Here is a 71246-nt window from a genome sequence, read left to right on the forward strand (position 1 = left end):
AGTCCTTCTCAGATGTTTCTACTGAAGTATGTCCAATGGCAGAGGAGGGGGAGACTCAAGTTAGGGTTGTAATCTCAAGAGACCTGGGAAGTGAACTGATCTTTACTGATAACAGAGCATGCATCCACAAGGAGACAAAGAGTGAGAGAAGGCTCCTCAGCCAGACCCAGCTTCAGAAAAGGAGAAAATGTAGAGCAGAAGCAATACTAGAAAGAAGAAAGGATTTTCATAAATAAGCTCAAAGAGTAAGCCACATGACATGGTTCAAGAGGTCACCTTGGAAAATTGGGCCTCCTGGAGCAAGGTCTGCTGGGGCATGAGCTTCCGGAAACGGTTTAGTCTTCACCAGAGACTGGAAGAAAGGAGAAGTTGTCGGTATAGGAACAAGGCCCATCGGCTGTGTGGAGACAAGAGAAGCCAGTGCAGGCTGGAGGCCCAGTTGCATGCGGGGCTCAGCCTCCAGAGACTGGAGTTCTGGTGGTTCTGGTGGGCTTTCCTACATGTTTTCTTCCCTCTCCTCATCAAAGCCTGTCTGACCTGGGTCCTATCCAGGTTGCCCAGCTGTGGTCAGGAGGACCCACAGGTTTCATGTGACCACTCAGGTAGGACCACCTGCTGCCCAGCCTCAGTACCTAGCAGGCCCCGGTAGAGGTGGGTAGATTCCAGAAAAACAAACAACTGCTCAAAAGTCTGAGATGTAAATGCCTACCCATGGTTTTAGTTGCAGTAAGATGGGCTTCTTGTGACTGACGTTATCCATGAGCCCTCCTGAAGTTACAGATGGAAAATAGAGAGGCCAGAGTGAGGAGCTATCTGACCCTAGAGCAAAAAAGCTTGAAAGTGCACCATTTCTCTTCTCTACAAAATACAGAGACTTTTAGGGTTATCCCCCCACCACCACCTAATTGGGTTCCCCGTTGGGATATAGGAAGAGCAGGAGCAGATACAGCTGAGAATTCTGCCTATCATCCAGGTCACCTTTCACCCTCCATGCCACCATGTTTGATCAGTTCCCTGACCATCCAGGATTCTCCCAGGACTGCTGCCTGACTGGGATTGGATGAAGCCCGTGTGGGGAGCTAGGGTCTCAGCCGTCAGTGAAAGGGACCCTCTCCATGTCAGCAACCTCTTGAGGAGTGAGTTGACAACCTGGATGCCGCAAGTAAACAGATGCTGTCAAAGAAAGACAAATATCACATGATATCACTTATATGTGGAATCTTAAAAAATGGTACAAATGAACTTATTTACAAAACAGAAATAGAGTCACAGATGTAGAAAACAAACTTACGGTTACCGGGGGGAAAGCGGAGGCAGGGCGTATAAACTGGGAGATTGGGATTGACATATACACACCACTATATATAAAGTAAATAACTAATAAGGACCTACTGTATAGCACAGGGAACTCTACTCAATACTCTGTAGTGACCTATATGAGAGAAGACTCTTAAAAAGAGTGGGTATATGTATATTTAAAACTGATTCACTTTGCTGTACAAGCAGAAACTAACACAACATTGTAAATCAACTCTACTCCAATAAAAATTTAAAACAAAACAAAACAAAACAAAAACAGATACTGTCTTCTCACTAAGCTCTGCACAAGGGGATTTGTTTACGTGATCTGAAACAAGCTAGAAATCTTTTTCTCAAAACAAGATGGACTCGAGATTGAGGACATTTTTCACCAGAATTCTGGGCGGAAGCTAAGACAGAGTGGGAGAGAAAGGCTGAGGAGTAGCAGACTGTCCCAGCAAGACCTCTCCCCATGAGAAATGATGCAGCCAGAGAGCGGGAAATGGACGGCACTTTCCAGGGTTGTGGTGTTAAGAGCAGGGTCAAGTGGAAAAAGTGTTGGAGTCCAAAAAGTCCGGGGAATGTGGTGGAGACTTGGCGGGGTGGGGGCAGGGGAGGTGAGTGGGTGCCATTGACTTGATGTAAAATTTCAGTAAAATGACCCACTTCTGAAAAGGCTAAGTATGGTTGGATTTCTTATGGAAATATGGATCTGATATGGGGTTCTTGGAGGGGAATCAAGAGGGTCAGGAAAAGAAAACAGTAAGAATGTAAGGACAAGAAGCAAGGAAATTCTATGGAGAGATCAAGCTTACTCAGTTCTGGAATTGAGGTATAAGCCACATTTTACTTAAATCTCCAAAGAGCGTGGAGGCTCAAGTGACGCATGGGTTATCTGCTTATAATAGTGCCGACCTGGGGAATTCCCTGGTGGTCCAGCAGTTGAGACTGTGCACTTTCACTGCCGGGGGCACAGGTTCAATCCCTGGTTGGGGAACTGGGATCCCCCGTGCTGTGCAGCACAGCCAAAAAAATAATAATAATTTAAAAAAATAATAAAAATAAATCATGCTGACCTGGCAGGATAGTGGTGAGGATCAAATCAGCTCTCATTCACTCATTCATTCATTCACTCATTCTCTCATTCATTCATGCATTCACTCATTCATGCCTTCACCTATTCTCTCATTCATGCATTCAGCAGTGATAGTTAACACTTACTGAGTGCTCACTCTGCGTCACACTCTTTTCAAATCACTTGACATGCCTTCCCCCAGCATCCTGATGAGATAGATGGTTGTTGTCATTTTCCCCAGTCAATAGACACCTCAGAGAGGTGGAAGGACTCACCAATGTCACATATCTAGTGGGCTTTGTATCCAGACCTGTCCTAGTTCACTTTTTTTTTTTACATCTTTATTGGAGTATAATTGCTTTACAATGGTGTGTTCATTTCTGCTTTATAACAAAGTGAATCAGTTATACATATACATATGTTCCCATATCTCCTCCCTCTTGCGTCTCCCTCCCTCCCACCCTCCCTATCCCACCCCTCTAGGTGGTCACAAAGCACCGAGCTGATCTCCCTGTGCTATGCGGCTGCTTCCCACTAGCTATCTATTTTACGTTTGGTAGTGTATATATGTCCATGCCTCTCTCTCGCTTTGTCACAGCTTACCCTTCCCCCTCCCCATATCCTCAAGTCCATTCTCTAGTAGGTCTGTGTTTTTATTCCTGTCTTACCCCGAGGTTCTTCAGAACCTTTTTTTTTTTTAAGATTCCATATATATGTGTTAGCATACGGTATTTGTTTTTCTCTTTCTGACTTACTTCACTCTGTATGACAGGCTCTAGGTCCATCCACCTCACTACAAATAACTCAATTTCGTTTCTTTTTATACCTGTCCTAGTTCACTTTTAACCACTGTGTGTGTCTGACACTGGGCCAGTCACTAGAGATGCAACAGTGAAAACAATAGACATGGGGTTTGCCCTGAGGCACTCACAGTCAGAAGGGAGCAGAGTGTAGGAAGCTTCTGCAAACAGTATCCATTTACCAACAACAGGGATTATCTCTTTAAAAGAGAATGTGCTATCAACATGCTGGTCACAAGAGATGATACTCAAAATCTTTCATAACCATTAAGGTACAAACCTCAACCAATCAGATTGAAGCCAAATCTTCAGGTGTGTCCAGGCTCACCATGATGAAACCACGGACAGCCCATCACTGTCACCGTCCCAGGCAGCTAGTCTGACAATGAAATGCTTCCTCCTTAGGCCTGAAGGGGCCTCCCTGGAGAGGAAGAGGGAATGTATATTCCTAGATACATAGCCCCTGTCTGGTGGGGGCGGGATGATTAGGCTGAGGGGAAGCAGGGAGATTTAAGGGGATAGGAAGACTGGAGAATGTTAGGAACTTGGAAGCAAGACCAGCTTGCCAAAAGGCAATTCACAAAAACCAGTCGGCTGAAAACAAATTAACCAAAAATGCAGCTTTGTAAAATCATTGATTTGTTAAATGATCAATTTGCCAAAAAGCAGGTACCAAATTCTCGTTTCTGTTAGCTACTGGTAGGGTTTATAGCCATTCATGTTGCTTGTGATAGTCCCACCAGACTTCATGGAATTTCCCTCAGTTTCGTTTCCCGGAGGCTTTGCCACAGCCAGAGCCACTTGGTGTGATAAAAGAATTCTGCGTGTGAGACCCTTGTACGTGTACACCCTTGATGGAAGAGTGGTCTCCTGCTCTCTCGGATGTTTGCACAGGTTTGGAGGGCTGCCTGTGAAACAGTGAGGGACGGCCACGTAGCCAGCTAGCAACACCAGCTCAGCCAGGATCGTGTGTACAGGGACAGACGTGGCTGCCCTCACAGGCCGAATGAGGCTAGATACAGAAGAACCTTAAATGTCAAGTTAGTGAATCTGAAATTCTGAAATTCCCAGGAGGTCCTGAGGAACCACTGAGTCCTGGAGTGACCAGAGTATGGATGACACCCGCAACAGTGCCTGGCACACATGAGGCATTCACTGTCAGATGAAGAGCCCACCTTACCATTCTCCTTGCTTCTTTGCGTCAACTTCAGCGATAAGGCTGTAAGCAACTTCCTCGTTAAAGCAAAAGCCAAGTACATACAACAGCTTTTCTGCTTTGGTTCGGTAGAGGCCACAGCTGCACCTGTCTAATCAGGATGTAGGCCTGTCGAAGGTTATGTTATTATTAGTTAAATATCATCATTATTAGTATTTGATAAGTAGCCATGCTGCAGAATGGAGCATGGAAGGTGCGGGCCTTCCACTCAGATTGATGGCTCAAAACTACCCTCTGCTACAAACACTTGAAACCTGGGGCTATTTAGTACCTAAAAGGTAAGGTATTCAAGGGATTATTAAAAAAACAATGTCTTCACAATATTCTTTGCCCATCATCTGTCTATTCGGTTATTACAAACAAGAGTATGAACGTGTTCAGAATGTGTTTAATTCCATTGAATTTGAACACTAGACACGAAGTGCTGAGATCTCGGTGTAAAAGTGAGGTCTGCCTCTCTCTTCCTAACGGGTGACGCAAGTAAGCCCCTTATCTTTTCAGAACCTCGGTTTCCTCGGCTGTAAAACCCATAATACCAACCACAAAATGTTGATCTGGAGATCAAGTAACACAATGCATGTGACATTTGATTGAGCTGTCCTCCTCTGATCACACTGAAGCATTCTCTCCCAGAGCACCTTAGATATAATTTGGAAGAGGTGTGACCCAAATGCCTTGCTTACCCTCTTAATAAAAATTATTTAAGTAAGTAAAAATTAAAAGGAAATTGCGTGGGAGAAGTATTAAACCAGCAGATTTCAATGGTCTTTGAAAATTCCTCTGGCTATCCAAGTATCAGCTTGCTCACTGGCTCCCAAGCTGCATGCCTTTCTCCTCACCCATGAGCCAGAGGAGTGGACACCTTTTTTCTGCAGCTTCCACGGGTGTCTGTGCCAGCGATCCTAGCTCCCAGCCTCTCGCACCGCACCCACCTCCCACCAGGCTGAAGAAGTTCCTCTTCCTTTCCTGGACTGACCACCACCAGGTCTTTTGCAGGGTGCTTGCCCCTCCCCTTCCTGATGGAGAGAAAGGGCCTTGATAACCTCCATAGTCTTTCCTTGGTCACCCGCCTTTCATTACTACTTTGGCACCTACACCTTGACTTCTTCGTCTTGGTGGAAAGGGACTCCTTTTCACCTCTTTGTCTTAGAAAACCTCTGGCCCCAATCAGTTGGATCATCTTATTCTCTTATGGCAAGTTCTCCCCTTTGTCCACTCATCCTTTCCCAAAAACAACAGCCTCCAGTTCCACGTCCAACCTCAACTACCTCTCTGAGATTGTTACTCATTTACATATATTTAAATTACATGTAATCACACCTGTATTATGCATCTGTGTGAGTTATCTATGTATCGTACACATATACACATCTAGTGCGGGGCTTGACACCCTGGAGGCCTTTGATTAATGCCTTTGTCTTGTATTCTCTATCTACCAGTTCAGTACAGTAGCCACTAGTCCTATATGTCTATTTAAATTTAAATTTTAACTAATTAATATCAGGTAAGACTTAAAATCCACTTCCTAATCGCACATGTCAGGTGCTCTTTAGCCGCACGTGACTGGTGGCTACCGTATTCTGTAGGGACATCACTAAAGCGCCACAGGGCGGCGCTCCCCTATATCATTTGCCAGTGTCTTCCTGTGTCTCTACATGTTATCATCAGATCCTTGCGAATTCAGAGGAGACATAGTTTTCCTTCAAGAGAGTGCTCATTTGTTTTCAAGTCTGTTCAGCAAAACCCAAGACCAAGATAGTTCCCAGCACAGACAGAGCCTTGTCCTGGGCTCTCAGGGCAGAGTGCAGAGCACTGCTTTCCAGGGGTTGGAAAATCACAGGTTCGCTCTTTCCCATCTTGAGCTCCAGCCCCCCTGGCTTCTGTGCTGGTGCTCTTGAGACTAAGTGAATGACAGTGATGACATGTTTAATGAAAGGTCAATATTTATGGTCAGTCTCCAGCAGATGTACTCTGTGGGTGGGTGGGTGAGTGGGGGGTGTCAGAGAGGCCCTTAGCACAGGAGCTGGGATCTCATCCGTGGTTGCGCTCTGGATCTCACCTGGTACGTTGTTCTGTGCCTACACTTGACCGGTTGTTGTTCTGAAATCAGAGCAGGTAGGGAACCAAGTGATCAAGATGCCATCAGCAGCCCTCCGACTCCAGGAGGACTGCAGTGCACTTGGAGCCACTTTGCTTGCGCTGTTTTTTAAACTCCCATGGAGGCACGGCACAGCCAGCCAGTCTCCTGGGACACTGCTGGCATCTAGTGGAAAGACAGGGCAGTGGCTGGCATACAAATACTGTATGGGTCTCACAGACAAAGAGAGGGTCCCAAGCAGACCCCACTCTGTACTGCAGGGTTTGCATCCAATAGCCCCTGCTCTAACAAGAGTGGTGCCTGCAAAAAGAGAAGCCATGGGAATGAAAAGATGACGCTCCAATTCACCCACAACATAGGTTCTCAACACCATCAGACCCAACGCCCTCTTTGTATTATATTAGTTTTTGCCCCCTTTACTACTCTAAAATTAAATCCATTGACAATAAAATCAGTTATGCACATTATTATGAAAATCAATATAATGTCCTAACTGTAATATAAAGGTGAAAACGGTGATTGTTTACTTTTTATTTTTATCTCCATTGATTTTTAATTAATTTATTATTTTTTAATTATTATTTTTTAACATCTTTATTGGAGTATAATTGCTTTGCAATGGTGTGCTAGTTTCTGCTGTATAACAAAGTGAATCATCTATATATGTATACATATATCCCCATATCTCCTCCCTCTTGCGTCTCCCTCCCACCCTCCCTATCCCACCCCTCGAGGTGGTCACAAAGCACCGAGCTGATCTCCCTGTGCTATGTGGCTGCTTCTCACTAACTATCTATTTTACATTTGGTAGTGTATATATGTCAATGCCACTCTTTCACTTCATCCCAGCTTACCCTTCCCCCTCCTCATGTCCTCAAGTCCATTCTCTACGTCTGCATCTTTATTCCTGTCCTGCCCCTGGGTTCTTCAGAACCTTTTTTTTTTTTTTAGATTCCATATATATGTGTTAGCATACTGTATTTGTTTTTCTCTTTCTGACTTACTTCACTCTGTATGACAGACTCTAGATCCATCCACCTCACTACACACAACTCAATTTCATTTCTTTTTATGTCTGAGTAATATTCCATTGTATATATGTGCCACATGTTCTTTATCCATTCATCTGTTGATGGACACTTAGGTTGCGTCCATGTCCTGGCTATTGTAAATAGTACTGCAGTGAACATTGTGGTACATGACTCTTTTTGAATCATGGTTTTCTCAGGGTATATGCCCAGTAGTGGGATTGCTGGGTCGTATAGCAGTTCTATTTGTAGTTTTTTAAGGAACCTCCATACTGTTCTCCATAGTGGCTCTATCAATTTACATTCCCACCAACAGTGTAAGAGTGTTCCCTTTTCTCCACATCCTCTCCAGCATTTACTGTTTGTAGACTTTTTGATGATGGCCATTCTGACCGGTGTGAGGTGATACCTCATTGTAGTTTTGATTTGCATTTCTCTAGTGATTAGTGATGTTGAGCATTCTTTCATGTGTTTGTTGGCCATCTGTATGTCTTCTTTGGAGAAATGTCTGTTTAGGTCTTCTGCCCATTTTTGGATTGGGTTGTTTGTTTTTTTGATATTGAGCTGCATGAGCTGCTTATAAATTTTGGAGATTAATCCTTTGTCAGTTGCTTCATTTGCAAATATTTTCTCCCATTCTGAGGGTTGTCTTTTCATTTTGTTTATGGTTTCCTCTGCTGTGCAAAAGCTTTTAAATTTCATCAGGTCCCATTTGTTTATTTTTGTCTTTATTTCCATTTCTCCGGGAGATAGGTCAAAAAGGATCTTGCTGTGATTTATGTCATAGAGTGTTCTGCCTATGTTTTCCTCTAAGAGTTTGATAGTTTCTGGCCTTATATTTAGGTCTTTAATACATTTTGAGTTTATTTTTGTGTATGGTGTTAGGGAGTGTTCTCATTTCATTCTTTTTTTTTTTTTTTTTTTAGTACGTGGGCCTCTCATTGTTGTGGCCTCTCCCGTTGCGGGGCACAGGCTCCGGATGAGCAGGCTCAGCGGCCATGGCTCACGGGCCCAGACGCTCCGCGGCATGTGGGATCTTCCCGGACCGGGGCACGAACCCGTGTCCCCTGCATCGGCAGGTGGACTCAACCACTGCGCCACCAGGGAAGTCCTCATTTCATTCTTTTACATGTAGCTGTTCAGTTTTCCCAGCACCACTTATTGAAGAGGCTGTCTTTTCTCCATTGTATATTCTTGCCTCCTTTATTAAAAAGTAAGGTGACCATATGTGCATGGGTTTATCTCTGGGCTTTCTTTCCTGTTCCATTGATCTATCTTTAAAACAGTGATTTTTTAAATGTGTTTCAATATGTATATATTCGCACATGAACAAAGTAGAACAGGTAATTGGGTCACATGTTTGCACTTACACAAAATGATTGTGTGAATTTAAGAAAAGTAAAACTATCAGAAGCCACTCTATACAAGTAGTGCAGAAATGTAAAAGTACAGGTAGAGACTAGAATAAACCCTTTTATTCAGATAAGTAATAACAGACCACCCTGATTATTTGTATATGATACAAGATAAGAGGAAATGACCTTAATGAAAGAGAAAAGATGTGTTTTACATTTGGGTCAATGAAGAATAAAAAAAAAAAAGGAAACAGCTGAAACTGGGTTACAAATCACAGCCCAGGTACTGTTGCTGTCACTGTGTGAGCTTTATCAGCAGGACGTGGTGCCTAGTTCAACAAAGGTTGATTGCCAAATGAGTAAATCTGCCATTTGATTGAGAAAACTGCCATCTGGTTGATGTACAACTTAAACAAGTAGTCTGCTTACCAATAGGTGCTTTATGTACATTACCTAATTGTTATAACCACTCTGTAAGGGATTGATTTATCAAATTCACTTTACAGGGATGAAACCCCAGATTTGGGAAGTTAAATACGTAACACAGTCAAGCTTTTGGTAGGATGTGGCAGAGACAGGATTCAAATGCAGCTGTATCTCATTTGAATCTCAAACCCACACCTACCAGGTAGGTGGGTAGAAATAGGAATTGTTTCCACTTTGCTTTTGAGGGAACTGAAGCCAACAGAAGTGATGTGACTTGCTAAATACTCTGCATCTGGAGTACAATGCCCCTGTCCTTGCTGCAAATCCATATCTTCTATAGCTTTTACATCGTATCTTGGGATATTTACTTCATATCTTGTTTAGGGATCTTAGAAATCAGTTGCAATCTTAAGCAAATCAAATTAAACTCTACTAGCGGGATATAAGCATGGTAATTTATCAGCTGTTTCGTAATGGAGACCAGAAATTTAAACGTCACTTTGGCATTTAGTTAAGATCTGTGCTCAGTATGGGAACAATTAGCTAACAGATTACAAATAAATTCTCTGATTACTCAGGGATGGGATAGTAACTTGTTACAAAGATCACTCTTGGAGATGAGAGTGATCTGGTTTGAACATCTGTCATCAGATTGATTGTTGGGTTGATCCTGCATGGTGGGCTGAGCTATATTACCTTCCCCTTTCACTGCTCCTTGAGCATCCTTCCTAAGTTTGCGTGCTGGGTCTAAGTTCCCAATGAGTGGAAGACCTTTTTCTTATCGAGGGTATTCAAGTTCTTGGGAACAGAACACTCTCTGAGCTCTGTTTGTAAGAACCAGTGTTATGGTTCTTTGACCTGTTTCACTGTGTAGTGACTACAAGCTAATAGAATGAAGACTAGGTGGTAACCAAAACTCTCATATCTGGTGGTGGGAGTGTGAAATGGCATGACCACTCTGGAGAACTTTTTCTTACAAAGTTAAAAATGCACCCACTCTGTTATTCAGCAATTTTACTCCTGGGCATCTTTCCAAGAGAAATGAAAACATGTTCACAAAAAGAATTGTAAAAGAACATTGTCAGCAATTCTATTCATAATAATCCCACAAACTGGGAGCAGCTCGAATGCCCACCAACAGGTGAATGGATAAGCAAATTTGTATTATATTAATACAAAAGAGCAATACTTGGCAGTAAAAAAAAGAATAAGCTACTCATACAAGCAACAACATAAATGTATCTCAACAGCAGTTTGTTGTAAAAGAAGCTATCCATACATAAACAATCATTTGATTGATTCCGATAATTTAAAGTTCTAGAACAGGCAAAACTAAGCTACAGTGATAGAAACAAGAGCAGTGATCTCTGCTGTGGGCGAGAAGGCATTGACTGGAAAGAAACAAGGACATTTTCTGTGGTGATGAAAATGTTCAATATCTTGACACTGGCAGTGGTTACACCAGTTGTGTCAAAACCCATCAGACTGTACACTTAAAACGAGTTTGTTTTATTGTGTGTAAATTATATTCTAATTTTTAAAAAAATGAAACCTAAGATTATTTCAGCTACTGGGAGACCATAACTGTGTTCTGTTTCCACTCCTGCCTTCTCTTCCACGTCTTTTTTTTTATGCCTTACGTCTTAAATCATCAAGAATCATACAGTCAATCCTTAGTAGAAATAATTGGGGGGGACGCTGGGACAATGGGGTCAGCTGTAGTCTAGCGATTAAAGTGATAGTCAACCCATGGTTCTAGGAAGTAGATTCAGCAGCTTGTGGATCTGATTTTTTTTTACTGGAGTAGAGTTAATTTATAATGTTGTGTTGGTTTCAGGTGTGAAACAAAGTGATTTAGTTATATATATACATATATATATATACACACACACATATATGTATATATATATTTTCAGATTCTTTTCCCTTATAAGTTATTACAAAATATTAAGTATAGCGCTATACAGTAGGTCCTTGTTGGTTATCTACTTTATACATAGTAGTTTGTATCTGCTAATCCCAAACTCCAAATTTATCCCTCCCCCCACTTTCCCCTTTGATAACCATAAGTTTGTTTTCCATGTCTGTGAGTCTCTTTCTGTTTTGTAAATAAGTTCATTTGTATCATTTGTTTTGACTTTACATATAAGGGATATCATGATATTTGTCTTTGTCTCTGGCTTACTTCACTTAGTATGATAATCTCAAGGTCCATCCATGTTGCTGCAAACGGCATTATTTCATTCTTTTTTATGGCTGAGTTATATTCCATTGTACATATGTACCACATCGTCTTTATCCATTCAAAGATCAGGTATTTTTGAAGCACAGCAAGTGATTGCTGCCACCTCCCAGTAAAATATAAGAACAACCAGGCAGCCCATTCATGGAACCTGAATATGCCTGTCCTGAATATGCCTTGTTGAAGGAATGAGTCCTGAGCACGTGCAGAAGACTTTCAGGGAAGGAGAACCTACAAATTCAGTGTACGAAGGGGGAAGGAGAAGGGCAGATTCAGCCTGCTGCTTTCAGAGGCTCTAGGGACTCCTCTTACCCATAGTGACATAGCAGGCTAGTTAGTCCGTTTGGACCTGGTGCAGCTCATTCGGCAACCAAAACGTTGGGCTCTAACGGGAGTCAGCGGTACTGTGTGTGGGCAAGGGGCTGGAGGGCTGATCAGAATCTTAGGCCCTAATAAAGCTACCACCTCGTGAAGTCGGTTGTCCCAACATAACCCAGGGTGTTCACGTGGAGTTTGGCCCTAGATCTACTGAGGTCATTGCAGGTTCAGAAATGTGAACGTCAGTCAACAGTCCAGGAACGAAAGTTGTCCTGACCTTTGCATTAAATTGGCCGTGCTCTTCCGGTAAGACAGATGATAGAAAGGAGAGAGGAGGGAGACACTGGGTAGAGATGGCGGTGGGTTTCAACGACACGGTTCCTGGACTCAAGGAACTGAAAGTCCTGCAAAAGCCACCACCATAATGGACCAACAGGAATACAGTGGGACATGTTTCTCACACACACACACACTCACTGCCAGCTCTGCCTGACAGCACCGGGGGAGGCTTCAGGGTTGGGAAGACACAGCAACTGAATCGTAAGGACAAGTCAGGAGTGATAAGAATATTCCAGGAAGAAGGAACAGCAAGTACAGGCAGAGGCATGAAAACATCATGTTTGGGTGCAAGCAGGGGCAAAGGTCAGCCAGTGAGCTGTGAAAGCACAGACACTCCCTAGGAGTCCCTCATTAGCTGGCCCACTGGCTCTGGGTTCAGCAAGTCTGGGGCCTCAGCTGAATACCCTACCCCCGTCCATGTAGGAGCAGGACCTGTGGGCTGAATTTCAGACCCAAGGACTGGGTTTGAGGGCAGAAAATAGAGTTGAATTTATGCTGAAGGGCCAGCTGAAACAGCTGTATATTCAGGTCCCCCACTTCCTTGGTCACCCCAGTCTCTTCCTCCTCCGGTCTCCTATAAGCTGCTCTCTGAAGTATGAATTAATAGTATAATAGTTAACAGTGTAGACTCTGGGGCCAGATTGCCTGCCTTTGAATCCTGGCTCTGCTGGTGGCCATCTGTGTGATCTTGGACAAGTTGCTTTTCCTCTGTGTGCCTCAGTTTCCTTATCTGTAAAACGGGGATAAAGATGATCCCTACCTCATGAGTTAATATATGCAAAGCCCTTAGAACACTGTTTGGCATGTAGTAAATGTCCTCTAAATGTTATTGTTTATTGTTGAGGATAATACTGACTACCATTTATTGAGCATTTACTGCTACTGAGCAGAGTGAGAGGCCCTTTACACACCTTATCACAGGGCAGCTGTAACGAACCCTGGTGTCTGAGCAAAGCTATGTCATGAATGAGGTGTCTTTAGGGAGGACATTACTGATTTCTCTCCTGTGCCAACCGTCCCTCCCTTGTCACCTAACTCATAAATAAGCTATGTTTGATCCTGGATCAACATAAACCTTCTGAAGAATACAAATTGTCCCCAAGATGCCAGTGGCTCTCATATCAATGGGCTGTTGGATCCCACATCATCTCCCATGTGGAGAGCCATGCCGGTGACCCCAGACACCCAGCAGATTCTGGGATCCTGAACTCTTGTCTGTACCCAGTGCCCGACTTTCTCCATGATCTTGGTAAGGTTCATAATCCCAGCTCTTGCTACCTAGCTCACCTCCATACCCAGAAGCTCCGTCTGCTTCCAATCAGATCTGATCTATGTAGCAAACTCAGCAGCTGGAGAGAGAATTTTCCTTCTTACTTCAGAACCTATAAAACAAGGACAAACAATACAGCCCCACGACAAAAGTCATTGGCCTATAACCACACTCTCCAGCAAGCCCTTCTTCGGGTCTTGTCCCCGTCCCTCCCTGTGACTCACTGCACAAGGGCTCCCACCGAGGCGGGCAGCCACACCGCTGGGCTCATAGCCTATAAGAGGCTCCGACGCTGCAGAAAGATGCAAACTGCCCCTCCGTTTGCCTTAGCCTCGCCCACGACTGGTTGGCTTCAGGCATCAACAATTCAAGGTTAATATTAACCTGACTGCAGCTCCAAAGGGTCAAGCACCCTGGTGGGCTTGAGCCCAGACCTCAAAGTCCCAGGTTTGTCCGACTTCTGGAATCAGCTCAAGCATGACAGATGGCTGAATGGCACAGCAGGGACCGGGAGGGGCTGGATGCCTCCCATCATGATGAATTGCGGGGGATGCCTTTCTGCTCGCAGAACTACGCTTGCTCTCTAAGAAACTGGGCCATGACTGCTCATGAATGACAAGTCATTGCTCTTCACCCCAGTTAAGCAGGCATATTGTTCAATAAGGTACCCTGTGGACACCTAAAAAAAACAAAACAAAAAACCCCCCCACATCTCTTTACAACTTCATCTTGAAATGCGCTCCAAACCCACTGGCACTGCCCTGTCGAACCCAGTGTCAGATCCGAGGTTGGGCCCGTCATGAACACATTCTCTGGAATTCGAGGGATGTTACAAAAGCACCTCAAATAGCTCTGCTTGTACTCCTCTGTGCCCCCATGGGGATTAACTCACTTAGGCTACAGCAGTGAAGGCTGATATTAAAGAAGAGAAAAACGTTCCTTAGCCCAGTGAGTTCCTTAGCTTAGCTCAAAAGGTCCCCAGGACTTCATATTAGATTCAAACTTGAGAACCTAGTTTGAACTTGATTCAAACTATGAATCTAGCTATGAGAGCTATAGGAGAAACTCCACTGTTCTACCTACTACCAGAACCTTATAGATATTAACTCATTTACTTCTCATGAAAGTGTAGGGGATGTTGTGAGGAAACTGAGGCACGGAGAAATTAAGTAACATGTGGATGTTAGTAAGAGGCTGCAGGTTGGCGCTCAGGCACGAAGCTCCAGCATCTGTGTTCCTGCCCATAACACTGTAGTGTCTCCTGGAAGGAAGGGACGCTGTCCAGGATTGGAAAATGGCAATGGAAAGTCTGGATCAGAGGACAGTGAGAAGGCCAGGTGATGTGAAAGCTGACTGTGGGCATGGCCTGGAGGCTGATTGCGTGGGCCTGAAAACCACTGCGGATAAGGAATTTCCAGATCCCGGAGTCTGGTCACTTTGCAAGGCATTTCTGGGGTGATACTGCCATCTAGTGGTAAGACAACAGGTAGCAATTACCCTCCAAGCAAACGCAGAATGAGTCTTGAGCAGGGAAGGTATGACAAATCGCCAGGAAAAGTTATTTTTCACTCCAACTACAGATTCTAAAAGACGGGCAAATCCCACTGCCATGATCCTTGAAATAGCCTAGAGTTTTCACATGCCACTGAATGGTGGCTACAAGCTAGATTCAAATCCCAACTCTGTGTGCCTGGAGATTACTCCTAACTCAGGAAAGCCTGTGAGATGACATTCCAAAAGGTGCTCCTCCCATCTCCTTTCATGTAAATATTGAGAGTCCGCCTGCTGATGCAGGGGACACAGGTTCGTGCCCCGGTCCGGGAAGATCCCGCATGCCGCCGAGCGGCTGGGCCCGTGAGCCATGGCCGCTGAGCCTGCGCGTCCGGAGCCTGTACTCCACAACGAGAGAGGCCACAACAGAGAGAGGCCCGCGTACCGCAAAAAAAAAAAAAAAAAAAAAAGTCCCATGTAAATAATTACAGGTTTCTTCCTCCTGAGGTCCTGAAAGAAGTTCCCTGTGGGGCAAAGTCCCTGGAGGGTGATCCAAGCCTGGCTTTGTTGATGTGAACTTGTACTTTAAAAGCCATCCTCTATCAATCATGTCAGGCGCTGGGACACGCTAGTGAGCAATTATTTCTCTATACCAAGAGAAAAACCAATAGCCACGCTCAAGAGTTGAATTGAGCTCAATAGTCTGGGCTTTCACAGTGGAGGAGGGAGGGTTCTGTCTATGCTTGTCTTCACTGAGGACCAGTGGAAAGCTAATGGGTTGAAAACGCAGTACGCGTCCCGTGGGCTGGGCGTTGCTGAGCCGTGGCTCCTTTAAAAAGTAAGGTCAGGGCTTCCCTGGTGGCACAGTGGTTGAGAGTCCGCCTGCCGATGCAGGGGACACGGGTTCGTGCCCCGGTCCGGGAAGGTCCCACATGCCGCAGAGCGGCTGGGCCCGTGAGCCATGGCCGCTGAGCCTGCTCATCCGGAGCCTGTGCTCCGCAACGGGAGAGGCCACAACAGAGAGAGGCCTGCGTACCAAAAAAAAAAAAAAAAAAAAAAAAGTAAGGTCAGCTTGCTCTTGTGGAGTATGTTAGATGTGCTCACAGAGGGAGCTGGGCTTTGGATAAAGTCTTGTGTTCCTTTCCTCCTTGGGCACCTCAGGACAAGCTAATGAAAGGGCAAGTTGCCATACCAGGGACGAGAAAAAAAAAAAAAAAACCAACTCTGCTCATTACTGATGAAATCTTGGGCTAGTTAATTTTCATTTTCTCTTCTGAAAAATGGGGAAAATAATATCTACCCATATGGTTGCTGTGAAGATCAAGTGGAATAATGCATGCAACGTGTCAGGCCTATTGTCAGCACTTAATAGCCGTTTATTATTGCAGTCTGAGGACGTGGCAAGGCTGGCACAGAAGCACAGAGGGAAGGACCCAGACGAATTGGACATTAATTAGCGACCTTTAGCGAACCCCACAGGACTGCCCTTGGGGAATTCTTTGTTTTTCACATGTACTCTTGTATTGGCTTCTGCCTGATTACTGAGTCATTTTTCCACTCAAAAATATTAGTGGTTCTCCCTGCCTCTCATATTCCTCTCTGGTCAGGCCTGGAGGGCTCCACACAGCGCGGCCCTCAGTCCATCCCGGCTGGGTCCCCGCTGCTCCTTGCTCCCGGCTCCCAGGCTGTGACCACTCTTCACCCATCCCCTCGCCACCTCCCCAGACAAGCCTTTCCTTTACAACACGGGGCTTTCGTAATTCTCCACCTGAAATCACCCACTCCCTTCCTCTAACCATCTTGGAAGAATTGGGAAAATATATGGTTTGGGAGAAAAAAAGCGAGTCTTTTATTTTGAGATTGAATTTGGCAATGAACGTCCCTTAAATGTGAGGTAACTTGGCAAAGCTCGCCAAGTTTGTTTCATGGTTAACCTTGCTCTGGCCCACTTGCTCACTGGCTTCCAAGCCAGTGATGTTGTTCCCATTAAAGATTAACTTGTAGCCTTGAAACTTCTCTGTCCTCAGGGGGCTGTGGGTAGGGAACTGCTATTCCCACCACAGCCAGCCGTGAGCCAGGAGTGGCGTGGCGACCCCTGGACATCGCTTTCCCCAAGTACTGAGAGAGGCTAATACCAGGTGTGTAGCTGCGTGTCTTCTGTGTGCTTGGAACTGGGAAGGGGGATGAGCTGGCAGGTGGGGTGAGAAGGCCAGAGATTTCGAGAGGCATCGGAGGTGCTCACTGTGAGTCTGTAAGGGAGAGTCGTGGCAGAAAAGGGTAACGTGGAGGCAGGTAGTAGGACACTGAAGGACCTGGCAAAGGGAGGCTTTGCTTCAAAGACACTACAGCTAGAGAAGGCTATGTCTAGAGAAGTTATGTCTCAGAACCACCTGGAGGAGTATTTATTGGTGTCCTCAGGAAGGAAAATAGCTCGAAAGATGTCCACTTGCAAAAGTTCTGGAAAATCTAAAAGGCACAGTTCCTGCCCTCGAGATATGCCTTGTAACTTGATCACTGCTTCCTGGCCATGGGCAGAGGAAAACAGTGACACTGGGACTGCTTCTAAAAGGCAAAGAAGTTAATGTTTCTCAAACAATCGGGCTGGTGTAGTTTCTTTGGGGAATAAGCTTGCTTGGAACGAGGTAGTAATTCCCTCCAATGTAGAGCCTCCCGAGACTGTGATTGAGTCAAGTTGAATCTATAGATCAATCTGGGAAGAACTTTCCCCAAACGGTGATCAAGACAGGGTGGGATTGGTAGAAAGAAAGACAGACAGATCAATGGATTGTAAGAGAGTCTGGAAACAGGATCAAGGGAGAAATTGCTCTTTGTGATTTTCTACCTCATAACAGGAAACAAAACTCCCAAAGTATTTACTCTTAATCATTAAGCTATTCTGCATTTTACAAGATCCTTTGATTCTCACAAGATCTCTGTGAGCTAGACAGCCGTATTCTAATTTTATAGATAGATGGGAATTGGAGCTTGTCTAGAATAGATGGAGCGGAACATCATTTATGGGATACCCTTTGAGAAACAATGGGAATATTCCCAAATTCCTGGGTAACTCTCCCTAGAAAAGGAATTCTGTTATACTCTATATCATATCAACTAACAGAGAATCAGCTACTGAAATCTGTCTTCTCCTTCGACTGTAAGCTTCTTGAAAGCAGATGTTGATATCATCTAAGTTTTTAAAAATTTCTAGTGTTTGGCGTGATGCCTAGATATATTAGTGAGGTTAGGTTTGGCTATGCTGTAGTAGAGAATAAACTCTGAATTCTAGTGGTTTATCAGGCAAATATTTATTTGTTGCCCAGGCAAAGTCAGCTGATCTCCAAGGCTACTCCTTTCCAAGTGGTGATTCAGGGATCCAGGCTGTCTTTATCCTACAGCTATGCCTCTGGTGGATATGGCCTCCGGAATGTTGTAACAGAAGAAAAGAAAGATAGAGGGTCACATATCAGCACTTAAATTCTTGGCCCAGAAAGAACACATGTCACTTCCACTCATAGCCCATTGACCAGAACTGGTCATATAAACCCTGCCTACCTGTAAGCAACCAGGAAACGTCAGGGAGCACGTGCTAAGCAGTGGCTGCCTCTGCCTTCCTGCCTGAGAGCATGTACTCAATAAGCCCCGTGAGATGAACTAATGAATAAATCCAATGCAGGGTTTAAACGATACCACCATGGAATGACTCAAATCTGGAAGCCACTGTCAACCTCCAGAGCCTCTCAGGAGAATGCCATCAACAAGAGAAAAAGTGCAAACGGTTCTACCATTTATGGATGGTCTAGTCTATATAAGGCACTGCTCTAGAAACGTTACACGGGTTATAGTGTTTAGTCCTCCTGAAGGCCCTATGGGATAGGCATTAACTGTCTTCTTCCACGAATAGCTTGTTCACGGTGAGCAAGTAGCAGAGCTGAGTTTGAGCCCGTGTTTGCCAAGTTACAAAGCTTATGAGACTCTGTCGTCCTGACTGAATGGACTACCTCAACTACTAACGTTTCATGGAGTAACGTTAACAGCTGAAGGCAGTGGCCTTCAGAAATGCAATCTGGATAGACACCGTGGTGAGAGATGCTAGAGGAAGGCAGAGAGACGTCTGCTCCATCTCCGACCTGGTGTAGTCCATCCCCACTGCTCTGCCTTCTCATCCCTCTCCTGCTGCCTCCCAGCGGCTGCCACTCCTACACATAGCTATGCCTATGAGACCTCAAGTCAGAAGTGAAAAGAGTAGAGTTCAGAGCTTGTTCTGACCCTTTGTGTAGTTTCTGACACTCTGCCCTTTCTGAGCAAATGAAGATGCAGGGCAATGATCTCCACACAGGACACCTTTCCCAGTGGCCTAGATTTTGTGGGAACTGACCAAGCTCACTTTATGCAGCTCTTCTGACCCTACAGAACAGAGACCTGAATGTATCCTAGCGAAACAACTAACAACCCGTACTGGCCAAGTAAAGAATATCTAGAGCAAGTCAGAGGGATTCCTGGTCAGGCCCTGCCAGTCTCATCATGTGACTAAAGATAATTCACTTAAACTCTCTGAGTTTTAATTTTTTCATATATAAAATGGGACTCTTGTACCTCTACTCTGTGATCGCCCTTTATCTCACTGGGTTATTATAAGCATCAAATGGGATAAAATATGGAAGAGTGCTTTGGAGACCATTAAGATTCATTTAAACTTGCCAGGGTATTTTTTATGACCAGCTAAATGACGAAGTGTTCTGATCAAGTTATGATTTTGTCAAGGGAAGGAAGCGAAGCTGCATCTGCCCAGGGCGTTTTCAATGCCAGCTCTCACCCTGCAAACCACACTTGGCTACATATATTTGCTTCTTTTCATGATGCTTAAGAGACAAGCTATGGTAGTCAGCACGTCTGACTAGATGTGTGATGTTGGGCAAAGCATTTTAATCTCTCTGAACGTCAGGTTTTTCATCTGAAATGGGGATAATAATATTTGTGTTTGGGAATTACACATTAATGCACATGAAACAATTTACACAGTGCATGACGCATCACGAAGCACTCCGTAAATGGTTGCAGTTTTATTGTCATTATTATTATTATTAAGGAGCCATCACGCTGTCTCCAAGGGTCTTTGTGTAACCAAGTTATTCCACTGCTCAATAGAAGAAGAAAATTCCAATCTTCCCAAACACCTTATGAGCGCTTGGGTCAGTGTCTCCCAGTTTGCCCTAAACGATCGCCAACACCCCACGGAAAGCACGCCATTCACAACGCGGCTGTGCTCCAAAACTGCAAACCTTGGAAGCCATTTGTTTGGAACTCAGCCCATATTTTCCCATAGAAAGAAGGCTAATAAAATAGTGGTTGGAGTCCTAGGTGACTGAAAATACCTGCTTGATTTGCCAAGTAGCAGAAATTTGGCATATTTGCAATGAAAATGAGTGTAAAGTCATGTATTGTTAGTCTTAGGCTAAAACTGAAAACTAAGAAAATTGTGTAATAAATAGTTTCTTTGGCGTTCATAAATGCTGATGATGAGGAAAAGAGGCTTAATTAGAGGAAGAAAGAGTTCAGTGGCAACGGAAGTAAATGGAATCTCAAGGTGCCTCTGAGGATATTTTCAAAGGCTTTGGAGGTTCTTTACCCAAATCTAATGTGACTTCAAAACTTGTTTACTTTTTTGTTCTTAATCCAAGGGACTCTACAGCACTAATCTCATCCACGCGCGAGGGGGTTATTTTGGGTTTGCAAATGGAAAAGGGAAGGAGACAGGAGAGACTAGGGAAAGGGAAGAAGAGTGCGAAAGATTTCCTGCAAAAATCAACCAGTGGTTTGGAGAAATCAGCGAAAGAGGAAGAGGCATACATATGTAGGATGAGGGATTACCTGCTCGGCCAACAGGGAACCCAGGTTGGGTGAGAGCCCTCCTCCAAAAGGGAAATGGCGCCCTGACAGGCAGAGAAGCTCCGCTGAAGCCATCAGGTGGCGCCACAGGGCCAGAACAGCTGGTTAAAAAGGGAGCCTCGAGGTCGGTGAGGAAGAAAAAAGAAAGGCTGTGAGCTCCTAGCTATTTGGTGTTAGGAACCAGCCCAAATGATGGGCTAGTTTCCTGTTCTGTACTTTTATCGCCACAAAGTGCTGAACGAGAATGCTAACGTGATCCATCTAAAGACAGGTCTTTGCGTTTTTATGGGCAGGGGAAACACAGAATATGAGGGCCTAATGGACAACAGCCCAACCTTTCATTTCTGGTAGCTTCAAATCTGGTAGAGGGGCTTCCCTGGTGGCACAGTGGTTGGGAGTCCGCCTGCCGATGCAGGGGACGCGGGTCCGTGCCCCGGTCCGGGAGGATCCCACATGCCACGGAGCGGCTGGGCCCGTGGGCCATGGCCTGCTGGGCCTGCGCGTCCAGAGCCTGTGCTCCGCAACGGGAGAGGCCACGACAGTGAGAGGCCCGTGTACCGCAAAAAAAAAAAAAAAAAAATCTGGTAGAGATTATTCCAAAATATATAAAACTTTTAGTTTTTCCAATGAGGAGCTGAGGTCCTGAGAGAGGAGGTCACTTGCCTCTGCTCATAGAGCTAAGTGTCAGTAACCTTCCCTGAAGCAGGCTGCCTCTCAGACCCTCACAAGCACTGGTCCATTGACTACACAAGCAAGAGCTTGTTCTGTTCCTCCAGCTTCAGCCCTTTTCGCCGATATTGGCTAACCAAGTAGGGTCAGAGAGAATAGAGGAGGTGTTAGAGTGATGAAATTCAGTGTAGATAAGTCTCTAGAAACCTTAGGTCTATGCTGAGAAGCTAATTCCCAAATAAGGAGAATCCAATTCCAGGTTATTTTGCGAGGATAGTCAGAGAAATTCTGAGAGTCACATACTATGTCAGAAAGACACAACATGGAGACAGGAAACCCGGGTTCGTTTTAAAATTCTGCTTCAGTGTAAACTTGTCCATATCTTATCCATCTCTCTAAAGTCGCTCTCAGCTCCATCAAGCACAACTGTTTAACTGTCTTCTCATCCTCGCCAGGCAGGAGTGGCAGTCATTACGGCTTGTGGAGGTGGCACAGTGGGTCACTAATGACCTACTTAGGTCACGACAGCTCCAGTATGAACATTAATATAAATGTGCCTCCCTCACATTTAAGGAGTTTAAAAACTCCTTAAACCGAGCTCCTAGAGTAAAACAAAGACATTCCCCATAGCTACTGCAGAATTGGTTCTGAAGAACCCACATGTACTGCTCTACGTAGTAGAACGTGCCTACAGGTCACCAGGGGAGTTTTAATGCCTGGGAAGGAAAACGGGCTAATGAGAGTGGGTGGTGAGGCAGTGGCTGGAGAGGACAGATTATTAGTTCGCAAAACAGAATAAATGGAAAACATGGCCATCATGTCCTGGAAGGGGCCCTGAGTCCTCAGTTCAGTGTGGGAGGGCTCAGGGAAAAGGCCAGAACCGATCCTGGGCTGATAGGACCCTGGGTCCGTTCTTGCGGCATTTGACTGCTCGCGCCTGTCAGACCGACACTGGGCCCTCCGTCCCCTCATTCCTATACAGATGTCATCCTTGGTTCCTCAGACCGCTCCAGTGTTAGGGACATTCCGGTCTCATCTTTACTCTGATATCTGACCTGATGTTCCTGGGAATCCAAGCCCTTTACTTTGACCTTGCTCGGGGACTCCCTGGGGGCTCATCTGCCTCAGTCACGGGTGTTGTAGATTCCTGTCTTCCTGGTCCCAGCACTGCCTGTGGCTCCAGTAGCCCCAGGCCCCCTCCTTGCCCTGTCCCCATGCCTTCCACTACCAGGGCCTCCTCCTGCAGTAGCTTCTCCTGGGCCAATGCCACCGTTGCTATGGCGATGGCTCCAGGCTTTGCAGCCACTCTCCTTGAGATTGTCACCCACAAAGAGATTAAAGCACTTTCAGACAACCTTGAACAGGGTAATCTCTCAAACAAGGCCCCCAAAGTGTAGCCTTGGCATTATCTCTACCGCTGCATTGGGAAACTTGACATAAGTTCCCAGGGGACCAGGCCAAAGGGTCCTAAAGTAGACCAACCACCTGCCCCTGAGATTCCCCCTTGAATCTCAGTGACCTGCCCCATGATGTCCCCCTGAGATTTCTTACAGAACGCCTAGGTGTTTTTCATACAAGCGGAAGTGTTCCTAAAGTGACATCAACATGAATCATATGCGCCAAATGAAACTTCAAAGGAAGACAGGTTGTTATCTAGACTAACTGCGTTTGATCAAACAGTAATACTGAAGAAAGCAAAATCCGCCTTGAAGTTCCAGCCAGCGCCAGTCTATGTCCCTCCCCCTTCCCTCATCCAGGAAAACAATTTGAACTTCAGATCGTTAGCAACAGGTACCACTGAGTGCCCTTGCTCTTAGATTTTAGCTCCCTTATCACTGGTATACAAGTTGCACCTCATCATTTTTTACCCTAGACAAAAAGGCTAAACAGATTAAGTGAGCTAAGTTCCTGGTCAGTGAGCAGGAGATTTTCATCCTTTTCTCCCCTTTCTCTTCCTCTCTCACAGTTGGAGTAGAAGATAAAAGAAGAAAAAATACTGGACTGGAGATCAAATAAAATGGGAGTACAAAAAACACTTACACGTTAGACAACTTGCACCCTCCCTTTAATTTCTGGTGGCTTTAAAGCCTGTATGGATCAAACCGAAATACATAAAAACATATAGTGCTTAGTTTCACTCCCAAATAGGAAAAACTTTGAACAACACAGTCGTCCTTCCCTTCAGTTATAAGCCTTGTATTGGACTGCTAGTAAAAATAATGGGCTCAGGACTCTGCTAGGCTTTAAATATGCTATGAAATATTAATAGATATTAATACAAATATTCATGCAACAATTATGTCGCATTTTTCTTTATGAAAAGGAAAAATGCGACATAATTGTATTTTCACGCTACAAAATTCTTTTTGTTTTTACACTTTGGCCATGCCACATGTGGGGTCTTAGTTCCCCGACCAGGGATCGAACCCATGCCCCTTGAAGTGGAAGGGTGGAGTCCTGATCACTGGACCACCAGGGAAATCCCTTTTTTTTTTAATGCTAACTTTTTTTTTTTTTTGGCCTCACCACGTGGCATGTGGGATCTTAGTTACCTGACCAGGGATTGAACCCACGGCCTCTGCATTGAAAGCATGGAGTCCTAACCACTGGACCACCAGGGAAGTCCCTACAAAATTATTTTAAATTCAATATAACAAGTAATTTAGGTGAACCAACTACTTTGGTCTGCACCATGAAATTGAAAATGGAGAATGTTTACCTTTAGAAGCTACCAGAAGATATGATTCTGAGCCTTCCTCTGTAATAATTTACTGCCTGATCTTTCACAAGTTATCTTGCTTCCTAAGCCACGTTCTCTTCAAATGCAAAATGGAAAGACTAATACCTTCTCTGTCTACTTCACAGGGAATCGAAAAGGAAATAGTAGGTGGAAGAGGAAATAGTAGATAGAAATTGATAAAACTGTGTTTGGTATATATATAAATATGCTGGGTTATTTATTTATTTCCAAGCAGCTTTCAGATGATATAATTCACACTGTTCCAGGCAAGTAATTCTGAGTGAAGCTGTGTCATTTCCCTTGGATTAGAAATAAACACTGTTGAGTTTTGTGGGGGGGTTGGGGTTTTTTTTTTGTTTTCTTTGCGATACCCAGGCCTCTCACTGTTGTGGCCTCTCCCGTTGCGGAGCACAGGCTCCGGACGCACAGGCTCAGCGGCCATGGCTCACGGGCCCAGCCGCTCGGCGGCATGTGGGATCTTCCCGGACCGGGGCACGAACCCGTGTCCCCTGCACCGGCAGACAGACTCTCAACCACTGCGCCACCAGGGAAGCCCCCATTGTTGAGTTTTTATGCTAGAAATCTGCAGAAGAACATTTCTGTGAGTGTGTGATGTTTAGGATATGGGGATTTGTTGAGACATCGGGAGTTGAAACTTGATGGAGTATTCTCATCGCACAAGGCAGAGAGATGACACACAGGGGAATGTTAAATTCAAGTAATGAATATTTATGAACAGCAACTCAGTGTCACACACTGTCCTACTGCCTGGAGATACAAGATGTGCTGGGGCGGGGAGGGTCTCAGGTTCAGTGATTCACGAGGAAGACCTACAGGACACAGCAGATAGTTGAGGCTATGATTTATTACAGTGAAAGACTGCAAAGCAAAATCAGCAAAGGGAAAATGCTCATGGGGCAAAATCTAGAGGAAACCAAGTATAAGCTCCCAAGAGTCCTCTCCCAGTAGAACTACACAGGATGCACTTAATTCCTCCAGCAATGAGTTGTGACAACACGTGTGAAATATTGTCTTACCAGGGAAGCTCGTTTCAGAGTCTTGGTGCCCAAGGTTTTTTGCTGGGGGTTGGTCATATGGACATGCTCTGCCTAACCCATACCAAAATTCTAGACTCTCAGGGGGAAAGCAGATGTTCAGCATAGAGCACATTGTTTGTACAAATAGTTTAGACACAGAGAGACATTCTTATCAGAACATGGTGGGAACTCTCCTGAAATCCAAGGTCCCAGACTCCAGCCAAGGGCCAACCTTGTATGCAGGCCTTTTGAAGACTAGCATTCTCAGGCCTGCTATATTAACTCTTTTATGCACACAGAGGTTTAAATAACTGATTGCAATACAGTTGGATAATTACAATGATTAATTCGTTCGATTAAAGTTACTGAGCCTTTGAAGGGTCAGATAGGAATGAGATAAGTTAGACATTGTTGCTGTATTTTGTCAAACTCAACTCAGCACCTCAACAGCTCCCTGCCCACCCACTGACAAGGTGTGCTGCTATAAAAAGCTCTGTGGCTGTGCTCCAAAGTCCACCTCCCGGCCTCCTCTCAGAATCCATGGCGCATCCTGGGGGCTGTTTCTCGTCTGTCATATAACTTCCTTCTGCTTAGCCCTTTAGGTGGGTATTTGGGACTACTTTCCTGTATGACTTAACTAGATTCTGGCACAGCCATACCCCTACCAAGATTCCCAGCACCCCACATTTCATCTGGCCTCCTTGGCCCCCTCGTTCATTAGAGGAGCTGCCCCATTCGTATTTGAAGCCCTAGTCTAGTCCCTGGGGCTTATCCCTATTCCTCAGACAATAACCTGGAAATCACTCAGTTTCTACTCAGAGCCTTTGGCTAATTCTTACCCCATTGCCAACTGCTGGGAAGACACGCAGCACTGTGAACTACAGATTTCCTCACCCTTCCTAGAGGAATCCTCTTACACAGAAGCTCTACAAGCTGAGACTGACTGTTACCAGTGCCTTCAGCATCTCTGTAGCTACTGTGTTCCCTCTGCCCTTGCCCCTACTGGAAGGATGTACCCCACAACACTGCCCTCTTCCCTCTTTCAGGGGCAGTGGTAGCAGAAGCTCCAGGTTTACGGGATTCAGACTGGGATGGCAATGAATGGAGGGAGCATATGTTGTTTTCTTGGTCTCAAAATTAGCCATGTTGAATGACCCAACCAGGGAGTCGCAAAAGTCAGCCTCATGCCTGATACTCAGCTACAGCCCCGTATTCACACATCCGGAGATTCCTGAGAACTTCCAGGCATTAGTATCTGTTCAGACCCAGTTTTCTCACCCTGATGGATATCCTTCCAAAAGAGCACAAAAATATGAAATAAATCTCCGGTATGCTCAGGAAATGCTCATAGTGACCCAAAAGACAAGGAAAAGCCACAAAGAAATGAAGATGGTGAGCAGAAACCAGGTCCTGGAAGGCTGTGAATGCCATGCCGTGGGCACTTGAAAGACATGAGCCATGATCAGACTTGCATTTTTAGAAAGATCCCGGGCAGCTGGAGGGAAACAAGATGGAGAGTGAATCTGAAGGCTAAGAGACAAAGATAAGAAATTTTTGCAATAATCTTATAGGAGGTGGTAGGGCCTCACCTAGATCTGAGGCAGTGGGCCTAGAGATGAGGGGACAGACCTGAGGGATATTTAGAAGACCCAATAACCAGGATTGGGAGAGGGGCTTGGGACAGTGAAGGGGTGCAGCATGACTACCTGCTTTGGGGCTCGGAATCAGCATCTTTGGCAGCACCTCCTTTGAGATAAAGGTTACAGGGGGTTCACGTTGAATCCAAAGAGCTTCATGCTGTAGTCCACCCTGCCGCCACCCTCTCCTCTATATCGGAAGTATTCTTATTGGGTTTTGTTTGGTGAGTTTTGGCTTTTCCTTTAAAGGTCCAGAAATGCCCTTGGTGTGCTTGACAGACTTCAAGGCCCATGCACGGGAGCAGCTGTCTAAGTCAACTTGGGATTTTATTGAAGGAGGAGCTGATGACTGCCTCACGCGGGATGACAACATCGCAGCATTTAAAAAGTCTGGTCTTCTGTATCCTTTCTATTGCTAAGCTAAGGTGTACTGGTTGAGAGCTCTTTGGAAGGTAGCAGTTCTGGTCTCTGCCTCCAAAGAAGATAGAGTACTCAAGACATAATAATGGGTTTCTGTTGTTGTTTGGGATTTGGGGGGATTTTCTTGGTGGGAGACAGGTGACTGGGGAGAGCATGGATGGAGAGACAGTCTATCTCAGTGCCTCTGCAGAACTACCATAAGTGAGTCGCCTGAGTGCTGATCACGGTGACTTTGCCCCTGACAAGATAGGACAAGAGTCCCAAGGTCTCCAGCCACCTGGGCAGGGAGGAGAAGCTGGCTGGGTAAACCTAAATCTCCTGAGCTCCTGAACTTCCGGCTTGGAGGCAGAACAGGAGAGAGGGCTCAAGGCTGGAGGAAATATGGAGACCCAAGGAGTCTTGGGGATGAAAGAAGATTGATTCAAGGGAGAAGAGATGGGCGGTACAGCAGCGGGTAGAGCAGGGGTCAGTAAAGAGCAGCCTACAGGCCAGGTCGGGCCCATTGCCTGTTTTTGGATGGCACACAAACTAAGGATGGGCTTTTTTTTTTATTTTTAACTGCTTGAAAAAAATCAAAAGAAGAAGAATTGCAATATGTCGAATTATATGAAATCAGAATTTCAGTGTCCACAAGTAAGTTATTTTAGAACACAGCCATGCTCTGTCATCTGCATATTGTCCATGGCTGCTTTGGCATTACGACAGCAGAGCTGAGTAATTGTGACAAAGACCGCATGGCACAAAGCTTAAAATATTTACCATCTGGCCCTTTCCAGAAGATGTTTGCTGACCTCTGTGATACAGAGGTCAGGAGAAAACTGGAAAATGGGATGCATGGTGAACACTATCTGTATTTTCATACTTGTTTAACACTATACTAGGCACTTCAATTGCTTTATCTCATGGTGTCTTCACAAGACTATTAGGAAAGTTGGATTATTATTCCCATTTCACAGATGAAGTAACTGAGGCTCCTACCCAAATTTGCACAATCAGCATTTCCAGAAAAATCTTCCTCAGTTTACGTATAGAAATAATAATATGTTGTGGAAAATAAGCACTTTTGGACCCTGAAGCTAAGTATCTGTTCGACTTAAAAGTTCGTTTCATATAATTATTATTTGTTAATTTCCCTACCTTCTAAAGTAGTGTTTAAGTCAAATCTTCAAATGAATTAGCCTCTAGCAAAAAAAAAAAAAAAAAAAAAAAAAGTCGTGGTCATTCTCTGGGATTTGTTCTCTTTCAATGACCTTTTCTTGCTTTATAGAGATTTGTTTCCAACCTAAGAGGGAAGAGACTGGAACTCCGTCCTGCATATTCCTTCCCTTTCTAGTCCTTGTTAAGATGGGTCAATCAAAGCATCCAAGTGCCGGCAGTCTGGTCAGGGAGGCACAGCTCCAAGACACAGTCCTCTGACGGAGAAAGGCAGGGAACAGCGTGGACCATATGTGTACCAGGAGTTCAGAGAAGGCGGGGTTAGTGTGGAATAGGGGGTTGGGAGAGGCTTCCGGAGGAGCAGAGGCTCTAGCTTGTCTATGCTGCCTACTCAGCTACCAGCCAACTGACTCCGCCCATGGCTTCTCGGGACCCAGTGTGGTCTAGATCTGTGTCAGGAATCTGGAGGTCCCAGCGCTAAGCAGCCCCTCCGTGCTGGTGAGTCATCCCACCGATAGAAAATCTCTTTGTTGTCCAGCACAGAATCCGCCTCCGTCCCCGGTACCTGAAAGATGTGTCAAAGGTGGACACGCGGACCACAATCCAAGGGGAGGAGATCAGCACCCCCATTTGCATCGCACCCACGGGTTTCCACTGCCTTGCCTGGCCTGATGGAGAAATGAGCACAGCCAGAGGTGTGAACCCAGCCCACCTTGAGGCTCCCTTCCCAAGGGCCTTAAAGTGTGCAGAGGTGTCCTTCAGAGCAGGGGCAAACAGCTCCAGAATTTCTCTAGAGAAGGGGCTTAGGGACAGCAATCTGGTTGGAATTAAGGGTAGGAAAAGGAATGCTTAAAGCTACATTTGCATAACATTTCACCTAAGATTGAGAAAATACCAATTTTCCATTATAAAGAATGGTTAGACGGGGAGGGAGCTACAGGTGAAGAGGAGGTGAAAATCCCACCAAGCCATCCCAAGGAAGAGGGGCACTGACTGGCCCCTCTGACACAGCATCTGGGGGGAAAGGGCTGCTCAGTGTGGCCCCAAGGGTAGGGCTCTCTTTGAACCCTCATGGGCCAGGGCTGGGACTGAACAGTGTACCTCTGAATTTAGGATGAGAAGAAAGTCATGACGTTAAGCCCTAACACAAGGCCCTGGCAGGTGCTCTTGTCCAAATGTTCCATTTCCCTTCTCCTCCATTGACTTGATCACCTTATTTGACAAAAAGTTTTTCACTGGGTTTTGTTTCCTTCCTAGTACCCCTGAGTTCTCTTCCCTCATCTGCCACCACTAAAAAATAAGAAGAGAAGAGAAGGAAAGGAGAGGAGAGAAGAAAGGAAGGGCAGGGGGTAAAAATATTCCTGTGACTCATTTGTAATCTTCACCCGAAGCCAGATCTGTTTTTGCTCAACTTGCCCATGGCTTCCCTGGGGTCTTTTCCTTTGACTCTGTGATATAGGAAGCAATGAATGCATGGATTCTAGAGCTGAAAGTGACCTCCATCAGGTTAGGAACCAAATTTGGCTAAGTTGAAATATGAATACCCTGTATGAATATGACTGCTTTACAAAATCTTCATGGTTGAGTGTGCTGTGTTGTTTTGGGGGTGGAGCAGGAGAATGGGATACCTCCTGTTGACAATAGGAATTGAAAGTATTCATTGTGATTAGGTCAAATTCTCTGCCCATGGGTTGTAGGATGGTAGTGACATTAACCTGTTGGGGAATCCCCGGAAAATGATTAAAGTGAGAAATGAGAAAGATGCAATCAGCACATCATTGTCACCGTCGTCATCATCCTCATTATCCCTAGTATTTGTAATAGCACCTCACTTCATAATTTAAAAAAATGCTTCCATAGCTAGTATCTTATTTAATCTTGCAACAACCCTATAAGAGAGGTATTATTATCCCCCACCCCGCCCTTTTACAGATAAAGAAAATGAGACTCAAGGCCACACAGCTAAGAAGTGGTAGAACTCGCATTCTTCTAACTCCAGATAGCATGTTTTTTCTGCTGCAAAGCTCATCCCTCTCCATTGGAATTACATTTTCTCATCCTTTGCCTTCTTTAATTCCCTTCTGCTTCATTGATGAGTTCACAAGAAGCCCATTTCCTATCTGAAAGCCGCAACATCTTCAAATCGTTCTGGGGACTCAAGGTCATCTCTAGCCTGAAATATTTTAATATGCAACACAGAGTTTGTAAGACAGGTTATACAGAGGAGGACCCAGACAATCTGATCAAACACGTGCAATGCCTGCCTGCCTGACAGGGAAGCAGAATGAAGTCAAGCTTTATCTTCACTCACAGGGCAAAGCTGGCCTGAGGCAACACAGACTCCTAGGGCATCTCACCCCAGTTCAGAATGCCTCTGCCCTCCAACCTGAGTTGTGTCCTTTGCTTTGCAGCTGCGCAAGCAGCCGGTATCTGTTACATCACCAGCACGTATGCCAGCTGTAGCCTTGAAGACATTGTTGCCACTGCCCCCGGGGGCCTGCGATGGTTCCAACTGTACGTGCACCCAAACAGGCAGCTAAACAAACAGCTGATCCAAAAGGTAGAATCCCTGGGTTTCAAAGCTCTGGTAATCACTGTGGATGTACCCAAAATTGGCAACAGACGACACAACATTACAAACCAAGTGAACTTGATGAAGAGCTTACTGCTAAAAGATCTCGGATCACCTGAGAAGGTAGGAAAGATACCAGAGCCAAGCGGGCAGGCGTTACAGGAGGTAGATTTCCATCCCTCTTTCCTCTTTTCTTTCTTTCCTCAAGAAGTCATTGGGTACCTGTTCTGTGCCAGGCACTAGGGATGCAGCAGTTCAAGAAGCAGATGTGGTTCCTGTTGCCCGGAACTTCCAGACAAGCAGAATATAAGACAAAATGTTCTTTCCCATCCCTGGCAGCCCAGAAATGTTCTGGGCAGGGCTGGGTTCTGGGAAATAGGAGAGCTAGGGAGAGGATTTTTTCATGAAATAGGAGAGCAAACTAAAAAGTTCTTCCAACATTTTCTACTCTATGCCACATTTAGAAAATGCTCAGTCTGGATGGCATACTTAGATAAATTGACTATCTGAAGAGGATACTCATACCCAAGGTGAATGGCCCATGGTGTGTAGTCAGCCCAAGTCCCACCCTCCTCCCTTGAAAACTGGGGAGGAAATATCTCTGCACACCTAGAACTCATCCACGGGGCACTAGAGTGCTACAGCATGCTTGTTTAGACAAGGTGACTACAAAGGGCACTTCTCCCATTAAAATCCTGTAGTCCAATGGGATGGAGTGCCCCAGAGAGAGAAAGCCATGGTAAAGTTGGAATCCCTTGGCTACATTAGAGGTAGTGATATCAGCCTTTTCAGCCAACGGGCAGCTCTGATACCCAGCCAAGTGACTCAACAGTTCTACTCATTAACCACAAATTGGCCTTGAGGTTTTCTGGAATCTTAGATTCCAGGGACACATTGGGATCTATAGATATTTGACTCACACGGTGAGCCAAGATAAATATTGGATAATATCTGACTTAAGATTGTTGAAGTATTGCTTGGTTCTTGTTACCCTGTGCATATCTCAGTCATGACACATCGCAACGGCCTATAAATGTTTTTGCTTATCTATCTCACTTACTAAACTCTGAGGTGTTTTTTTTTTTTTTTTTTAAGTGAGGACTGTGTCTTATTTGTCTTTGTGTGCCCAGATCTTGGCATAATTATTGAGCAGGGACACAAGTAATGGTTAATGAATAAGGAATGGAAATAAAAGTCTTTTACACAAATTTTGTTAGGAAAAGGAGCTAGAAGTAGTGTTGGGTTTTGTGGGCCCTCTTTTCAAGCTTTTGGTGGCTCTCCAAATGTGTCCCATCTTTGGAATGGGAGTCATGAAGGAGTTCAGGACTAAAGTTCTCTTTTATTCCCCCACAGGGAAATTTAATGCCTTATCTCCAGATGTCCCCCATTGACTCATCCATCTGCTGGGATGATCTCTCCTGGTTTCAGAGCATGACTCGATTGCCCATCATCCTTAAGGGGATCTTGACAAAAGAGGATGCAGAGTTAGCTGTGAAGCACAATGTCCATGGCATCATTGTTTCCAACCATGGTGGGAGGCAGCTTGATGAGGTTCCTGCTTCTGTAAGTAGGATGACTTCAGCCTGGGTGTGTTTGTGAGTGCTCTGTTGTGTGTGTGTGTATGTGTGTCCACAGCAAAAGGTACTCTGTGCAATTTGGTGCACATTCCCCTCCCCCCAACCACCTGTGCTCATATCTACCTGCGAATTGTTAAGGACTTCGAATCATTAATAATAGCCTAGTGTGTGCCAGGCTATTTTTACAAACTCAACGTATGTCATCTCTAAATCTCAAAACAGTCCTGCAAGATGGGCATTAGTATCGTATTTTACAGATGAGGATACTAGAGTTTAGGGATGTTAAGTAACTTGTCTGAATTCACACAGTAAGTGTTTAAGGTGAAATCTGATAGAAGAGTTGTTCCCAAGGCATGGAGGTCTCCTGCCTTCTGGAAGAAGCATTCAGCTGGAAGCTTGCCTGTCTGCATGGATTGGAACCTCATCTTTTCTCATATGACACATCCCAGGAAGAAACAGTGCCTAACTGAAGCTAATAAATAACTGTCTTTCACAGTGAAACTTAAAAATGCCCTATGAATCCTTTGCTAAAAATCTGCGACAGTCTAATTTTTCCCCTAACTTATGAATTTGTCCCTTATAGATGGAGTTTGGGGAAAGAAAAAGAAAAGGAGGGAGGAAGGGAAAGAACTTTTTAAGGGAGTTAATTGTTAATTTATTTTCTTTTTTTAAAAATTATTTAAAAAATTTTTTTTAATTCTTTTTTTTTTTTTGCTGTTTTGGGTCTTTGTTGCTGCATGCAGGCTTTCTCTAGTTGTAGCAAGGGGGGATACTCTTCATTGCAGTGCACGGGCTTCTCACTGCTGTGACTTCTCTTGTTGCAGAGCACAGGCACTAGGCACGCGGGCTCAGTAGTCGTGGCTTGCAGGCTATAGAGCACAGGCTCAGTAGTTGTGGCACACAGGCTTAGTTGCTTCTCAGCATGTGGGATCTTCCCAGACCAGGGATTGAACCTGTGTTCCTTGCATGGGCAGGCAAGTTCTTAACCACTGTGCCACCAGGGAAGGCCAATTGTTAATTTATTTTCATGGAGATTTATAGCTTATATTTTTCAAGAGATTCTTCTATTGCCACTTGACTCATTTTGAGAAAGGGAAGTGGGGTTTTTTCCTCTAAAGTCTTTTTTGGCCTTGTTATTATATAAGTAAGACATGTTCACCACAAGTAAACTATAAAATATACATAAGCAAAAAGAATAAGATAAAAAGCACTATCATACTGACAACAGTTTGGTAATCAACTTAACGTGGCCATACCATTTTAGGTTTGAAAACTATGCATGATATTATGTAATTTTCTTCTTTCCATGTATTAATATATCGAACTCATTTTATTTCAGTAGATATGCTTTCTTGGTTTTTTTTGTTTTTGTTTTTGTTTTTTTGTGGTACGCGGGCCTCTCACTGTTGTGGCCCTTCCCGTTGCGGAGCACAGGCTCCGGACGCACAGGCTCAGCGGCCATGGCTCACGGGCCCAGCCGCTCCGCGGCATGTGGGATCTTCCCGGACCGGGGCACGAACCCGTGTCCCCTGCACCGGCAGACGGACTCTCAACCACTGCGCCACCAGGGAAGCCCACTTTCTTGTTTTTAATGGTGTGTAATATGAATAGACAATTTATATGACCAGCTTCCTATGGTTGAACATCTGGATTGCTTCCAAGCATTCACTATTTTAAACAACACATCAGTGACCATCCTTAAATCTTTAGCACATATTCAATTACTTCTTTAAAAAAAATTCCAGGAAATAGAAAAGCTACATCAGCCAGTTTGTACATTTCAAGGCTTGTGAAGCTTGGGGGTTTCAAGTACCAATCACTGGCCTTCTCCTCTCCACCGGGCTCTACCTGATAGCAAACAGGAATATGGAATGATGGAGAGCAAGGGGCACACTTTACTATGACTCTCCGTAAGAGCTGAACTGCAGGGAACGGTCAGGCCTCCCACTTTCCATCCCAACTCTTGACCTAAGACCTTAGAAGAACACAGGTCTTCAGAACACACGCTGAGCCCTCTCACCCAACTCCTGCAAGGATGCCCACAAAGCTATCTCTCACACACCTCGTAACTGACAGAATAGAGGATGCAAAAGAGCTTAGCAGGTCCTGAGCTGTCCCGACTGTGCTGACAATAGGAGGAGAAAGCAAAGAGGCCCTCACCAACTAGCAGCAAACAGGGTAGAGTATTGACTTCTGAGAAAATGCTAATAAAATATAATACAATCGGCTTTCCCTCACTAATCAGCTTAGCTAGTCTTGCCCCCTTGGGGAGGACTGAGTAAGGAGTGGGAAAAAGTGGCCGACTAATTTTCCCACTGCACTTCCTCAATAGAGAATGAGTGTTGGCAAAGGCAGGCGCCAGAACGAGAAGAATTTCTCCTGCCCCATTACGTTGATCAGCATATTGTTCTCCCAAGCCATCTGACCTACAACCAAACCCAAGGTCAACCAGGGACAGCACCAAGATTAGTGTGAGTCTAGTGGGAAACCCACCCTTGGCTCAAAATTTTAGAAGGTGCCAGAAAAACTGAGTAAGGTATATAATAGTTTCATACACTCTTTGAAAAAATGAAATTTAATGCAAAAAATCTGTGGTAAACAAAATATCAACATTTTTAATAAAGACAGGATCCGTCCCTGCACTTGCATAACACTGCCTCACTCATCTCACTGTAATCCTGGCCCTGGTTCCAATAAAACTCTATTTATCAAAACAAGCCCCCAGCTCACAGGTCAAAGTTTGCCCTTTGATTTTTTAAAATTTTGTCTTCAAATATTATTTGTATTTTTGGCACCCCTTAAATTTTGTGCTGGGGTTAATTTCCTCAGTCTTCTCAACCCAGTCCCCTCCTTGTGAGGGATATGACTCTCTGAGCAAAGTTCCATCTCTATAAGATTCCATATCTAACACCCCTGTACGTCCTCCTGGAACCAGGGAAAAGGATCAGCCAGGTTTTATCGCCAGAAGCCTCCAATGAATGCCCTGTTGTGGATTATCAAAAATTAACTCTCAAACCACACTGAACCCTAGGCTGAAATTCACTGCCTATTCTGTTTCTCAAATTACTGTCAGCTCCGTTGTGCACTATGGCTCACTAGAAGAGTCCTTGCACAAGTATATTTATTCATTTCTCGCAATATTTGTAGAAATAGTTTGTAGAAATATTCCAAATAATACCATGGTGGGACTGTAAAAATACCCCTTAGTTGGATATGAATGCCCTCCAGTCTTTACATGTGAGTCACGACGTATTCAATTCTCCTCCACTTGTAAATTAAAGTACAAAGTTCTTTCCTCCCTGATTTCATACTCTGCTCAGTCTCAGCGAAGGATCTTGTTCAGGTAGAATTCCAATTGATGCCTTTGGCAGCACAAGTCCTCTTAGGGGCCCAGTTTCTACTTCTCCTCTCTGGTCATTCCTCAATGAGGCACAGAACAGGAGCCCCCGAGGCAGTTCCAGAACCTTTTCCTCCAGGACCCTCCTCCTAGACTCTGCAGTCACTCTTCCTTATAGACTTGGAGGAACACAGCTTGGTCTGTGGCACCTTAGGTGCACAGGGCCTGTTGACCAAAGATCATGGAATGAAAGAGACAAGGTGAGAGAAAAGGTCCAGCGGAGCAACCAGGCCAGAGTGATCAGCTGTTTCTATTTTGTCTTTGGAAGTCTTCAACCCTAGTTTTACAATGTTGCTGCTGCATACCTATCCCATGTCTCAGGTAACCCCCAAAGGAGTCAGGAACAAGTTGCTCAAATGTGGTGTATTAGGAATGATGTACAGCGCAGTCACACTGAACAGGCTGTGGTCCAGACCCTAGGGTCATGGCCGATCACACTTGTTTCACCAAAAAGACTTAGGGCCTTAGCAATGGAAAGCATTTCTAGCTGTGCCACCTTAGACACAGAATCAAAAGTCAAAATGTTCTTTAAAAAGAAGAGCATTAAAGTGAACACCACAAATGGGAAATGTCCCCTAGGGGATGTGAAGAGGAACAGAAAGGTTTCTGCTCTGTCTCTGTTGGAGCAGAAAATGGCAGAACAGGGAGCCTGCAGAAAGTCCCTGGCCCTCGGGAATGTAGCTGCACTGCTTTGATAGGCACCTGCAGCCTCAAGCACGGGAGGCGATGAAAAGTTAGGCATCGCCCCCGCTTGGACCTCCTGGCGCCAGCCCATGCTGAGGGGGCACTGCTGTCCCCTGACATCCTGAGAGTCAAAAGGGAAATCCCTTGACCCACACTTGTCTGTCCTTTTCAGATCGATGCTTTGACAGAAGTGGTGGCTGCTGTGAAAGGGAAAATTGAAGTGTACCTGGATGGTGGCATCCGAACCGGCAATGACGTGCTGAAAGCTCTGGCCCTCGGGGCTAAATGCGTTTTTCTGGGGAGACCCATCCTATGGGGTCTCGCCTACAAGGTGAGAGTGGCAAAGTGAAAACCATCCGGAAGGTACCACGCTTCTCATTCGTTTCCATGCATTTCTGTGGTTTAAGCCCCAAGTTTGGCCGTTTGTTGGAAGGTGCCACAGATCCTGAAGGACAGTGACTCCTCTCCAGCTCCACCATGCTTCCTCGGCAGCGTGTTGCCCATTTTCAAGAGCTGGCACCCTACATTTTCCTCTTTGCTTTCCATTATTCCCAACATGGTTCTAATTTCACAGGTAGCCCCGTCCTCCCCAGCACAGCTCTGAGCTCACCTGGAATTTATACTCAGCACATATCAGAATGTTCCTTCATGCCTCTTTTTGTCTCTCCTTTTCTCTCTCTCTCTCTCCGTCTTGGGAGCAGGGTGAACATGGTGTTGAGGAAGTTTTGAACATTTTAAAAAATGAATTCCACACTTCCATGACCCTGACAGGTAAGTTTTTACAATTCTTTTCCTGATTCAGAACTGAAAACAGGCCGTCTAAAGAACAGGAGCAGTGGCCCTTCTAGCTCGCCTTTCCCAGACCCAGTGACGGCCCAAAGGAAAGAACAGGGAGGAAATGTGCCAGACAAATATTAAGCACGAACTCAAAATGTGATACATCTACTACAAAATCAAATGCAATTTCAGATTTGGGGAAAGAGGGTCCCGTTTTACTCTAGCCTGCTCAGATCCTATCAGGCTTGTCAGATGTGGTTCTGTGTGTCATGTTTTAAGTAATATTCATGGACTGTGAAGAGTAGAGAAATTATGTCATAGGGGAAGCATGGAGGAGCTGGGGGAGATAGAAACAAACAGGAGGACAGAACGGGGAGAAGGAGACGGATCATCCTGCGTAACCACAGACAGCAAGACACGCCTGAATGTCTCGAAGTTACAGGCAGGCTATTTCAGTCAAAAATGAGATGACTGTAAAGCAGTGCTCATAAAAACGTATGTGCTGGGCTTCCCTGGTGGTGCAGTGATTGAGAGTCCGCCTGCCGATGCAGGGGACACGGGTTCATGCCCCGGTCCGGGAGGATCCCACATGCCGCCAAGCGGCTGGGCCCGTGAGCCATGGCCGCTGAGCCTGCGCGTCCGGAGCCTGTGCTCCACAACGGGAGAGGCCACAACAGTGAGAGGCCCGCGTACCGCAAAAACAAAACAAAACAAAATAACATACATGTTTAGCAAAGCCTGGAATCCCAGAGAGTAAAATAGTGGCTCTCAACTAATGATGGTAACTTCTCTCTTCAGGGGCGTTTTGTTCGGGGGGTCAGTTTATTTTTTTTCTCATCGGCACCATGATACAGGGTGGGTACTGGAGGTATTTAGTGCTCAAAGACCAGAAATGCTAACTATCCTAAAATGCTTGGAGCTGTCTCACAGAAAAGAATTGTCCTGCCCAAATGCCAATGGCCAATAGCTCTGTCTTTGACAGTCTGCTATAGATGGTAATCAATTGCAATGTGAGAGACAGACAAGACGAACCCCAATAAGACCTCCACCCACGCCTCAATTCTAAAATATGGTAATAACAGAAACCTCCTCCAGAAGTAAGGAACTAATGAATCAAGAGCTCTGAAGTGGAGTCAAGACTGCTTCCACGCCATTAACTTATTTCTGTAGATGGCGTGACTGAGCATGTGACATGTGCTAGGCACAAGGCAGGACGTCCAGGTCTTTTCAAGTCTGGTTTTGATCTGATATTTAGACAAGTATCTTGTACTCAGCGTCCAAGTTGCATAGTGTCCACTGGGGCTGCAGACTCACCCTTTTGGGCTTGAGTAGTACAAGCTGGAAAACTTAGATCGGCATTAATGCCAGCACCGGCCCCTTTCCACTTAGCAGTTTAAAAGAAAAAAAAGGGAACTGGATTAAGGCGTCAAGGACCGGGACTGTCCATTTTGGGCCAAAGCCTATGAAGATAAGGCAATAAATGACCCAAGTCGCCCCCATGAGGGAGGGGAGAACACAAGTGTGAACAAATATCGTATTGGTGGTGTGTTTTGCCCTTCGGGGGTGGGGGTGGGGTTGTGGGGAGAGGGATGGGAAGACCTATGGTTTCTGCAGATTCCAGGAGATTGAGGTGGCTTCTCCTGCTCCCCCAAATATTTTCTCCTGTCCTTGTGAAATGATATCTGAACTTCTTTCACAGAAGCCTGTTGGGGGAATTCACAATAACAAAGCTTTTTTTATTCCACCAAAAGTTTATACTTAACAACCATTGGGGGTGGAAATGGTGGCTGGAAAATCTTTTTCTGAAACAGAGCATGGAGAGCACCCTTTTTTAAAGGGGGCAGGAAAAAAAGAAGGAAAAAACAGGATTATGAACACTTTTATGCCTGACTTTTTATATTTCTTTCCTTCTAATTGTTCTACAGTGAGAATGTATTGTTTTAAATGTATAGCAAAATTACTAATCAACAACCAAATGTGGGGTGGAGAGGAGGGTTTGGGGAGGAAGAGGAAGAATAGAAAACCCAGGCCGACGGCCATCCCTCGGTATCCTCTGTGTGTGTCGCTCCCGCAGGAAAGACACCCCACAGTCTAGTCCCTGGGGAGAGGGGGGGCTCAGCTGAAGGGGGCGCTGTGTTTTTGGTGGAACTCACTAAAGTGCGAAATCATAATGTGAAACCCCAGAGATTCTGTCACCCCTTAGCTTTTCCCTGCACACTGCATCTCAGACGCCTTAACACAAACCTGGCACCCAGGAGGTAATCAGTCAATATGACTTCTCTTCCCTAATTCCCCTAGAAATGTGTGATATTTTCCCCTTATAACCCTGAGACATCACAGACCTGGGAGGAGAACACTATTTGCACTACGGTTGAAAGCAAAAGAAGTTTAAAATTAACGTTTTTCTAACTGTGAGACCAATTGCTGAAATTATATTTATAGAAAGGGTAAAACTGTGATTTGTCTTAAAAAACAAAAATGTGCACATATAAATCATATCAGCACAAGCCTGCACACACCTTACTCAGTTCTCATCCCGCGTAAGGCGAGGGGGCTAAATCAGAAGAGTATATGAATTTTCTTCAGATTTATTGCTGGGAATTAACCACTTTGCTTTAATTTAGCCAAAGCTTTTTAGTGTGAATATCCACATAATTTACAGTAATGAAAAAGCGGGAATACATTGTAATTATGCATTCACTCTTAAACTTTTACTGAACCTCTACCAAGAGTAAGGCAATGTCCCTGGTACCTTGTGGGACCCTGACCCATTCTGATGAGTTTATACTGATAAGTAGAACAAGTACACAGATATCACCAGGGCTTAAATGTGAACAGATACTTCACATCTCAAAATGGAATCGCAACACTTTGATGCAACTACTGAGACATTTTTCCATAATTTAAATATTTATTTCTACTACAATATATAAGCAGAGATATATATAAGTATATTGGCATCTCTGTGCTCCTCGAGGAGGTCTGCCTGCTCTGACGCTGCACTCTTCTGTCTGCCCTGTGGAAACCCAGAGCTCTCAAACTCACTGTCAGTTCTGATGAGAGCACCTGTGGCTCTGAATTCCTGCTTCTGCTGACTTAATTCATTTTATGGGTTATTTATGTATTCCACACCTGCCGTTTCTGTCCCTTACAATCCACGCGGGCATGAAGCTCAACCATTTCCTCCGCTTCCATTTTTGGGAAAAGACCCTCTCATTAGTTATACTTTTGTGAGTAATACAATTTGCTAGTTAGGTTTTGGGAGGTGACGGTGCATACACCACAGATGGGGAAAGAACTTCAAGTGAAACATTATACATCCTCTTATCACCAGTGATGTCTCACTGTCTTCTGCGCCTACAGTTCTCCAGCTCGTGTTCTCACTTTCTCCCTTCTCTCTTGACATTTGTCTGGAGTCACTGTCTCCAATCCCTGTGTCTCATCTCAGCGACAGTCCCAGTTTTGCATTTTAATGAAGCTCCTCCACCGAAGACGGGTGTTGCGTTTTACAAAACTTTTTCTTAGAAGGCAGTTGTATGAAACACTCGCCCTATCTTGTCTGCTTTCCCTGAGTCATATGCCTCCCTGACAGATACTTCCTGTGTCCTGAAGCCTTATCACGACGGAGATAAAGGTCAAGTGTATCCACTGCACACAAAGTGATTTTTCAAAAGGCCGAAATGTGGTTTTTACCTTTTTACCATGCCGTTTTGACATGGCTGTTTTAAAAGAAGACACAGGCACAGGCTCACGAAATAATTCCCAGTGCGATCAGAATTAGATGATTACATAACATTTACTCAGGGTGAGCACAAGGGTCAAGTCAAGCTTGTTCCCACTAGACCATCTCTTCCCCACAGTGGGGTAGGTGACTGGGGTTTTAGAGAAATGAGATTTTTAACTACGTGGTTCTTTTAGGCTGCCGGTCGGTTGCCGAGATCAGTCGGGACCTGATCCAGTTCTCCAGGATGTAGAGAAAGAGAGTGAAGGGACTGACTGCTGAGTTCGCCCACGGGAAGAAGACAAAATCTTAATAGGGTGTGTGATGCCATCCTGCCTCGGTCCCATCCTGTCCACAGGCTCATCTCCTGCACCCTCAACCACTCCACCCCCAATCCCTCATATTCCTCAAATGTGCCGATGCTCTTCTTTGCCTCACTGCCTTGTATATGCTGTTCTCTTGCCTAAAATCCTCCTCTGAAAGAAGACTTCTTAAAAGGGCAGTTCAATAATGACTGAAGTAGCTAGTGGATTAAAATTTTTGAATATACTATGTTTCTATGAAACAGCTATGTAAATATGCACTCTAGACAGAAGAGCTATACATATAAAATATTCCCCAACAAAAATTATACTTCTATCTGTAGATAATAGGGAAATAATATAGTTAAAAGCATAGGCTTTGGAGTCATACAGACATAGGATTGACAGGACTGTGACTTGGGAAAGTTTTTTGATCTCTCTGTTCTTCCATGTCCTTGTCTATAAAATGGGAATTATACTACCTAGCTCGCTAGGACGGGAGAAAGATTGAGATAATATATGTAAAGTTCAGAGTTCTAGTGTGTTTAAGAAATAGCAGCTTTGGGACTTCCCTGGTGGCACAGTGGTTAAGAATCCACCTGCCAACGCAGGGGACACAGGTTCGATCCCTGGTCCTGAAAGATCCCACATGCTGCAGAGCAACTAAGCCCGTGTGCCCCAACTACTGAGCCTGCTCTCTAGAGCCCGCGAGCCCCAACTACTGAGCCCGCGTGCCACAACTACTGAGCCCACGTGCCACAACTACTGAAGCCCGCAAGCCTAGAGCCCATGCTCCGCAGCAAGGGAAGCCACCACAATAAGAAGCCTGCACATGGCAATGAAGAGTAGCCCCCGCTCGCTGCAATTAGAGAAAGCCGCGTGAAGCAACGAAGACCCATCACAGCCAATAAATAAATAAAGGTTCCTTTTAAAAAAAAAGTAGCTTTTATTATTATTATTTGGCAAATTCCTATTCATCTTTCAAGACCTTGTTCAGACGTCACCTATTCTTACCTAGCTACTTGTTAAGTGTTTCCTATTGTGTTTTGCACATTATACGATTACAATCCTTATTATAATGTGTTATGTTTATTTATTTGTCTCTCACCACTAATAGACTGGACATGGCTCTGAGCAAGAAACTATATACTTGGTACTTGGTATACTTGGCTTGGCATATAGCAGCATCTCAATAAACGTTTGTGGGATGGACAGATGGATGGATGGATAGGTGAATGGATGGATGGATGGATGTATGGATGGGTGGATGGACTGAAGATACGTGGGTGAAAGGAGAGATGGAAAAATGAATAGATGCCTTACCAGAGTAAAAATTCCCCAGACTAGTAGTCAGCAAAAATAGACTTCTAGAGCAGGGGCATCCAGCTGGATAAGATCTGACACTTGAAGTCAACAAGAAAGTTAAGGATGAATTTCCAGTGCCCTAAATAAATAACTTCATAACTAGTTTCCCCATGTTCTCTCACTCCTTGTTACATTCTGTTCTCTATACAACAATCTGATAGATTTATTAAGTACAAGCAAATCCTATACCTCACCTGTTTAAGGCCTTTCTGCGGCTTCCCATTCCACTCAGTATCAGTTCTACACTGATCGTCAGCTCTTGGGGCACTGTAGGATCTTGTTCTTGCAAATCCTTTGTCACTCTCCCCTTCATTCACTATGCCCCAGCCATAATGCCTCCTTTCTATTCCTTAAACAAGCCAAACTCTTTTTTGCCTCTAGACTGTCACCTTTACTATCCCCTCTACATAAAATGTCCTTCCCCAATCTCTTTCTATGATTGGCTCTTTCTAGAAACTTAGATCTCAGTTTAAAAGCCACTGCCCCAATCAAGTGAGAGTCCCCTGACTGTCCTATCTAGAACAGGCTCTACTTTACTCATCGCATTACCCCGTTTTTTTTTCCCCTCCCAGCACTTACTACAATCGGCAGTTAACTTATCCTTTGTTTGTTTATTGTTAATCTTCAGCTGCACAGCCACGTTTATCAGTTGTGGTCGCCTCTTCATTCCCAGCGCATGGAACCATGCCCAACACCATGGAAGGCTTTCAGTAAATATTTGTTAAATGAATTAATCCAAAAAGACAAAGCTGGATCAAACTACACTGCCACATATGGAGAAGTATAGAAGTCCGAGAGGGAAAACAGTGAGTTAGGACAGAACCAAGCTGAACTGGTCACTACCTAAGCCAAAAGACATGAAAAGTCTCCTATCATTCCTGGGTCGACACTTGGCTGTGTGAACTCACGCCATAGTACGGTTCCACTTTTGCCCAGCTTATCCCACATAACCAAGGTCAAGAGAACATTAGATAGCATGGGAAACACAGAGAACACAGTCCTGCAGCAGCCTCTCTGGTCATAACATTTAATGCTATAGCCATCTGCCTAACCCAAATGTATGGACTATATGCCACCTACGTATTTATAAAGAGAAAATAAACTATGGTGGTATTAGACAGTCCTGTTTGCCTATACTGGGGTGTATTCAGAACCCAGAATACAGGGGAAGTGAACACCCAGACTTCCAAATAATCAGCTCCTTTGATTCTTCTCTAAATAAATGATCTTTAAAGGGAAGATCAGTCATGACTTAAATAGCTATATTTTTTTACATCCTCTATATCTCTATGAGATAACTATGGAAATTTGCACTCTGGACAGAAGAGCTATCCGTATAAAATATTCCCCAACAAAAATCATATTCCCTATATATGAGACAGGGCAGAACAGACGAACCAGATAAAAGAAGGAAAGTAAAGCTAGTGTAGTTAGAACGCTTAAAGAGTAGTTGACTGTTTATAGGATTGTGGTCTTTGAAAAGAGGCCTGGGAGAGTAAGTTAGATGTCATTGTTAATGGGTTGATAAAAGGAAAAAGATAATTGACCGTGACCCTTGTGTTAGATCCTAACCTTTTATTCAGTTAAAAGTTAAAATTGGCTCCCGCATTGTTGGGCTGATGGTCATTTTGAGGCCAAGAAAGGGTCTTGGCAGCAAGGATGGAGTACTTATGCTAAAATTTAGGGACATGCTAAGGAGGTGCCATGTCTAAGGGCAACTGCCTGGCTGACACAGCAGTCACAGTTGCACTGTGGGACAGGAGGCCTAAGTGAGCAGGGGTGTGAAGAAGGCCCTCAACATACTGACTGAAGTAGCAACAATGTGCCTTGGAAAAGATGGCAGCTTCACAGGGTCAAAAAGGGTTATGGGGCGGGGGTGGTCCTGGTATAGCCTAACTCATGCACCACTACAAGGGATCTTGGGAAACTAATGTTAGTTCACAGAGCCAATGCCAGAGACATGAGAGAACAGAAAAACAAATGAAAACCTAAAATATTTGTGTCTGTGACCTAGGATGCCACAGCATCCTGTTAAATAATGTCTATTCTGTGTAGCGTACTGACCTCCAGGAGAGGTAGTGAAAAGAGACAAGAGATGCAGGAACTCTGGAAACAAATTAGACTATACCAGTCCTTGACCAATAAATGAGAAAGGAGACATCTTTATTTCAGTCATATTGGGTAGTTTTACTAGATAGATGTAGGCTTTCTCAATAAAGTACTAAAGAGCTCATCCAACTGAAGAAATTAAAGTCTGAGAAATATTCTCTTACCCAGGGGTCTCCAAGAACATGGACTCTGACAGTGGGCAGGCTTTGGGCAGACTCCTGAGAGAACTGGACAACCCAGCCACCTCATGTAGCATGTGACGGCACCTAGATAGACTTTGCTCTTCTCTTCCCTGTTCCTCAGCCCTCATACCCCTGTCGCCAGCTGGGACTCAGCATCACATCCACTGGGGCTTGGTGACCGTCCTAGAAATTCACTCTCTGGAATTCCACTTCTAGATCACAGAACTATGCCTCAGATACCACTTGTGGAAGGCTCTTCCAATTTGTGTTACGTCCCTGACTTTGGTCTCATTATTCTCTTATGTCAGAGATCAGATAAGAATGTCTCAGAACCTCATTGTCTTTTGTGGTGCAAAAGAATAAATAAGCAGCCTTGAAAATAAGGTTTGAAACCAGAGGAATCATTGGTAAGATAACATCCACTCTCCTAACCACCCCACCACCATCTCATAAATCAGATTTTTTTTTGCATGGTCAGACTACCTTGCTGGCTGATGAGCATGCAGTAAAATTCCCCACGTTTCTCTGTAATAACTGTGCTTATTATAGGGACTTCTAAGTAAGCATGATGGCCAGGAAGTCTCTTCAGCCCTGAGATCACCAGGTGGCAGCCTGACTGAGTCATTCCAGACTGGTTTGGGGTAAGAGAAACCAATCACAATAGCATATGGCAAGAAGGCAATTGGGGATGTAGACAATGGAGTTAGCTTACTTTACAAGAGAATCTAGTGTAAGTTCTCCCTGTATACATCTACCTGGGTGATAACTGTACTCTTTTTTTGGTCCTAGACACTTTTGGGTCATTTTTTAAGCTGTCTTTTCCTTCTGAACTCAGAGGGCTAGATCCAAGATCCAGGATCCCAAGGGAGATGAGCAGGGATGTTATAAAGATAGTGCCAAAGGCTGTTCTCATTGCATCAGAAGTGTGGACAGCAGAATGTCCACAGTCACATGAAGAGATACATATGAAACCTCAGAAGGGACTTCTCGGCCCCTAAAAATGTCCTCCATTAGAATGCACGGATAAAGAAGGCAGAGAAATCGGGTTCAACAATCGAACAGAACACTGGGTATCTAAAAGATAAGCATTGTTTTCTGATAAAGAGGATCGGCTTTGGAGTCACCCCAGGGTCAGGTTGTGTTGATTCAGATTCTGACTCCACTGTCCTCAAGATGTTTGGCAAGACTCAAAACATCTTTTGTTTCCTCTACTAAATAATAATACCAATCTCCTTGGATTCTCATCATGAAAATTAAACAATATGGGGGACTTCTGTTTCCCAATCCAGGAGGTAAGGATCTTGGAAGTTGCCGGTCCATTCCAACAACAAGTAACAAGTTGAACAAACTGAAAAATCAACAACTTCTCTAGATCCTTCAGAAAAGTGAGGTCACAGGGCACACCACCACCATCCCAAACTAGAGAGACTGGCAGATACAGAGAATCACAATTTATCTGAGCAGAAATCTATGAGCAGAAGCCTCAGTGAAAACCAGCCCTGGCATCAGAAAACCTGAACTGTAGCTGATGAATTGCTGGAGGCTAGGTGTGGACACGTCTGAGAGTTAAAAAACTCTGGGGGCACCCAGTCAGAGGAGGACCCCCCCCACCCAATACTTTTGTTTAACTTACAGGAACTCTACTAGGTTCTCACAGTGAATATCAGAGAAAAAAATCCTTAGAGCTTCTAGCAGGGGGAGGGGAAAATAACCATGTTGATATACGCCAGTGCATGCTGTTCTTAACAAGGCCTGCCCTCAAAAGAAACCACTTTACCAGACCCTCACCTACTAGGGTTTTATCAGAGCCCAACCAACTTGGGAGACCGGAAATACCCAACTCCTGCCCCCTCTAGCAATCCTGTCCCACTTTAGCGGGGAAGGGGGGATTGAGAAGTAAAGTTCACAGTCCAGGGGCACAGGCTCACCAAAAGACCAAGACTAATCATAGGACTGTAGAACACTTCCCCAACACACACCCTTCTACCACATCACTACAGGCCTATGGACCAGAGTTCTTCTAACCCAGTACATCATGTCTGGCTTTAAACAAAAAATTACAAGGCAAAAAAATACAGTTTGAAAAGACAGAAAAAGCCTCAGAACCAGACTCAGATATGGCAGGGATGTTGGATTTATCAAGCCAGGAATCTAAAACAGCTCTGATTCATACACTAAATGATCGAATGCGCCAAGTAGACAACATGCAAAAGCAGATGGGTTATGTAAACAGAGAGATGGAAATTCTAAGAAAGAATCAAAAAGAAATGCTGGAGATCAAAAACACTGTAACAGAAATAAAGAATGCCTTTAATGGGCTCTTTAGCAGAGTGGACATGGCTGAGGAGAGAATCTCTGAGTTTGAAGATATGTCAATAGTAACTTCCAAAACTAAAAAACAAAGAGAAAAAATATTGGAAAAAAACCCAGGACAGAATATCCCTGAATTGTGGTACAACTATAAAAGGTGTATTACATGAGTAATGTGAATAGAAGAGAGAGAAAGAAGAGAGAAAGGAAGAGAAGAAATATTTGAAGAAATAATGACGAAGGATTTCCCCCAAATTAATGTCAGACACCAAACCCCAGTTCCAGGAAGGTCAGAGAACACCAAGCAGGCATATTATATTCAAATTACAGAAAATCAAAGATTAAAAAAAAAGTCTTGACTGAAGCCAGAGAGAAAAAAAAGCACACTGCCTATAGAGGAGCAAAGATAAGAATTACATCCTTCTCAGAAACCACGTAAACAAGAAGAGAGTGGAGTGAAATATTCAAGGTGTTGAGAGAAAAAAAGAACACCAACATAGAATTCTGTATTCTGTGAAATTGCCTTTTTAAACTGAAGAGAAATAAAGACTTTCTTAGACAAACAAAAATTGAGAGCATTTGTTACCAGTAACCCTATGCTGCAAGAAATGTTGAAAAAAGCTCCTCAGAGAAAGAGAAAATTGTATAGGTCAGAAACTTAGATCTACACAAAGAAAGAGCATTAGAGAAGGAATATGTGAAGTTAAAAACTCTTATTTTTCTTATTCTCAGTTGACCTAACAGATAAGAGCCTGTTCAAAATAATAAAGTAACAATTATATATGTATATATTTATGTATATGCCTATGTATAAGTGAAATGATTGACAACAATGATGAAAGAGACAGGAGGGAGGAACTAGGGATATTTTGTTATTATAAGATACTCGCACTACCCGTGAAATGGTATAGTGTTATTTGAAAGTGAACCTGGATTCATTGTAAATGTATATTGCAAACTCTAGGGCAACCACTTAAAAAAGAAGGATAATTGACATCCTAAGAAAGGAGAGAGACGTTCACAGAAAGAGAGACAAAATGAAAAGCCAGAGGACTTTGTACCACATGAAGGAACAAGATAAAACCCCAGAAAAGCAACTAAATAAAGTGGAGATAGGCAACCTTCCAGAAAAAGAATTCAGAATAATGATAGTTAAGATGATCCAGGACCTTGGAGAAAGAATGGAGGCAAAGATTGAGAAGATGCAAGAAATGTTTAACAAAGACCTAGAAGAATTAAAGCACAAACAAACAGAGATGAACAATACAATAACTGAAATGAAAAATACACTAGAAGGAATCAATAGCAGAATAATTGAGACAGAAGAACAGATAAGTGACCTGGAAGACAGAATGGTGGCATTCACTGTCGTGGATAAAGAATAAAGAAAATAAACAAGAATGAAAATAATAAAGAAAAAAATAATGAATAAAGAAAGAAAGAAAAGAAAGAGAAAAGAAAAAAGAATGAAAAGAAATGAAGACAGCCTAAGAGACCTCTGGAACAACATTATACACAACAGCATTCTCATTATAGGGGTCCCAGAAGGAGGAGAGAGAGAGAGGACCTGAGAAAATATTTGAAGAGATAATAGTCAAAAAGTTTCCTAACATGGGAAAGGAAATAGCCACCCAAGTCCAGGAAGCACAGAGAGTCCAAGGCAGGATAAACCCAAGGAGAAACACGCCAAGACACATAGTAATCAAATTGACAAAAATTAAAGACAAAGAAAAATTATTGAAAGCAATAAGGGAAAAAGGACAAATAACATACAAGGGAACTTCCATAAGGTTAACAGCTGATTTCTCAGCAGAAACTCCACAAGCCAGAAGGGAGTGGCACGATATATTTAAGGTGATGAAAGGGAAGAAACTACAACCAAGATTACTCTACCCAGCAAGGATCTCATTCAGATTCAACGGAGAAATCAAAAGCTTTACAGACAAGCAAAAGCTAAGAGAATTCAGCACCACCAAACCAGGTCTACAACAAATGCTAAAGGAACTTCTCTAAGTGGGAGACACAAGAGAAGGAAAGGACCTACAAAAACAAACCCATAACAATTAAGAAAATGGTAATAGAACATACATATCAATAATTACCTTAAATGTAGAAGGATTAAATGCTCCAACAAAAAGACATAGACTGGCTGAATGGATACAAACACAAGATGCATATCGCTGTCTACAAGAGACTCACTTCAGACCTAAGGACACATACAGACTGAAAGTGAGGGGATAGAAAAAGATATTCCATGCAAATGGAAATCAAAAGAAAGCTGGAGGGCTTCCCTGGTGGCACAGTGGTTGAGAGTCTGCCTGCCGATGCAGGGGATGCGGGTTCGTGCCCCAGCCCGGGAAGATCCCACATGCCGCGGAGCAGCTGGGCCCGTGAGCCATGGCCCCTGAGCCTGCACGTCCGGAGCCTGTGCTCCGCAACGGGAGAGGCCACAACAGTGAGAGGCCCGCATACCTCAAAAAAAATAAAAAATAAAAATAAATAAAATAAATAAATAAAAGTTGCCCAGAGCTGGGGAGTGGGAATGAGGAGTGGCTGCTAATGGGCACAAGAGATCTTTTGGGGGAGATAGAAATGTTCCAAAATAGGACAATGGTGATGGTTATACAAGTCCATAATTTTACTTAAAATAGTTGAATTGTATACTTAAAACAAGTTAATTTTATGGCATGTAAATTGTATCTCAGTAAAGATGTTTGGAAATAAAAGAAAGGTGATGTTGTGGTCCCCATCTGCCTTCCCCTTTATTTTATTTCTCACTGTCTGTAGAGTTTATTGGTTCTACTCAGAGACGCTGAACTCTTGTTCTGTTGACTCTTTGGCTGAAGGCAATTCCCAGAGAGACACTAGGTGAAATCTACCAGCCTCCAGCATTCCCAGCAGCTGGGGGAATGAGTACAAACGCCAGCCTCGAAGAGGACAGGGGATGTATATGGTTCACTTACAGCATTGCTAGAGCAGGCAAAGCTGTATGATACACTTTAGTGGCCTCAGATAGGCTCTATGGGTCTCAGCAAGACAAGGGCCTTTAGTTAGTGCTGATAGCTTCAGGGAACAAGATGCTATAACTCAGTGACTAGGGTCAACCTTTCCTAAGCAAGTGTGTTTCAGGCATTGGGAGTCAGGTCCCTAGTGGGAAGAGGAGAATGTCTATAACATGGGGAGAGGGAGAGACCTGGAGTAGGGGGTCAAACCCACTCTTTGTAAAGCATTACTCCCAACAACTGTGGGAAACGTGAAAAATTCTCTTCAAAAGCATGAGGCATTTCACCAAGATAGACCATTTTTGCCGGACCACGAAACAAGTTTCAATAAATATCTAAAAGTCAAACAGAGTATATGCTCTGGCCACAATAGTATTATATTAGAAATTGATAACAACAAGATACCTAAAAAATCCCCAATTTTAGAAATTAAACAACATGCCCTGAGTAACTCACACATCAAAGAAGAAATCACAGGTAAGTTAGAAACATATTTTTACCTGAATGATGACAAAATTCTAATACATCAAAACTCTTGGATGCAGCTAACACAATGCTTAGAGGGAAATTTGCAGCTCTAAATGCAAATGCACGTTGTCAAAAAGAAGAAATCAAGTGTCCAATCTTCGACCATAAGAAACTTGAAAAAGAAGTGTAAATTAAACCCCGAGTACGTATAAGCAAGCAAATACTTAAAACCAAAAAAAAACTGGTGAAAGCAAATGGATAGACAGCAAAGGCATACAATAGTGAATTTTTCTGTATTCAGTGTACAAAAGTTAATTTTAAATGGGTTCTATATTTAAATATATACCCAGAACCATAAATTTAGAAGAAAAATTAGGAGAGTATCTATCCACTAAATATCGGAGTGTCGTTGTTTCTGGGGTAGATTGGAAGGATGGGAATTGACTGGAAAGGGGTAGGAAAGAGTTTTCTGCAGGGAAGAAAATGTATATTTTGTTGTGGGTGGTTTATTACATCGGTGTACATAATTGTAACGGTTCATTGAACTAACACTTAAGATGTAGATATTTTAACACACGTAAATTACACCTCAATTTTTTGACAGTATCTTGCGAAGCTTATGGCGGTGGTATTTGGGCATCTCTGGGCACAGGCTTCTGAAGCATACGGGCATCTTCAGTTCAAGAATCTACTGAGAGTGGTTTTGCAGCCAAAATCTGGGGTGAGTGCAAACATTCCTAATAAAAGCTACGGTGGCCCACAGCTACAGATCTCTACTGTTGGAGGACAGAGGGAAGAAAAAGTGCCCATCCAACTGAGAAGACATCTTGAGAAGGAAAAATGAGGCAGGCAGCTCCATGTAATCAATGGATCAGTTTATTAGATTGTAACTTACAGAGTAGGGTTTGGTAAACAATGATCCAGAGGCATTCACAGCTGCACTCAGCACTGCTGAGGGCCATCAGGACAACTTTATAACTAGCCTAGGGCATGAGGGTCAGCACTTGGAAGCAGGACGTGCATTCCTACATTAATATTTATGAAGGGGTAACTAGTCTCATGGGCACCTAGAATACGTCAGCAAAGGTTTTCATCATTGTTTGGGGACTAACAGAGCATAGAGGCCACCTGGCTCTAATAGTTATATTAAACAAAATCTATTAATATCTATTACAAAGCTCTTGACAACAGAGAAGTAATTCACTGCACAGTTCTGAGTAGGGTCAGTGAAAGGACAGGAAAAACTGTAAGGGACCAAGATGGTGTTAGTTAAGCTAACAGCCATACACCTACTCTCGTTGTACAGGTCCTAGAACTAGGTGGTTATCACCAGATAGCTTCCCTTCAATGGTGCTCTTCCTCCAGAAACCCAGAGCTCTCCAGGGGGAAGTCAAAATTGAGGCTCCAGATATATTGGGTGGGAAAGGAAATTGCCTTCCATAATGAAGGCACCCTCCACCGCCCCACCCCGCCCCGCCCCGCCCAGATGTATTTACTGCACAAGGCATCGATTCACACTGTGCTGGGAGATTTCTCCCGGTCTAGCTTAAGTTTACAGACTGTGGATCCCAGACAGTGGACACTGACCTCCACGAGTCCTGTTGAGGGTAGAACCAAGAATCTTTATCACACTGTGGCCTTGAAGCTTGCTTTCTCTTCTTGTGCTTTGGAGGAATGAGAGATACAAGTTAAAAGTTCACCACTTTTTGATGAAGTGACCAGGGGTGAGCAATGAGTATGGAGTAAGTGTTCAAGGTGAAGTGGGCTGAGTCAGAGGCAACAGCACATAAAGCTCCCTCCAGTCCTGTCTTTGGGAGATAAGGAGACCAGAACCCCGCTCTCTCATCTGGCTTGCAACAATCTAACAGGTTAGAGCTTTTTCATTTTCTTTCAGCTACTCCTGGGAGGGGGTGCATGGGATTTTTGCAAAAATGGAGTAGAAGGAACACAGTGGGTTTTTATGAGCATGTAATCACTTGACATTTCTTTCAGGCTCTCTCCTGTGTCAACCTCTCATCCAAACTACTCCCCAGTGTTTTCTGGTTCCTGGCAAGTGTTTCTTGGTGCCCAGGTTTGGCCATGGCAGGGTGGAGCTGCCTTGTGACAGGAGGAGGAGGGTTTCTGGGTCAGAGGATCGTCCACTTGTTGGCAGAGGAGAAGGAGCTGCAGGAGATCCGGGTGCTGGACAAAGTCTTCAGACCAGAAGTTCGGGAGGAATTTTCTAGTAAGTGAACTTGAGTCGTGGGTGTGTAGCTCCATTTTAAACCCTGCATAGGTGTGGGGAGGGGGTTCTTGTCTAGCAATTTAAGGAGAGTTGTAGTCGAATCAAGGCTAATCCCATGTTATCAGAAAGGAGATTACAGATGGAGTAATACCACGGTGTAATCACAGATGGTGTCAGGAGATGATTCTGGTCCTGACCCAGGATTAGAGAGGGTGGCTGTAGACCAGCCACTTCAGCCTCTGCTCTTCTCATCCAGAAAATCATGTTTCAGTTTTCTCCCTTGTCAACAAGTCTTCAATGTCCTGATGATTTTTGACTTGTCACTTGCTATGTACCATCTGCAAAGGGCGAGCAAGTGCCATTAACCTGGAGACCCCACCAGCGGGTCCCCGCCCCTCTTGATTGCTCTGGTCTTTCTGTGGCTTCACTGAGCATCTCCAGTGAAGGTGAAATAGAAGGAAGAGAAGGTGAAGCGAGTGTGTGTGAGTGTGTGTGTGAGAGAGAGAGAGAGAGAGAGAGAGAGAATTCGAGACGGAGCAGGAGAGAGGGGAGTGCAGAGCGTGCACAGGCCTGCAGCAAGGAAGCCAGAAACAGAACAAGAGGCGGCATGAGCACGGACGCACCTCGCGTGGATTCCCTGTACATCTCTTTTTATCATTCGCCTCTCTCCTCATCACCACAAGGAAGTGACTGCAGGATCTGCTGAAGCACCTCACGTCTCTCTTTCCAGATTGCTGCCCATGGTGCCAATGCAAAAGCTTGATTTATAGTGTATTTTCCAACCTGTTTCGCCCCCCCCCACCCAGATCCTCAAAATAACCCTGTGAGGAAGGTAGGAGAGGGGTAACACCCATCCGGACAATGAGGAAATTGAGGTCCACAAAGGTAAAGTGACTTGCTACCCAGATTAATGGGTAGCAGAGCTTAGACTAGAACTCCAATCACACGGCCCTAGGGCTGACTCTTGGCAAAGTGAATATTCAGTTTCTGCCATTTCCCCCTATGTGCCCCCAAACCAATTCGCTGTCCTCCTCCCCAGCCCCAGTGGACTGGCCGTCTACATGCAGGCCCTGGCTGCCCAGAGGACCCCTCTCCCCACACAAAGCCTCCCCTCCCCAGCCCGCTCTCCTGGACCCTGCCCATCGCTCTGTTCTCCTTTCCTCTCCCCTGACCTCTGCAAACATCCTATTTCCTCTATCCTCTGCTTCAACAGCGTCTCTGATTTTTTTTTTTTTTAATTCACAACTGATCAACATCAACCGTTTGTAATCCCTACATCTCAGCAATATTGGCAGTCTGACAACTTATGCCCAGAGAGGGCGATGCTCAACCTAAGAGGAACATCTCCCCAGTGTGAATAAGTCAGGCGCTGTCATGGGTGGGCAGGGGCCTCTGTCAGGATAATAACAGAGACCGCTCACGGTGTTCTTTCTGTGCCAGGCACTGCGCTAAGTGTTTTACGTGTGTCAACGCATTTGTTCCTCATCACAATCCTCTGGGATGGGTAACAGTGTCCTCCTTTCTTTAAAGATGAGAATACAAGCACAGAAGAATCCAGTCCATTCAGGCTGCTGCAACAAAATACCACAGGCTGGGTAGCTTAAAATCAGAAATGTACTGCTCACAGTTCTGGAGTCTGGAAGTCCAAAATCAAGGCAGGGTCAAGTCCTGGTGAGAGCTCTTTTCCGGGGTTCATAGCCTACACCTTCTCACACGGTGGAAGGGGCGAGGGATGTCTCTGGGGTCTCTTCTATAAGAACACTAATCCCATTCGTGAGGGCTCTACCCTCATGACCTAATCACCACCCAGAGATCCCCCCAACTCCTAACACCATCACATTGGCATTAGGATTTCAACAAATGGATTTGAGGGGACACAAATATGCAGACGTTGCAGAGGTTCATTAACTTGTTCAAGGTCCCCCACCTGGAAAATGGCAAAGCTGGATTTGAACCCAGGCGGTCTGGCTGCAGCGTCTGTACTCTTAACCACTAGTTTGTCTAGTAGCTTCTCTCTGGGCCTCCCTCCAATCCAGTTCACACCACGTAAGCGACTGCATATTCAGTCTATGCAAAACACTGGCCAAGTCCCGCAGAGCCTTGGAGGAGAAAGCTAGGGCTCCACCGCCGAGGCATACACAGCGCCCTCTGCTGTTCTCTCTGCGGCCCTGCATACTAATGGGTAAGAGGTCTTTCCTCCCTTGGCCTTGGGCTTCAGGGCATAGCAATTCCTTTGAGCCACTCTGCTGAAGTTAGCCTTGAAAGAGAGGCAGAGTAAGGGAGGGGCAGGGCAGACGTGCGGACACAATCAGAAAATTCCACTCTGCGGCTAATTCCTCTGCCTTTCTCTCACTTCGTGGCCTTTTTGGAGTGGAAGCATTGGGGCGGAGCTAATTTTGCAGAGGCTTAAGGAGAGCAGGCTTAAGGTTCTTCCAAGTTGTAACCCCAGGAGGAAATTCTGCAGCCCTGAACTTTTCACTCTGAGTTTCTCTCTCACTGTTCTCTGCCGTCCATTGCCAATTTCATCTAAATTGACGTCCTGCAAGCGAGGCTTGAAGCCGGGACGGGGTTGGGGGTGGGGGCGGGAGGCGGGGCGGGGGGCAGGCTAGAGTCTTCATTAGAAGTGTGACTTGGACGTTTCCTCACCCTCTCTGAGCCTCGGTTTCCTCGCCTGTAAAGTGGAAATCAGAATCCCTATCTCATGAGACAGCTGTGAAAGGAAATCAGAAAGCTGAAGGTCGTGTGCAAAATAAAAAGCACAAAATAAGTGCGGGGTATTTATCCAAACTGTATGTAGCGTGGCGTTTATGTCGTGGGTTCATCTGAGGTGATGATGTTACCAGTAGTGCACAGTAGCTCCACTTCCCGCGGGCTTCAGAGGAGCCAGAGACGCTGATGTTGTCTCTGCAACCCTTGGCTAGATGGCCGGAATGTTAGTCCCTCGGTGGCTGGCTCATTTTCAGCATTGATATCTGCTTTTGATGATATCTAATAAGAGCTCTTTCAGTTAAATCCATCCTTCGGGCCCACCCTAAATTCCTATTAATAAGCGCCACTATCCTTCTGATCACTCAAGTGGGAAAAACTCAGGCTGCCTTTGACTCTTCCTCCCAGCCCATCACCAGTAAGAACCAGGACCTGGCAAGGTAAGGTCTGAAAGTTGAACCTTTTGTACCTCTCCCCTTCTCGTCTCCCACTCCTGGATCCCCGGTTCCAGTCTTCCCCATGTGAACTGTGGTTCAGACGGTGTAATTAATCCCTCAATCACCCTGCTTTCTCTTATATCCACTAGACCGATCCACGTTATAATACTGCAGCCAGGGTTCGCTTCCTACAGCACAACTCTGTTTACATTTCTCCTTTAATTCCAAACCTATACCGGATTCCCCATTCCCTACCGAATTAAATGCAAATTCTCTCCTTAATGAATTTTATAAAATCCCCATGAGTCTCTTTAACAATTTTGTGTTCCAGGCACTCTTGACCCCTCACTGCTCAAACTCTCTTTTTTTAGAATGAGATGGGACGGAAAGAGATGTTTGCTCTTTCCCAAGAAATGCTACACATTCTAATTTCTGTGCCCTTGTTTAATTGGTCCTTCCATGGGATGTTCACCCCTCCCCACTCCTCATTCCCCCCAATCTACCTGTCCTTAAAGACCTGGGTCATCAGGAATCTTCCAGATCCAGAAAGCCTTCCAGTGACCTGACTCCTGTTCACACAGAGCTCCAGAGCAAGATCAGGCTGACCTTGCTGGAAGGAGACATCCTGGATGAGCAGTGCCTGAAGGAAGCCTGCCAGGGTGCCTCGGTGGTCATCCACACCGCCTCTGTCATCGATGTTATGAACGTCGTTCAGCGAGAGACCATCATGAATGTCAATGTGAGAGGTACAGGATCCTGGGGAGGAGCTGAAGGGAAGTGGGCAGGTGAGAGTCAGAAGCTGGGATAAGTGAAGAGGAGGCTGGTAGACACCTGCTGGGTGGGCACCAAGTATTTTTCCTCATCGCCACCAACAGAGATTCAAGGCCATCGTCCTCCGTATTTCTGATGAGGAAACTAGGGCTGAGACAGGCCAAGGGACTTGTCCAAGGCCCTCTGGGGAGGAGTGAAAGGGCTAGAATTTAAACCCACGCCTGTGTGAGTCCAAAGGCCAGGAAAACCCTTCTGCTGGTCCAATCAAGTGTTGACTCAGCTCCGACCTCAAACTCTTGCTATCCAACCACCTCCTGTCTCCACTGGGCTGGAACCAGACCTTACAAATGCTTCCTTGGTCATCATGCTAGCTTTTCTGTGTGGCTCTAAGTTGAGGGTCACCATACAGCCAAGAACTAAGAGCTCTGTGGTATGAGGTACCCCCAAGTCAGTTAGGAGTGACGGGCCACAGCTCTGGGCTGGTTTGCTTCGGGCAGGACTTCTGCAAAGGAAGGATAATAAGGGTAAAGAGAATGCCACCCCCCAGAAGGATTCCTCATAAGAGAACTAGCAAAGCTGGTTCACAGTGGTCTGGCAGTACAGAATTAGCCAGCACTTGTCTTCCTGTAATATTTTCTTAACAAGAATAATTTCCCATTATCCATAATACCATCTCTTCAGCTCACTACCAGATCTATTACTGAAGAGTAGCTCCTAGCCAGGTGCCCAAAGTACACCCTCTTTAGATCCTCATCCCATGAGTGCTTGGTGGCTCTTTCTGAACTGTGGCTTTCCAATTTACTTTAAATCTAGACACAGTCACTCAAGGGATTAGCTTAAATCCCTTATTAGCTTGCTGTGTAGTATCCTCCCTCTGACCCCTGGAGGCCAATCTCTCTAGGACCACAGCACCCCAGAACATCTGCCTTCCACGCCCTGCCCGCCAGAGTTAGTCTACTCAGACACTCCTTTTCTAAAGCAACTCATTGTTTTTGCATCTCCAGCCTAAAATTGCACTGTTTCAAAAAAGACCATTTCTAGTTTCAACTTAGCCACACCCCCGGTCACCCCCATATTGCCAGGAGGGTGCTAAGATTAACCAGACTTGAGTTTTCGGCCCCCCTCTCATAATTTCTACTCTCCACGGCTCCCAACAACAGGGGATTTGAAATCCCTGAGAAGTGTTAGAGGCCTCCATTGACTAAAACTAGCATCACTGACAGGTTTAGAAAATACTTCACAATCATGGCCATTTCTCCCTCTGCAGGTAAATTAGCTCCGAATTTTCTCTGCTTCTAGATTTAATTTTTTAAAAAGGAGGCTGTCTCTCCTGAAAAGCAAATTGCACAAAGACCTTAAAAAGGATTTTTTAAAATACCACCCAAAAATGATGCTTTGCCCAGGAAATTGCTTCCTTCTTGTAAGGAAGGCCCTCTGGGTGACCTCCATGAGCTAAAATTCTACCCAGATAAAGGGATTCTGCAAGATCCTCCCATGATAGATATTACCAGCAGAGGGTGCACTCCTTTCTGCTTCATCCTCCGGCTCAACACACAAGGCCAGTGCTAGCTCCAGAAAGCTAAGCAAAAGGAAGCTTTGCCACCCCGACTTTTCATACCTGGGTAAACAAGCCACAGCCACAATTAGCAGTGGCCTTTGTAGGAAACACACAATCAGAAACAGAGTCTGGATCTCCAGCTTCTCCCCAGAACCCACCAATCATTTGCTCAATGACTCAAAAGAAAGTCCTTGTGACAAGTTTTTATTGGTCTTCAAAGAAAAAAAGGAGAAAAATACGAACAATTCAATGTGTACTTAAGAGTATATATTACCTATATACAACTCTGTGTGTGTGTGTGTGTGATGTGAATCCTTCAGCTGTCCTCTTTTGCCTAAGGACCAGAGCTGTCCTTATAAGAGTATGACCTCCTAATTTTTTAAGTTAAAATAGCCTATCTTTAATGAGGTGGTAGAGATGATAAATGATCAGTTTTAAATCTTTTTACTCCGCAAAATATAAAGTGGTAACTCGTTGTCCTTTTCTGAAATTAGAAGTACGTATACTGGTCCATGAAATCCAAAAGCCTAGAAATGCTGGCTCTCCAGAATCCAAATCTTGGCCTCTTTTCATTTCTGCTTTCGTCCTGTGGCTTTAGCATAATCTGACCTCAGCCAGAAACACACCAGAAGGCACTCCTCATTTGCAGTAGCCACCTCCCTTGAGGGTTAGGGGCAGACATGGTCCATGGCATGGCTGGCTCTGGACTCTTTCCCGACACTGACGGTGTGCTCCCCGTGGGCAGGTACCCAGCTCCTGTTGGAGACCTGTGTCCAGGCTAGTGTGCCAGTCTTCATCCATACCAGCACCATAGAGGTGGCTGGGCCCAACTCCTACAGGGAGATCATCCAGGACGGCCACGAAGAAGAGCATCTTGAAACGGCATGGTCCTCTCCGTACCCATACAGCAAAAAGCTTGCCGAGAAGGCTGTGCTGGGAGCTAATGGGTGGGCTCTTAAAAATGGCGGCACCTTGTACACTTGTGCCTTAAGGCCCATGTACATCTATGGGGAGGGGAGCCCGTTACTTTTTGCCCACGTGGACAGTGCCCTGAAGAACAATGGAATCCTGTCAAATCACTGCAAGTTCTCCAGAGTCAACCCAGTCTATGTTGGCAACGTGGCCTGGGCCCACATTCTGGCCTTGAGGGCCCTGCGGGACCCCCAAAAGGCCCCAACCATCCAAGGACAGTTCTACTACATCTCAGACGGCACACCTCACCAGAGCTATGATGACCTCAATTACACTTTGGGCAAAGAATGGGGCCTCTGCTTGGATTCCGGGATGAGCCTCCCTGTTTCTCTGAAGTATTGGCTTGCCTTCCTGCTGGAGATAGTGAGCTTCTTGCTCAGTCCAATTTACAAATATCGACCCCCCTTCAACTGCCACCTGGTAACCCTGTCAAATAGTGTGTTCACCTTCTCCTATAAGAAAGCTCAGCGAGAGCTGGGGTATGAGCCCCTCTTCACCTGGGAGGAAGCCAAGCAGAAAACCAAGGAGTGGGTCGGCTCCCTGGTGAAACAGCACAAGGAGACCCTGAAAACAAAGACTCACTGATCTGGGGGGTGACAACGATATGGATGTGGGTATAGTTAGGAGATGTCTGTCACGCTCTCCCCTTCCGGCTTCATACGGCAAACCACACAGACACAAGCCCGGGTCCTCCTGCTTCCCTTTTATAAGGTGATCATGTTACTGTCTTCCTCCCTCCACCAGAAACCTTTCCCTGTCACTGGCCCAACGGGAAACTTTGTGCCTGACCCTCCCTCCAGGGGACGCGGCCAGACACGGTGATTTGCTGCAGCTGCTGGTGTCACCATCTCAGTTGCCGATTCTGAGCTATTTGGGCTTCTTTTAACTTAGAGTTTTGCCTGTTAGTTCCATTTCCTCTGTTAAATGCAAAAGCCTTTCTTTTCTTTTAAAAGTTCATATTCCTTCACACAGCTCAATGAACGTAATAAACGTTTTAATGACTAATCTGGAGGAAGTTGTGGTTTACGTGATTGCATGCCTTTTTATTCCCCACCCCGCCCAATCACCATCTCCTATTTAGAAAAGTAGCTCGGGACTGGGGTGGGCAGAAGTGTCGGGAGGGGGAACCTAGGATTGACTAAGCACTTACTACGTTTCAGGCATGTATTAGATGACTGACATATATCACTTATTTAACCCTCACCAGAAACCTACGAGGTAGGGATGACTATTCCTTTTGATGAATAAGGCAACTCGTTCACAGTCACACTAACTGCCATGAGACCGGGACGTTTAATCCAGATGGACTGACTTGAAAGCCCTTATCCGTCCGCTGAATTGTGTAGCCTGAACTGCTTAAAATGTATAGCAAAACGGGGACGGGGTGGTGGATGGTTTGTCGGGGGTGCAGCAGAGCACTGGACATGGGGTACGGATCCTTGGGAGAGCCCAGCTCCCTTGGGTCACCTACTTCTTGCCCGGTCCTGTGCAGGAGACACCCTAGGACCAAGGACAGCCCCTTGGGGGAATCTGGGAGGTTTTCATACCCTTGTCAGCTGGGAGGAGAGGGAGAAGCAGAGGTGCAGCCAGCCTCCACTGCCAATGCCAGTGTCCTTGAAGGTCCCTAGAACACACTTGGATATATGTGTGTTGGTGACTCTGGCAACTCATAAGCCCATATTCCAACCTTTCAAATCACACAATGAAGCCACACCACGGCTTCCTAGTAAAGTCAAGGGGACAGATGCAAACTCTCCCTCACACTGCTTGCTCTCTTCCCTCACCTTCTCAGCCTCTTTCCCCTCCCTCCATCTTCCCCTAATCACTGGCCTTCTCATCCTTCTCAATGCCCCTAAGGAAGGGAGGCCAATCGAGACATGTCTGGGGACTTAAATGATGACATATTCGTTAAGTGACTGGAGGACCCACAGTCAAAAGCAACACTGCCAGGCCAACAAGGACCACGTGACCTGAAGCAAGTGAGGGGGTGGCGTGGGGCTCAGTGCCAGGAGTGGGGAGCTCTCTCCTTCTAGACCAGGGTGTTGCCTATCTTTATGAACCACGGACACAACAAGAGTCATGACCAGCACCCAGATGGCCTCTTTCTTACCCAAGGAATTTACGGATTATGAATTCGGTTGAATTTGATTACCGCAAAGGAGCTAGTGTAAGCATTCACTCTTAAGGAGAAAGGGGAAAAACACTCTGGCCCAAACGAACAGGTTTCCATCACCTTCAAAACCCCAAGAGACAGAGGATCTGGCACCCAGGGATCAGGGTGGAGTGGCCGCAGGGGGTGAGACAAGGGGAGAGAAGAAACACTCCCTTCCTGCCTTCCTCCAGCGCACAGAACACGAAAGGCAGCATCCGCCAACCCGGTAAGGGGTGCACACCCGCATGTTTGTACCGACAGGGAAGGAAGGAAAGGAGGCTGGTGGAGTCTGGGACAAAGTCCCCTCCGTCCGTTTTTTAGCCCAGGGAAATCCCACAGCTATAAACCCGCCAGGGCTGTTCTCCCAGGGAAGGGAAGTGGCATTGTCACCAGAGGGCAAGCGGGGGTTGGTGTGAGCGGAGAAAGAGGAGAGGGGATCTGGCCGGCTGTTGGTCTCAGCTGAATAAGCATAAAGACCTGGGAAGCTTTTGGCCACCGAAGCCCCATCCTTACTGGCACCGGGCTCAGGATGGACCGCGCGGGGCGGTCCGAGCTCGTGCACAGCGGCCCGAGGTGCAATGCAGGGAATCACCGCACGGAGGCAGCAGAGGCCCGGAGGGAAGAAGGAAGCCCCCCCCCGCCACACACACCTGGGTGACTGCTGAGAGTACAGGTGAATGAGTGAAGGAAAGCGCAGGTCAGTGCTCAGCCACCAGGTTAAGGACTGTGTATACTGACTCTGGAAAAAGGAGCTGAGCTGAAGTTACTGGGAAAAACCTCAAGGAGCAGGTGGGACCTCAGCTCGGCCTTGGAGGAGGGATGGGCCTTGGGTAGGAGAGTGAGGTGGTCCAGGCAGAGGGAAGAGGCTGAGCAGCGGGGCGGGGGGGCCGGCCGGGGGGGAGTAGTGTGAAGCCAGGACAGGGGAGGACAGAGGAGGGAAGAGAGGGGGCAGGCCTGCCAGGTGAGAAGGGTTTGCCCAGGGGAGATTAGGCAGCTGAGGCTGCCAGACTTAGCTTAGACTTCAACGGACTTGAGGAAGCAGGCCTCAGAGGGCCGAGGTGGAGCTCGCAGCTGGGTGGCTGGCCTAGGGAAGGACCCGCAGAAAAGCAGAAAAGCGGCAGAGGGCCTGAAGCAGCAGCGGGAGGAAGGCCAGACAGAGCCAACTGTGGTAGAAACCCCGGGGTGACTACAAAATTCTCAGTTACTTTATTAACAAACAGATCGAGACCAATGACAGAAACCAACCTCACGATTTCTCCTCTCATAAGAAAACCCAAATATCCAAGAAAGAGACAAAATCTGGGAGCTCTGGGATTGGGACCTGCCTTCTCCCCGAGGACCTGAATGCTTCTAGGCAGCCTGACCCATCCCAAAATGGATGAAGCAGTTTAAGTCTGTATCACACTTCACGTGTATTCTTGCTTTTTCTCCTGCAGAAATTTCAGTGTGTTTAATTCCAAGGTGTTAACCTGGATCCTGCCGGGATGGACTGTAATATATGATATATACACTTATTACCTTATTAAAATCCAAAAGAAATCTGAATTCCAAAAGACATCTAGCCCCAAGGGTTTTGGATAAAAGACTGTGGACTTTTAGCAGCAGAATTATGAGCCAGGTATTGCTCTAAATACTTTATATAATAATGCTCAATCCACACTCAAAACTAGGTACGCTTCTTATCCTAGTCTGACATATGAGCAAATGGAGGCACAGAGAGGTCCATAACCTGCTCAAGGTCATCCAGCGAGTTAGTGGCTCAGTTCCAGTAATAAAAAAAAAGCTTTTTGACTTCAAAGATTTTACATGAAGGTGGCAAACGCACGTGCCTGCAGGAGCCAGGCACCATGTATAAGTGAGGCGGCCTAAGCTAAGAGGCTTTAGGGAGTGGTGGGGAGTGTGGTGTGCTGGAGAGCACATACTTCGCGTCAGGGAGATGGCAGCTGCAGAGTCACTGCTGACTCATGTGGGAATATACCCCAAGTTACCAGATCTTCTGACTCTTTGAGGAAAGCAAAGCTTCCCAATTTTTATGTGAAATCTTTTGATTTCTAAATACTGTCAACTAATTCTAAATTTTAAAAAGTGTGAAAACCAGCTCCAGGAATGGGATGGTGTGGGCTAGCACTCAGATTGCATGTGTAATAGTTTATTTCTTAAAAAATGGGTGGCAGGGTATCTGAGGCAATCTGTTCATTCTTGGTGATAGGTCCCAAGTACACACGATATTACATTCTGTACTTTTCTGTATGTTTGGTATAGGCTATAATTTTTTTAAGACATTGATTTTGATTTAAAAAAAAAAGAGTTCAAACTAACCAAACACATCTGCAGCCTGGACTGACACCTAAGCCTTCCAGTTTTCCTTCTCTGCTCCCAGTCTAGTGGGAGCAATAAAATATAAGGCATGGTAAGTTCTGTACACAGTAAAATGTACCAAGTGCTCTTAGAAAGGTGAAGTGCTTCTGGAGGGTCCCATCTGGGTAGGGGACTCAATAGAGCCCTTGCACTGGGGCTGGATATTGACAGATGGGTAGGATTTCAATGGGCAGATATGTGGGGAAATATATTCCAGGCAGAGGCGATGGAGTCGGGAAAGACACAGAGGTGGGAAAGGGGAGTCATTCCAGGCAACTATGAGACCAGTATGGACAGACCAGGGAACACAGGTGCAGGAGAGAATGGAAGATACACCTGGAAAAACATGATGGGAAAAGACCAGGGTCACCTTGGGTCATCTCTGGGAGACACTCTTCTCCCAGAAGGCCTTCTGCCTTCTTCCCCCTTCCAAAGACCATTTGACATTTAACTACGTCACATGTAACATGCCTCACCTTCTCTGGAAAATTACTCTTTAAGAATAAGGAGCATGTCTCCATGTTCCCTGCCCCCAGCAACAAATAGTGGTAGTCAGGCTACAGAACTTGGAGATTATTCACTATGCAATGGGAAACCATTGAAGATTCTCGTTTGGCTGTCCCTGGAAGGTTACTTTGGCAGCAATGTGTAGGATGGATTGGAAGAGATTAAGAGGATTCTTCAAGGATCTAGGCAAGAAATAAAGGCTTGATTTATGTAGTGTTAACAAAGGGGACACGGGGCAGCTGAGGCCAGCCTGAGGCAGAATGGACACTACTTCAGGCAATGCCTGAGTGTGACCACAGCACCCCACATACCCCATGGACCCACTTTCTGAAGCCAGAAACCTGGATGTCCTTCCCCTACTCTCCCACCAACCTATCATCCAGTCCTATCAATTTCACCTCCAAAACGCCTCCCGAATGTGTCCTCTCCTTCCCTGATAACGCAGCCTGGTTGAGGTTCTGATCACCTCTTGCCTTGCCTCCCTGCCTCAGAGGGTCACCCATGAAATTCATTCTCAGCAGTGTTGCCAGAGTTGTCCATCCAACATAAAATCTGACCATGTCACTCTCTTCCATAAAACCATTCAGTGGAGCCCCAGGACACTTAGGATAACCCTGAGTGTCTTAGGACAACATGTAAACTTCTCAACAGACTGGCGGTTGCCAAGGGGGAAGGGAGAGAGGGAGGGAGGGAGTGGGAAGTTGGGGTTAGCAGATGTAAGCTTTTATATAGAGAAGGGATAAACAACAAGGTCCTACTGTATACCACAGAGAACTAGATTCAATATCCCATCATAAACAACAACAGAAAAGAATATTTTAAAAGTGAATATATATATATATATTTGTTTATAACTGAATCACTTTACTGTACAGCAGTGATTAACACAACATTGTAAATCAACTATACTTCAGTTTAAAAAAAAAAGCTTCCCAAGATCTAGCCCCTGCCTACCTCACCAGACTAAATTCCCACCAATCCCTGCCCCATTTCCAGACTCTCCAACTTTAGGCTCCAATAATAGGGATAATAATACTGGGAACTGCTGGCATATATCACGCTTTTACATGCTCCCGCGCCAATGCGTGGTGTTCCTTCTGCTTCGAGATTGCCCACCTCTCCTGCCATCACATCCTTCTCAACTCCTTATTCATCCTCCAGAGCGCCCCACTTTCTCACCTCTGCACCGTGTGTCTATCTAATCGCCATGCATATATTCTGCTCCCCTGGCTGCACGGTTATGTTCTTGAGGGCAAGAACTCACCATTTCATCTCTATGTGTCCCCAGTGCCTAGTCCTGTGCCTGACACAAAGGGGTCACACGATGGACAGACGGATGGGGGTGGTGAATAGACAGACAGACAAAGCACAAACAAACAGCTGAATTGCTGAGATGGGGAACGAAGGGAATCAATGACAAAGCGAGAAAGAATTCAGAGATAATGTCAAGGCATGGATGAAGCTGAAGAAGCTGGATCTTCCCTATGAGGATCAGGAAAAAGAGGAGAAGTGACCCTGGAGGTTAGGGCTAGAAAGATGACTTCATGCACTACATGAAGAGTGAGTGAGTGATGAGTGTGTGAGCAAAGAGACGATGAGAGGGAAAAGGCTTTCATGAGGACAAAACCTAGCAGCTAAGATTTTAAGTTTCTGGAAATTAGATACACAACCTGAAACAATGTCGTGCCCAAAGCGTTTTTATACTACAAAAATAAGGAAATCCTATTTTTAAAAACTGAATTCAGAAGAAAATCTCCCACTCCCTTAAGTGACTCAGGGTGAGGACAACGCAATCCCTCTGGCTATAAGCAAGTGTTTCTTAGCGCATCAAGCGTCTCTGGGGGAACTTCGTGGGGAGTGCTTTTCCTTTGCCATGGCCCAAGATCCCAGAGGTCTTGAGCAGGGAATGGACTCAGTGCTTCGAGGCATGAAACAGGCTCATTACGACAGAGTGGAGCGGGGGAAGGGAGGACCAACAAAAAGTGGATTGGCCACTCTGTCCCCAAGGGCATGAAGCCAAGCACGGCCCCAGGCCTGTGAAGCTGCCCTGCTCACAATTACACTGGTGACTTCACACTCTGGCTGGTGGGAGGAGGAATCTAGATCCCGGCCCCTTAGCAGGCTCTTCCTACCTTAATGACCAGGGTCCATGCTAGGAGGGCCAGCAGCCCACCTCGTGGCCAATCCCTGCCACCAGCACCTATTTTGGAAGAAGAGCTGACTTCACTGGGGCATGTTCTTCTGTTTCTTATGGAAAGACTGCGTATGGGGAGCTTCAGGTTTCTAGAACAGACTGGTGACTGTTCCAGAGTTTGCAGCTGACCCCAGGGGGATTGCGTTACAGCTTCCAGCACATCTCTACCCGTCGCTGGACCGCATTCCACCACAGCCGCCCCTGCCTGCAGCACACTCACAGTCCCCTGGCAGCCTTCCCTCCTCAGCTCTTCATGCTTCGGGCTGCACCTCCGCAGGAAGTCTCCCACCTTCCGGGGAGCGGGGGAGTGACCCTCCGATAGGCACCCGTCACTGTCCAGCATGGCTGCTTGTTAACTTGTCTCCCTGCCTAGACTGTGGACTCTGGGAGGGCACCACGGGGACCCTGCACTGACACCTGTGCACACCTGGCCCCAAGCAAACACTCAGCCGATAGTTATGGAAGGGAGGAGGGAGGGAAGGAAGGAAGGAAGGAAGGATGGAAGGAAGGAAGGATGGATGGAAGGAAGGAAGGAAGGAAGGATGGAAGGGAGAAAGGATGGATGGAAGGAAGGATGGATGGAAGGAAGGAAGGAAGGAAGGATGGATGGAAGGAAGGATGGATGGAAGGAAGGAAGGAAGGAAGGATGGATGGAAGGAAGGAAGGAAGGAAGGAAGGAAGGAAGGAAGGAAGGAAGGATGGAAGGAAGGAAGGATGATGGAAGGAAGGAAGGAAGGATGGAAGGAAGGAAGGATGGATGGAAGGAAGGAAGGATGGATGGAAGGAAGGAAGGAAGGAAGGAAGGATGGAAGGAAGGATGGAAGGAAGGAAGGATGGATGGAAGGAAGGAAGGAAGGAAGGAAGGATGGAAGGAAGGAAGGAAGGAAGGATGGAAGGAAGGATGGAAGGAAGGAAGGATGGATGGAAGGAAGGAAGGAAGGAAGGAAGGAAGGATGGAAGGAAGGAAGGAAGGAAGGAAGGAAGGAAGGAAGGAAGACAATGTTCTTAAAGGAAGGAACTCGGACTAGAATAACAGGATTTTAGGGAATGGAGTGAAGGTGGTCCAAGTATGAGTGTCCCCTAAGCAAGACAAACTTGGACTCCATACCCACCTGTAATGGTGACCTAATATTTGCTGCCCTGAGCTTGGCCTGGGAACGCAGAGCTGAGCAGGGGGTAGGGAGAAGCACAGCCTCCTGGTGGTAGAGAAGGCACAGAGCCAGGAGGCTGCCCTACCAACATGTTTGTTAAGGAAAAACAGTGGGGTGGGGGATGAGAGAGAGCATTTGGAAAGAGGGCAGAGGGCAGGCTTAACCAGCACACCAGCTGCGTGAGCTTTCTATGGTGCCCATACAGCGCCGACCCTCCCTCCTCAGCTTGTGGAATGGGGGTCCTGCGTGAACAAAGACAGGCAGGGGCTTCATGGTACAGGAACAAAAGTAATCGGGTGAGGGGGGCCTGAGGAAGGGGGAAGAGGAGGGCAAAGGGAAGAAAGGATTCTTATTTGAGAAGCAGACCATTTCCACAAACAAGAGTGAAAACTCTGGGTTCTCTTTCCATTTTGCCATGAAAGTTAGGCAAATCCTTTTACTTTCCCGGGTCTGTTTCCTTACTTGCAAAATGAAGGCTGTGGCCCATTTCTCAGGTTCATCGCAATGATACTGGGCAGCTGTAAGTTGGCTGCGTGTCCCCCGGTACCCCGTACTTCTGCAGCTAACCTTCACCATAACACAGTCCTCCCCTTGAGTATTTCTTTGTTTGTGCAAAGCCAAGGCTGGGAACGTGGTTTCCTAGCCCTTCCCCAGCTCCCTTGGCACCTGGCACCTCATCTGTAAAGGGACATAATACCCTCCTAAACGCGGAGGTCCAAGGCCGGGGGCTGAGCAAGGTCCCACCCTCCACTGACATCCCATGAGCTGAGCTGCAGGACCTACTGCTGATTTAGACGAGTTCTCATGGCATTCTTGCATGGAGCTATGGATGTGCCCCGAGCAGGTGTGAAGCTCTTGGATAATTATGAGACACTAGAGGAGGGAGAATCAATAGAGGTAGTGCCTCCTGAAGGGGAAACAGAGACCTGGAAAAATCCAAGCCTTGTTCCAGACCGCAGCCAGTGAACACCAGAATGCCTTGCCCTCTCCCCAGCACCGCACGCCCTCCAAGGGATAGCAGGACTCGTTCCTCCTTTCTCCCTCTGTCCCTGGATAAGGGAAGGCCATGGCCTCCCATCCCCTCATCCCTCTGCCTCAGGAGCTGGAAATTCAAGAGAACTCAGACATGCAAGCAACTGCCTCTCTCCTCCTTCTCGGCCCCCAGGAGCTATGATACAAGCCCCTAAACCTTCCAAGAACCTTCATGTGTGTTATTTTGTAAGGTCTTCTCTCCATACCTCACACCTGCATCTTTCCACTGGACAGACAAGGCCAAGATCAAGTCCACCTGTAGTGCCCAGCCCAGGCTGCAGCGAAGTTGGACAGTGGCTCCCTCAGCCCAGAGGCTTTGTGGCCGTGAGGTGAGGTCCATGACCTCTACTATGTCCATTAGCGTCAACCCAGGAAGCAGTAGAGCTACCTCAGCCCAAGCCTTGAGGTGGTCCTTGTCTATCAAAGTCCTACTTTATTCAGACACCTCCTGACAGACCTGACAAAAGAAACTTCTAGCCAGATCGCTTAGCAGCCCCTTGCCTTATTAGCCTCTCCAAGGTCACACACTGCCCTGCTTCCCCACCCGCAGAGACAGATCAAGTGGGCACTACCTGATTTGCAGCAGTGGTGTCCCCAACTTACAGTCACACAAGCCCTCCTCAGAGAATCTGCTCCATCCTGAGCCTTTGCTGGGAGTACCATCTTGCCTAGGCATAACATTTGAAGTCTTGATATTAAGAAGTTCCTCCTCCCCAACCCAACCAGAGGCCAAATCCCCAAAGTTATACTCACAGTTTGCAAAATGATCACCACAAAGAAACTGCGTTTGATGTTAGGCAGGGGACAAAATCAGTCTTCCCTTCACCCTTGTAGAGTATTAGAACATGGAAGCTTCTCCCTCTCATACCTGTATCCCCAGCATCAAGCACTACCCAGCACATGCGCACTGAGCATGCTATGGAGTGAACTTCTCAGGGTCTCCGCTCTTAATACGCCACAGCTTTGGGGCACGAGGGAGACCGACCGCCCATACACCAGGAATGTGTGTACGGATATTATGGGAACATCTCTGCAGAACTACTCCAGCCCTCATAGCTCAGGAAAAGCATCCCAAAGGAGTATCTTCTGTGAATAAACGTTTGCACTGAATTTCTTCCATTGAGTCCCTAAGTCTCTAGCAACTGTTGGGGCCTTGAACTTTTAATTCCTTTCACTCAGGATGAAATCCCTCCAAATACATATGTGAGAATGCTAGCTTGAGCACTGCACATACGCTGATACCTTTTTTCAACCTTCTTAAGCACAGGACAACTTGGCACATGGAACACCTTGCCACCTACCTCTTTGGTTTCCAAAGCTGAGCATCCTGGCTGCTGTGATGAGGTAGGTCACCTCATCACAAATGGATGCAGAGGGCTGTGAACAGTGTGACCTGGATCCCATCAGGGCAGTTGGAAATTGAAAACCATTGGAATGTGTTTTGGGTTAGCAGAGGTGACCTTGAAACAGGGGCATGCAGCAGGGACTGCTTAGCTCTGGATGGAAAAGACAAGAGCACGACGCTAGTCTGTTCAAGCTGGGACCTCCTCCCCTTTCCCTCCAGCAGCAAAATTTAGGAAACAATTCAACCGCCAAGCGCAGCTGAGAAAAAGAGAAATGAATGGAATTTCGCTTTGTTAAGTGAGTCGAGACAGGGAATGAAGGTCAGAAAGAAAGGAAGGCAGGCAGTCTGTGGTTGTCAAATACAGAGAAGGGCCAGTGGCAGCCTGAGATGTCCCTGGGGCATTATCTGATGAACAGCAAAGACAGACACTTTTCCTGGCCCTTATTATCTTTAACTATTTGGGGAAGGCCTGTGCGAAACGGAGACCTACCAAGAGTAGACAAGCAACAGAGCCTGCTGCATCTCTGACAATACCCTTTGCATCTGACAGATGCCCTCTGACAGAGGCAGAGGAAAGGATTTGCGGCTTAGGCGTTTCACCTACGGTAATCCCCAAGAAAGAAAGGAGGTGCTTAATTCATCCTACAGACCTCTCAACCCTGGTTGAGATTCCCATTAAAATCACCTGGGAAGACTTTATAAAATCACAGGGTACTTGGATATCACCCCAGACCAATTAATCGATGTCTTGAACAGTGTTCTGGGGTGGGGTTGGGGGCGTTTGTTTTTAAAGCTCTCCAGGTAATTCTACGGTGCAGTCAATGTTAAATTAAGAAAATCTCTGTCTGAAACTAACCAAGCCTGGAGAATTC

The 71246-nt window shown here is 45.6% G+C and overlaps 2 protein-coding genes across 3 annotated transcripts; both read left to right on the forward strand.

The window, feature by feature from the left end:
• Positions 1-17003: 17003 nt before the first annotated feature.
• On the forward strand, positions 17004-41778 carry HAO2 (hydroxyacid oxidase 2). 2 transcript variants are annotated; one of them, XM_032605195.1, is made up of 8 exons: positions 17004-17095; positions 27176-27314; positions 29045-29196; positions 30913-31196; positions 32427-32636; positions 36904-37062; positions 37433-37502; positions 41427-41778. In XM_032605195.1, exons 2-8 carry the CDS (start codon positions 27184-27186, stop codon positions 41480-41482), a joined length of 1062 nt encoding a protein of 353 aa, XP_032461086.1. In that variant the 5' UTR covers positions 17004-17095; positions 27176-27183; the 3' UTR covers positions 41483-41778. The 2 variants fall into 2 exon arrangements, with proteins under 2 accessions (XP_032461086.1, XP_032461096.1); XM_032605205.1 differs by lacking the exon at positions 17004-17095 and adding an exon at positions 24796-25891.
• Positions 41779-52777: 10999 nt separating this feature from the next.
• On the forward strand, positions 52778-61152 carry LOC116758472 (3 beta-hydroxysteroid dehydrogenase/Delta 5-->4-isomerase). Its single transcript, XM_032641302.1, has 4 exons — positions 52778-52835; positions 52960-53191; positions 56916-57080; positions 59409-61152. Exons 2-4 carry the CDS (start codon positions 53047-53049, stop codon positions 60218-60220), a joined length of 1122 nt encoding a protein of 373 aa, XP_032497193.1. The 5' UTR covers positions 52778-52835; positions 52960-53046; the 3' UTR covers positions 60221-61152.
• The last annotated feature ends 10094 nt before the right edge of the window (positions 61153-71246 follow it).

Source organism: Phocoena sinus, chromosome 1 (genome assembly GCF_008692025.1).
Source record: "Phocoena sinus isolate mPhoSin1 chromosome 1, mPhoSin1.pri, whole genome shotgun sequence".
Lineage (NCBI taxonomy): Eukaryota > Metazoa > Chordata > Mammalia > Artiodactyla > Phocoenidae > Phocoena > Phocoena sinus.

What these genes read in the sequence shown, in the direction of transcription:
- LOC116758472 (XM_032641302.1), top strand. Translation starts at nt 53,047, where the DNA reads ATGGCAGGGTGGAGCTGCCTTGTGACAGGAGGAGGAGGGTTTCTGGGT. An exon ending in AGTTCGGGAGGAATTTTCTA is followed by an intron (nt 53,192 to 56,915) that starts GTAAGTGAACTT and finishes CTGTTCACACAG; the next exon opens with AGCTCCAGAGCAAGATCAGG. An exon ending in CATGAATGTCAATGTGAGAG is followed by an intron (nt 57,081 to 59,408) that starts GTACAGGATCCT and finishes CCCCGTGGGCAG; the next exon opens with GTACCCAGCTCCTGTTGGAG.
- HAO2 (XM_032605195.1), top strand. Translation starts at nt 27,184, where the DNA reads ATGCCCTTGGTGTGCTTGACAGACTTCAAGGCCCATGCACGGGAGCAG. An exon ending in TTGATGAGGTTCCTGCTTCT is followed by an intron (nt 32,637 to 36,903) that starts GTAAGTAGGATG and finishes TGTCCTTTTCAG; the next exon opens with ATCGATGCTTTGACAGAAGT. An exon ending in CACTTCCATGACCCTGACAG is followed by an intron (nt 37,503 to 41,426) that starts GTAAGTTTTTAC and finishes TGGTTCTTTTAG; the next exon opens with GCTGCCGGTCGGTTGCCGAG.